This window comes from Salvelinus namaycush, chromosome 42 (genome assembly GCF_016432855.1).
Source record: "Salvelinus namaycush isolate Seneca chromosome 42, SaNama_1.0, whole genome shotgun sequence".
NCBI classification, from domain to species: domain Eukaryota; kingdom Metazoa; phylum Chordata; class Actinopteri; order Salmoniformes; family Salmonidae; genus Salvelinus; species Salvelinus namaycush.
In genome coordinates, this window is record NC_052348.1 from 176,511 (window position 1) to 232,456 (window position 55,946).

At 42.1% G+C, this 55,946-nt stretch overlaps 2 protein-coding genes across 2 annotated transcripts; one reads left to right on the forward strand and one right to left on the reverse strand.

Moving 5' to 3' along the window:
- Nucleotides 1–6,148: 6,148 nt before the first annotated feature.
- On the reverse strand, nucleotides 6,149–23,491 carry LOC120034702 (uncharacterized protein C4orf54-like). Its single transcript, XM_038981309.1, has 2 exons — nucleotides 22,401–23,491; nucleotides 6,149–8,835 (listed from the first exon to the last, which is right to left on the reverse strand). The coding sequence occupies exon 1, from the start codon at nucleotides 23,489–23,491 to the stop codon at nucleotides 22,421–22,423; it is 1,071 nt and encodes a 356-aa protein (XP_038837237.1). The 3' UTR covers nucleotides 6,149–8,835; nucleotides 22,401–22,420.
- Nucleotides 23,492–35,554: 12,063 nt separating this feature from the next.
- LOC120034701 (pre-mRNA-splicing factor ATP-dependent RNA helicase DHX15-like) lies at nucleotides 35,555–53,257 on the forward strand. The gene is made up of 14 exons (XM_038981308.1): nucleotides 35,555–35,616; nucleotides 36,960–37,296; nucleotides 37,991–38,184; nucleotides 38,795–38,954; nucleotides 40,074–40,292; nucleotides 40,528–40,695; nucleotides 40,991–41,077; nucleotides 48,872–49,021; nucleotides 49,316–49,424; nucleotides 49,654–49,845; nucleotides 51,540–51,662; nucleotides 52,025–52,215; nucleotides 52,373–52,542; nucleotides 52,756–53,257. Exons 1-14 carry the CDS (start codon nucleotides 35,555–35,557, stop codon nucleotides 52,871–52,873), a joined length of 2,280 nt encoding a protein of 759 aa, XP_038837236.1. The 3' UTR covers nucleotides 52,874–53,257.
- Nucleotides 53,258–55,946: the final 2,689 nt, after the last annotated feature.

Below are 55,946 nucleotides of genomic sequence, written 5' to 3' on the forward strand. Positions count from 1 at the left end.
GCCGATTTCAAGTTTTCATAAAAATCGGAAATCGGTGTTTTTGGACACCGATTTGGCAGATTTATTTATTTAGATTTTTTTTTTACACCTTTATTTAACTAGGCAAGTCAGTTAAGAACACATTCTTATTTTCAATGACTGCCTAGGAAGTGTGGGTTAACTGCCTTGTTCAGGGGCAGAATGACAGATTTTTTCCTTGTCAGCTCGGGGATTCGTTTTTGCAACCTTCCGGTTACTAGTCCAACGCTCTAACCACCTGCCTTACATTGCACTCCACGAGGAGCCTGCGTGGCAGACTTGACTACCTGTTACGCGAGGGCAGCAAGAAGCCAAGGTAAGTATCTAGCTAGCATTAAACTTATAAAAAACAATCAATCTTCACAATCACTAGTTAACTACACATGGTTGATGATATTACTAGTTTATCTAGCGTGTCCTGCGTTGCATATAATCGATGCGGTGCCTGTTAATTTCTCATCTAATCACAGCCTACTTCGCCAAACGGGTGATGATTTAGAACTGTCGTTGCACCAAACCTAACCATAAACATCAATGCCTTTCTTTAAAATCAATACACAAGTATATATTTTTAAACCTGCATATTTAGTCAATATTGCCTGCTAACATGAATTTCTTATAATTAGGGAAATTGTGTCACTTCTCTTGCGTTCCGTGCAAGCAGTCAGGGTATATGCAGCAGTTTGGGCCGCCTGGCTCGTTGCGAACTGTGTGAAGTCCATTTATTCCAAACAAAGACCATAATTAATTTGCCAGAGTTGTACATAATTATGACATAACATTGAAGGTTGTACAATGTAACAGCAATATTTAGACTTAGGGATGCCACCCGTTAGATAAAATACGGAACGGCTCCGTATTTCACTGAAAGTATAAAAGTTTTGTTTTCGAAATGATAGTTTCCGGATTCGACCATATTAATGACCAAAGGCTTGTATTTCTGTGTGTTATGTTATAATTAAGTCTATGATTTGATATTTGATCTGAGCAGTCTGACTGAGCAGGCTCGTAAGCATTCATTCAAACAGCACTTTCGTGCGTTTGCCAGCAGCTCTTCGCAATGCTTCAAGCATTGAGCTGTTTATGACTTCAAGCCTATCAACTCCCGAGATTAGGCTGGTGTAACCGATGTGAAATGGCTAGCTAGTTAGCGGGGTGCGCGCTAATAGCGTTCCAATCGGTGACGTCACTCGCTCTGAGACTTGGAGTAGTTGTTCCCCTTGTTGTTCCCCTCTGCAAGGGCCGCGGCTTTTGTGGAGCGATGGGTAACGATGCTTCGAGGGTGGCTGTTGTCGATGTGTTCCTGGTTCGAGCCCAGGTAGAGGCGAGGAGAGGGACGGAAGCTATACTGTTACACTGGCAATACTAAAGTGCCTATAAGAACATCCAATAGTCAAAGGTATATGAAATACAAATGGTATAGAGAGAAATAGTCCTATAATTCCTATAATAACTACACCCTAAAACTTCTTACCTGGGAATGTTGAAGACTCATGTTAAAAGGAACCACCAGCTTTCATATGTTCTCATGTTCTGAGCAAGGAACTTCAACGTTAGCTTTTTTACATGGCACATATTGCACTTTTACTTTCTTCTCCAACACTTTGTTTTTGCATTATTTAAACCAAATTGAACATGTTTCATTATTTATTTGAGGCTAAATTGATTTTATTGATGTATTATATTAAGATAAAATAAGTGTTCATTCAGTATTGTTGTAATTATCATTATTACAAATACATTTTAAAAAATCGGCTGATTAATCGGTATCGGCTTTTTTTGGTCCTCCAATAATCGGTTTCGGTGTTGAAAAATCATAATCGGTCGACCTCTAGTTTGGACATGATTTAGAAAGAAACACACCTGTCTATAACAATTGATAGTGCATGTCAGAGCAGAAACCATACCATGAAGTCCAAGGAACTGTCTGTAGATCTGCAAGATTATAGAATTGTGATGAGGCATATAGCTGGGGTAGAAAACCATTTCTAGAGTTTCCAAAAGCACAGTGGTCTCCATCATTGGGAAATTGAAAAAGGTATGGAGCTACCCAGACTCTGCCTTGAGCTGGCCATCCGACCAAACTGAGCAACCGGGCAAGAAGGACCTTAGTCAGGGAGGTGACCAAGAACCCAATGACCACTCTGACAGAACTACGGAGTTCCTTGGCTGAGATGGGAGAACCTGCCAGAAGGACAACAGTCTCTACAGCACTTCACCAATCTGGACTTTATGGGAGACTGGCCAGACGGAAGCCACTCCTGTGAAAAGGGAATATGACAACACACCTGGAGTTTACAAAAAGGCAAGTGAAAGACCCCGAGCATAAGGCAAAAGATTCTGTGGTCCGATGAGACAAATTTTACTCTGTAGCCTGAATGCAGAGCACTATGTCTGGAGAAAACCAGGCACAGCTCATCACCCATCTAACACCATCCCTAACGTGAAGCATGGTGGTGGCAGCATCATGCTATGGGGATGCTTTTCAGTGGCCGAGATTGGTAAGGATAGAGGGAACAATTCATGGAGCCAAATACAGGCAAATCCTTGCTGAGAACCTGCTTCAGAGTGCAAAGGAAGATTTACATTCCAACAGGACAATGACCTCAAGCATATAGAAAAAGCAACGCTGGAATGGCTTCAGAACAAGAATGTGAAAGTCCTTGAGTGGCCCAGCCAATGCCCAGACTTGATTCCCATTGAAAATCTTTGGAAAGATTTTAAAATTGCTGTTCACCTTCGCTCCCCTTCTAACACAACTTGAGAAGTCTGCAAGGAAGAATGGGAGAAATTCAGGCTTTAACACAACAAAATGTGGAATAAGTTAAAGGGGCATGAATACTTTCTGAAAGCAATGTATATTTCCAGGATATGGTTACAAATATATTCACAAGCATATTAACGTTGCACTTTAGTAATGATTTACAGTATACAAATAACCCATCAAATGCGGGAAACCAAGCCCTGTTATGTTTTTGACACTGTGTGTTGATGGTATGTAGCGTAAGCAAAGTATGTCAACCAGGGGAGAGCATTGATTCTGAATCCCAAATTGACCCCTAACCCCTACACTGCAGGCGGTCCTGTTGATCTGAGATATCAGCTTCATGGAAATCGCTTCATCTTGCCTTATGATTGGCTGGGTGGAAATGTCACCATATCGCCTCCACCTATCCAATCCTCTCAGATCTACGGAGTGGCTAGGGATTAAGGGCCAGGGGTTGATTTGGAATTCAGCATGACATGTGAGTGAGTGTGTGAGTGTGTGTGTGAAGGAGCACTGAGTGAATAGTGTACCCGTTTGCTGCCCCGGGTGAGGCAATAAATCGTGTCTGGCCTTGTGTCGCAGTTGTGACATCAGAGCCCCCGGTTGGCATCCAAGCACAACAACTGGGGCTTAATGGAGATTCTTTAGGAAGTGCAGAGAGCAGCTGGGAGCAAGGGGCTGTCTGCCAGTCTCACTGCCTCCATGGCAACAATGTAAACACACCAGCAAACTGTCAGGTTGAACTTAAGCCCGGGCCGGGTGAGGTTTCAGGGCCATCAGAAAGCTAACCTTGCACCCTTCAGCAGACAACAAACATTTTTGTGTCTCTCTGAAGAAAATCAATTTGCTCTTCTTGTTTTGCTCGGGATACATTTTTTTTAGGAGCAGAAAGCTCATGCTGCTCATTCAGTGGAGCAGAAAGTTGCTGGAAAGGATTGGGGGGAAATCATATTACCAGCAACAGAAACGATACAAATTGACCAGTAAAACACTGGTTGGGACACCACTTTGTGTGTTTAAAGATGGCTGTGATTCCCAATGGTTTGATTACTGTCAAAATGTTATGGAAGGACCTTAGCAAAGAAAATGGGCACAAGCAAGACAACCATGATGAGCAACATACGCAACGGACAATGTTAATTAGCTTGCAATTTGATTTATTCCAAACACTTGTAGGCTTTTGTGCCTACAGTGCATTCTTTTCACCTCAGTCGACTTGTCATATTTCATCACTGTCACCTTGCAAGTGCAAACACGGCACTGCTTCATCTAACAAACAAACTCTGCATTGACCTCCCGGTCTCGTGCTCCTTCTTAGGCCGCCATCTTAAGTCCATAAAGCACAAAACTTACACAACATATACATAATGTCTCTTTTGTATGACTGTCTTGCAGACTCCAAGGCTAATGTAGCCGATCAATCTTAATAGCGCCATTCTTTCTCATGCGTTCGTTCACGTACATTTGTCCCATCTCAACATTACTTCCCCATCCGTCTTTCAACATCTTTCAAAAAGCAAGCATATACACTGAATGTTTCTTTCATTGGGCATCAGGGAACCCGAAAGCCAGTAGATTTGTGGGTTTGGGGAGGGATGTTGTGCTTAGGTGAAGTTGTAAACTGAGATTTCTTATTCAATGACTCATAATTTATGCTAGAGTGTGTCTGGGTAGCTCTTTACTAAATGATGTTATCACTTTGACTAAGCTTTATTAGTCCACATAATGATATCATACACTTAACATATATAATGTCAAATCATGACTGTTCATGTTAGTGACAAATTATAACTCAGTAAGTTCTGAAATTCTAACACCCGCTAAGTTGAGCTACTGACAGTGTAATGTCATTTTTCAGAAATGAACATACAATGAACAGACTTAAAGGTAATGACATGTTAATGACAGTGTTACACATATTTCTGTTGTAGTCAGCTAGACAAGAACATCTAACATTTCAAAATGAATTACACATATGTACACAGTGCCTTCATAAAGTATTTATAACCCTTGACTTATTCCACCCTTTGTACAGCCAGAATTCAAAATGTATTAAAAAATGTATTAAAAAAAATCTCACCCATCTACACACGATACCACATAATGACAAAGTGAAAACATGTTTTTCGAAATGTTTGCTAAGTTATTGAAAATTAAATACAGAAATGTCTCATTCACATAAGTATTCACACCCCTGAGTAAATACTTTGTAGAAGCCACTTTGGCAGTGATTACAGCTGTGAGTCTTTCTATTTAAGGGTCTAAGAGCTTTCCACATCTGGATTTTGCAACATTTTCCCATTATTCTTACAAAAATGATTCAAGCTCTGTCAAATTGGTTGTTAAGCATTGCTAGACAACCATTTTGAGGTCTTTGCCATAGATTTTCAAGTCAATTTAAGTCAAAACGTAACTTGGCCACTCAGCAACATTCACTGTCTTCTTGGTAAGCAACTCCAGTGTAGATTTGGCTTTATGTTTTAGGTTATTGTCCTGCTGAAAGGTGAATTCATCTGCCAGTGTCTGGTGGAAAGCAGATTGAACCTCTAGGATTTTGCCTGTGTTTAGCTCAGTTCCGTTTCTTTTTTATCCTGAAAAACTCCCCAGTCCTTAACAATTACAAGCATACCCATAACATGATGCAGCCACCACTATGCTTGAAAATATGGAAAGTGGTACTTAGTAATGTGTTGTATTGGATTTGTCCCAAACATAACACTTTGTATTCAGGACAAAAAAGTGCATTGCTTTGCCACATTGTCTGCAGTATTACTTTAGTGCCTTGTTGGAATATTTGTATTTTGTACTGGCTTCCCTCTTTTCACTCTGTCAATTAGGTTAGTATTGTGGAGTAACTACAATGTTGTTTATCTATCCTCAGTTTTCTCCTATCACAGCCATTCAACTTTGTAACTGTTTTAAAGTCACCATTGGCCTCATGGTGAAATCCCTGAGCAGTTTCCTTCCTTAGACGCAACAGAGTTAGGAAGGAAGGACGCCTGTATCTTTGTAGTGACTTAGTGTATTGATACACCATCCAAAGTGTAATTACTAACTTCACCATGCTCAAAGGGATATTCAATCTGCTTTTTTTTAGGTGCCCTTCTTTGAGAGGCATTGAAAAAACTCCATGGTCTGTGTTTGAAATTCACTGCTCGACTGAGGGACCTTACAGATAATTGTATGTGTGGGGTACAGAGGATGTAGTCATTCAAAAAATCATGTTGAACACTATTATTGCACACAGAGTGAGTCATGTAAATGACAATAATAAATGTAAAAAATACAATTTCTAAAAACATAATTCCACTTTGACATTATGGGGTATTGTGAGTGACACAAAACCTCAAATGAATCCATTTTAAATGCAGGCTGTAACACAACAAACATTTTGGAAAAGTCCAAACTTTCTGAAGGCTCTGTAAGTAGTGTGAATGTCCTGTTCAATAGAATGTGCTACTTTGTGTCAGGATTCAATTAGACTTCATTCTAGTATTCAACAATTCATCAGGATAATAGTTAACAAATTTCCTTTTGAAGGACAACAAACATCATCGACCAATGTTCAACTGTTATAGTATACACTGCTATTGGTTGGCGAATAAAATCATTTATCTAGCCTGCCAAGTGCACTAATGTGCCCAACAGCAATTACACACCCTTAAGAAGGAAATTCAGTTTACATTCCACAGTATATTAACCATTTCATAAAAACCAACAACACAAGAAATGATATGTGAAATAAAAATACAAGTAAATTGTCTTCTCTGGTTTGACATTTTGAAAGGTATCATGTTTGACGTTTGAATCCAAATGCTTGCATGATAAAGGTGAAATAGCGTTAGTCAATTTAATCCACCCTTTTGTAACAGGTGAATATTTTTCAAAATGTTATAGATCCATGGCCCAGTGGGTTGTAATGTGACTATACTTTCTTCCACAGTGGAATCAACTCACAGGGTACTTTTTTATACAGTATGTTGTCACAGACAGAACACTCAAATATATTTTTCAGGTTCATAGACTGACCAGCAGCTGAAAATACCTTTAATGCATTTTCTAATGTGTAAAACAAGAAAAACAGCAACCTACAGTATGCACATTCAAACATGGAAGAAAAAAAACTGAAGAAAGCACCATTGCTCTAAGCGTGAGTGTCTATTGTTGCACTGCAAAATTGTTCAAAAGGAAAGAAAGAGATTAGTATATTTTTTAAGTTTGGAGTCAATTTCATGTTAGCTCATTCATCCCTGGGTGTGAGTTGAAATTGTATTAATAAATGTAAAAGTCCACATCCCAATTTGTTTTAATAATGAGCAATTTTCAATGAATTAATTTGATTTCAAATCATGACCTGAAATTACTGAATTGAAATTTGAATTCACCCCAACCCTCGTCCTGTGAATATGAATATAAGCATTTTTTACAATTGGCATTCAGAATTATTCTGAAAGTATTCAGAATGGGGATGAATTAGCAGTATCCACTATTTTTTAAATAATTGCCATTTAAGAAAAGGATCAAAGGGAAAGATAATTCCTTTCCCGTTCCTGTTTACAAGTAGGCAACCACCCAAACCATTGTGAAATCTTAAATTTAAAAAAACGTATGTATGAATGAATGATCGACTGATGCACTTCTAATTTATCTGAGTTCTTCTGTAACACGCTAGCCTGTTGTCTGTTCACATAATGCATAATACCTCACAATTACTAAACACATACAGTACATACACACACAGGCACCATATCATTGTCCTTTTACACGTGAGTGTAAAAGTTAGCCAAAACCTATAGAGGAGGTTATCCCATAAAATGACTCAACTATAGCTGGCTCCCCTAAGCCTACAGTAAAGCTACTTGGGAAATGTTTGCCCCAAATATACTATATAGCCAACCTCTGACTCTAAACAACCACTAAATATGTGGCAGGTCCCAGGGCTCCAGCTTTTCTCAGCAACACACTTAGTGTGTTTCTCTTAAGTCTATCATCATATTATTTGCATACAAGGAGAGTGCCATACAAATGTCATATAAAAGCACATCAAATCATACAATCCAATAACTGTGTGGCTATTAGCTGCAAAATGAGGAAACAAAGGGTGCAGCTAGTTCAGAGAGTGAAAGGGATCTTTTTACTACTTCTCCAGGTCACCAAAGAGCCAAGCGAAAAAGGAAACGCCTCAGTTTAGAGAATAAAAAATAAAAAATAATTACAAATAATTCCTGGATTGGATTTTCAATCTATATGATGCATTGAATTGGAATTAACCCCCCTGCAAATGCAAATGTTTTCCAATGTATGGTGTAACAGGGTCTATTGTACATCTACTGATTAAATATTTTTGTTGGGACAATCACACTCGCGCACGCACACACACACACGTGTGTGACTTTTATGGGCCTTCTATTCTGCTATTCTGAACTACAGGTTTACTGGACTCGAGTGAATCCTAACTTCCACTTAAATTGAAATGTTTACTTATTCTCCCATGAATCATAGCAGCTTGTACATTGAATGCTATTGTATGATGAATGATACTGTTATGCTGCAATATCATTTTTTCAACAATAACTGAGAAACAAACACAACTTGTTCTGAATTCAAAAACAGACGTTTGCTTCGCAGGATGGGAAATGTGCTGAATTCAATGTTTGTGGACCCAATAAAGTGTCTGAAATGTTGAATCTTAATTGGACAACAGTCTACATTATTTCCTTTTGAATCACAATATTGCAGTGCCTGAAACCAATTGCTTTTGAACAAAAGGAATAGTCTGTAATCTAAATACAGATATGAAAGCAGTTTTACAAAGCAATTAGCTACCTTACAAACAAGCTGTAGGCATGAAGCATAGCTTTACAGATACAGACGTGCTGCAAAGACCACCGGCAGGATAGAGTTGGATGGGGTGGTGATGGTGGCAGGTGGTTGGGCTTGGAAACATTGTGGGTTCAGGTGGAATTTGGTGGACTGGGTGCGAAGAAGGGTGTGAGAAGATTACCATGAAACATCTACTTATCACAGGACAGGCTCCTCAATAAGCACTCCTGTGTAGAAAAACAACAAAGGATGGTGGTCAAATCACATGCAATACAACTTAATCATGATAAGGGTTCATTTGAAAAGGCTTGAATTTTTGTTTTTGTTTTCTTGGCGAACCTCACACCCAACATTTTGACCACATCCACTTTTGCAACAATGGTGCAGTAAATTAAACACTCACATGAACTATTATACCTGTGTGATACTAATTACTCAATAAATTGTGTTCAGAGGCTAATTCAGTGGCCTTGTGATTATAGTGTCTTCCCTGACATTGGAAGGTTGGGGGTTCAATCCTGGTGAGTCATATCAAAGACTCTAAAAATGGGCCCCGATGCTTGGCACTCGGCATTAAGGAGATGGATTGGGGGTGAGGCCCGGTGATATACTGGCATCCTGTCCAGGTGTACACCAAGCTACCTCACGCTACAGAAACAGGAGATAGGCTCCTGTCCTATGGGCTTTTCTGGCTTGGACAAGGTTCATTATTTAATTGTATTGATAAAGAGACAGGACACCACTATGTTAGCTTTAGGGACGCCCTTTATGAAGATAAAACCGGATATGTAACACAGAGCATTGTGCGTGCTGTAGTACAGTGGTTCCCAACCAGGGGTACTAGGACCTGGGGGTATTTGGCCTATCCACAGGGGGTACTTGAGAAGACTCAGGAGACCATAGGCCTACTGGTAAAATGCACAAGAGGGGGTACTTCTAGGGTACTCCAGGCAGAGCAAAATGAAGTTGGTGGTACAGTAACCGAAAAAGTTTGGGATCCAATGCTGTAGTACATCATGCCACAGCAATAACATCGTACTAGCATGCTGTTATTGAAGTGATAATGCCCTCGAAGCCAGTATTTGGAGGATATATTGGCACGGGTGTTGTTAGGCCCAAGACAAAGTCTTTGTGGGAATTATCACTTTTAAACAACGGGTTACCAACATATTCAAATAATGATTTACATATTTTAATTGAAAAAGTTATTTTGATTAATTTAATTCATACTATTTCATCCTTCCACAAGATACTGTGCCGACACATATCTAGGGTTGCTTCCCAAGCGGGCTGGTCGTTTGTACTATCAGTTCGGTTGCCAGAGACACAACCCAGTCATTAAGTATTTTTGTTCTGTAACTATAGACGCGACCCAATCATTCGTTCTAAACGTTCTATTGCCATACTGGCTGGCAACGTTCTTATTCCTTGCTTGCTAGCTAGCCAACTACAGCTGACTTACAGTCATGTCAAACAGTGCGGCCAGAATAACAAGGTAGCTGCATTTGCATTTGTTTAAGCTGTTTTCTAGTGACATTTATTTGGATACATCCATAACAATGAGCTAATAATGCACGATTTCACCTGGCATGAAAAAATGTGCTCTCTCGTCAGGACAATGTTCAGAGGAGCTAGCCAACAACACAGCAAGCACAATCACTTCGATTCGCTGAAAAGACGAAAAGACTGCAAACTAGCTACACTTTATTTCGTTTTACCTGTTTTCTATTGACTGTTCTTTGTATATATCCATAATAATGATGCTGATTCATGATTTCGACTGGCTGAGAAAAGCTGCCTGTCTGTCTCTCTCATCACGACTCCCGATACGTTCTTTACTATGGGACAGCTGGAGATCGAATTTGAATTTTGAAATAATGTTGCAAATGTCAGAGAGACAGACAGCAAGTTTTATACAAATTTGTTCTTAACTGACTTGCCTAGTTAAATAAAGGTTAAATAAAAAATAAAAGATGGAAGAGGCATTTTAACGTCATAGATTTAGCTGGTGGTAATTTGTGGAATAGACACTGGCTGGAATGTGGTTTTAACCAATCTGCATTCAGGATTAGACCCACCCGTTGTATGAAAGTTATTTAGTAGTTGCCTTCTGATAGCAAGTTCAGCAACTTTTGTCATTCATTATCAATAGCCATTTAACTTCATGACTATGCAATTACAAAGCAACTACTACATTAACTTATAAGATAACACAACGTTATTACTTGAGTAATTACATCATTATTAAATAGGTCTAACATTTCAAATGAAGTGTTACCCTTTAATTCACAGCACCATCATTGAGAAAGTGGACATGGTCAAAATATTGGGTGTGAGGTTCAGTGTGGTGTTATTATACAGGAATAAGAGCAGCTTAATGTAATGTGGGACCCTTAAAAGATACAGTGAAACGTAGTAAAAGTATGTAACCCCTTTACGTAAGAGCTGGAGGTCAGCACCGCTCCACCTCCTCCTCCACTTTTAGGAGAGAGGGGCGACCTATAAAAAGTTTAACCTGCTGCAGCCTCGCTCACCAATCGACCCCCCCCCCCCCCTCCAGCATCTGATCTCTCCCAGCAGCTGTCCTCCTGCATCAGCACAACAAATACTTTACATTGCCTGACCTTTTCTCTCCCGTCGCTATCCCAGCCGTGCCCAATGCTACCACTCAACCCCATCCGACTCCCTAGCCATTGACCCAGCTGACATGTATCCCTCATGCAATTGTCTCAATACACCGACACGTGTGTGTGTGTGTGTGTGTGTGTGTGTGTGTGTGTGTGTGTGTGTGTGTGTGTGTGTGTGTGTGTGTGTGTGTGTGTGTGTGTGTGTGTGTGTGTGTGTGTGTGTGTGTGTGTGAGAAAGAGAGGATGAGGACAGAAGGGGTAGGGGAGGGTGCGTAGAGTTGAAGAACAATGAATTGATTTTGAGTTTCAATATATCCACAAACGTCAATACACAAAGGACAGTGCCAATGGAAATCTCCCTTCACATATATGATCAATTTAGTTTTGAGTATATTTCCCCCACGAAAATGTAATTAAGTTAAATGTAGATGTAAGTGATAAAATTGTGTGAAATACATTTTCAACATTTAAGCTGTATTTTGTCACAATAACCAGGTCCAACCAACCTTTTTATGCACGTAAAGTACATGCCGGATAAAAAAAAAATATGACATGCCTGATGGAAACATCAAATTTGTCATAAACTTGTCGAAAAAAACAAAATAAGCTAGGCAAAGTGGGATCTTTTTGTGTCTGTAAAATTAATTATGCAATAAATGGCAGTGAAAACGCTCTTATGTGCAAATATTGATATAATAACCATCATATCGAAGTAAACTTAAACTTATTTGACCAATTCACTGCTGCCAATGACTGGAACGAATTGCAAAAATCACTGAAGCTGGAGACTTATATCTCCCTCTCTAACTTTAAGCATCTGCTGTCAGAGCAGCTTACCGATCTCTGTACCTGTACACAGCCAATCTGTAAATAGCACACCCAACTACCTCATCCCCGTATTGTTATTTATCTTCTTGCTCTTTTGCACCCCAGTATCTCTACTTGCACATCATCATCTACAGATCTATCACTCCAGTGTTAATGCTAAATTGTAATTATTTCGCCTCTATGGCCTATTTATTGCCGTACCTCCCTAATCTTCTACATTTGCACACACTGTACATAGATTTTTCTATTGTGTTATTGACTGAACGTTTGTTTATGTGTACCTCTGTGTTGTTGTTTTTGTTGCACTGCTTTGCTTTATCTTGTCCAGGTCGCAGTTGTAAATGAGAACTTGGTTAAATAAAGGTGAAATAAAATAAATACAATTCTGGTGACATGATGATTGATGCTTGGCTGCTGTTTGACAAATTAAAATAATCTCACTCTTTTCATTACAGACAGAATCTCAAAACGCTTGTTAAGCAAAATAAACAAGTAATTTAAAAATAAATATAGGCTACAACAGTAGCTAAATCAAGTCTGTTTGAGTGCTTCTTGAAGCCTTCAGAAGATGGACAGCCGCAGTCATGAGAGGATCTGATGATCTGGAAGCTCATAGTCAGCGGAGGTGGGGACCGGAGGTGGTGGCAGGGCGTCTCAGCCTTTTGCAGCTTTTCTTTACTGGGACTCTGTGATGAGCTCCCCACAGAGTACAGCCCACTTCTTACTTCAGAAGTACCCCCTAAGCAATGAAAAAGCTGGCCCCCTGTCAATTCTGCATGCATAGCCTCCTCTTGGGTCACCGTTGTTGAAAAACAACCCAAAGGTGTCGTTCTAATGAAAACATAGCATCTTTTAGCATTAGCTAGCTATTTAGCTATAAGCTTATTGCTAATGCTTATTAACATTCGAGTGAACTGTGACTTTCATTAGCGGATTGTATGTGGACATACAGTGTTTTCCAAAATGATTGACGCAATTGATAAAGATGACTTTAAAAAATAAATAATTCTAATTAAATGTTATTTGCGCCAAATACAACTGGTGTAGACTTTACCGTTAAATTGCAAGATCGCAATTTCAAGATTTCAATTTCAAGTTGCAAGATCGAATCCCCGAGCTGAAAAGGTACAAATCTGTCGTTCTGCCCCTGACCAAGGCAGTTAACCCACTGTTCCTAGGCCGTCATTGTAAATAAGAATTTGTTCTTAACTGACTTGCCTAGTTAAATAAAGGTAAAATAAAAATATGCTTTCTTACGAGCCTTTCTCAATGATGCGCAGTTTAAAAAGAATTATACAAATTGAATTAAAATACTAACACGAGGAATACAGTAAAATACTTAAGAATGGAGCTATATACAAGGAGTACCAGTACCAGATCAATGTGCAGAGGTATAAGGTATTTGAGGTAGATATGTACATGAAGGCAGGATAAAGCGACGAGGCCTCAGGATAGATAATAATAAGAGTAAAATAAAGAACAGATTAGCAGCAGCAAATGATGAGTGTAAAAGTGCGTGTGTAATGTGTATGTATGTGTGTTTGTGTTGTGTTATGTGTGTGTGCGTAGTGTATATGAATGTGTGTGGGAATTGTGTGGGAGTGTCAAATTAGTGAGTGTGCATAGGGTCAGTGCAAGATAGAGTCAGTGGAGATAGTTCGGGTAACATTCATTGACTATTTAGCCATCTGGCTATTCATATACTTACTATTAAATAAATAGTATTCAGATACTGAGCTATAATGTATGCTTAAAATATTTGGGAAATTATATTATTTTATACGAATACAATTGCTCAGAGAAAGAGATTTGTTAAACAAGTAATTTTTTTCTCAAAAAGGTAGGGGTCAAAATGATTGACACCCCTGTTTTCAATACCTTTTCAGGATAACCGCACTGAAAAGGTGTTTTTGCCAGAGCTACAGACGGCTATATACAGGACTACTGTGAGAAAGAAAAAAAAATACATCACTTTTTTTTATTAGGGGGTGCTGCAGCACCCTCAGCACCCCTACTGTACTTCCTGTGGCTTAGGGTTATTGTATTGCTGGAAGATCCACTTACGGCCAAGTTTCATCCTCCTGGCAGAGGCAACCAGGTTTTTGGCTAAAATGTTTTGGTACTGGGTAAAATGCATGATGCCATTGACCTTAACAAGTGCCCCAGAACTAGTGGAAGCAAAATAGCCCCATAACATCAAAGTTCCACCACCATATTTTACAGTAGGTATGGGTTATTTTCTGCTCATGCATTTTGATGCCACAACCATCACTGGCCAAAGATATTTATTTCCATGTCATCCAACAAATGTAAACGCCTGGGGCCTCATTTATCAAAGGTGCGTACTCACAAAAAATACTCTAAATCAAATTAAATCAAATCGAATTGTATCAAATTGTATTAGTCACATGCGCTGAATACAACAGGTGAAGTAGACCTTACAGTGAAATTCTTACTTACAAGCCCATAACCAACAATGCAGTTTAAAAAATACAAATAAGAATAAGAAATAAAAGGAACAAGTAATTAAAAAGCAGCAGTAAAATAACAATAGCGAGACTATATACAGGGGGTACCGGTACAGAGTCAATGTGCGGGGGCACCGGTTAGTCGAGGTAATTGAGGTAATATGTACATGTAGGTAGAGTTATTAAAGTGACTATGCATAGATAATAACAGAGAGTAGCAGCAGCGTAAAAGAGGGGGTGGGGCAATGCAAATGGTCTGGGGTAGCCATTTGATTAGATGTTCAGGAGTCTTATGGCTTGGGGGTAGAAGCTGTTTAGAAGCCTCTTGGACCTAGACTTGGCGCTCCGATACCGCTTGTCGTGCGGTAGCAGAGAGAACAGTCTATGACTAGGGTGGCTGGAGTCTTTGACAATTTTTAGGGCCTTCCTCTGACACCGCCTGGTATAGAAGTCCTGGATGGCAGGAAGCTTGGCCCTAGTGATGTACTGGGCCGTACACACTACCCTCTGTAGTGCCTTGCGGTCGGAGGCCGAGCAGTTGCCATACCAGGCAGTGATGCAACCAGTCAGGATGCTCTCGATGGTGCAGCTGTAGAATCTTTTGAGGATCTGAGGACCCATGCCAAATCTTTTCAGTCTCCTGAGGGGTAATAGGTTTTGTCGTGCCCTCTTCATGACTGTCTTGGTGTGCTTGGACCTTGCGTGCGCCTAGTATTCCCGCAAAATGTAATATGGCTCTGATTTATTAATGAAAACATGGGTATATGTTGCATGCGACAGTTTGATACATCCCAATAGAAAAAGGCTCAGTGTAATTAACCTCGCAAGGTGAGGTATTGAAAGGTATTGAAAACAGGGGTGTCAATCATTTTTACCCCTACCTTTTTGAGATAAAAAGTATTACTTGTTAAACAAAATCTTGTTCTCTGAGAAATTGTATTAGTATAAAATAATATAATTGTAACATTTTTTGGAGTATACAATATTTAAATTATTTTATACAGTCAATTTTGCTCATATTTATTAATGGTGTCAATCATTTCGGGCCACCACTGGACATACAATGTGCTATCCTGTATGATTATTTATCAGTTCAGTTTCTGTTGAAACAGTTGAAACTATATGTAACTTAATTGAGTTACACAATACATTTTTTTATACTTGATTGGACATGAAGAGCAAAAATGCTAATATGATATTATTGACTTGCATTGAATTTGGGCCATAAATGCCAAAAGTTTGGCATTTGAAACAGTGATCAGGTAAACAAAACCAAAGAATGGTGGTCATACCTTGTCCATAGACTGCTTACAAGGTAAGGAAACCAATATGTCATTTTGTAATTTGGGTGAACTATTCCTTTAGGAATCTCTGTTATCACTCATTACCATCAACGAGTCGGGAACTAAGGCACTGTATCTAACGGTACAGACATTGGCCTTTATTCACAATGTGTCTCAGAGTAGGAGTGCTGATCTAGGATCAGGTCCTCCCAGTCAATTTAATTTTTAAACATTATGATCTAAATTAGAAACTGATTGTACATCAGCACTCCTACTCTGAGATGCTTTCTGAATACTTTACTTTGAAAGTATAGGGCAAACTGAAAACATCACACAGAATTACAATTTTTCTTTCTTTAGAATTCACTAAAACAAGCAACATCAAGTAGGCCTACCAATTGTGTATAATTATTTAAAGTACCAGAAAGTATTGTTACCACATAATCTTCTAGTAAACACTAGGAAACTACTGGAAATACTACCGTAAAGTACAGTCTGTGACTGATTAATTAGAAGCACTGATAAACTATAATACCAGATAACTAATTTGGGGCCCGAATCAGACTTGCTGTAGGAAATGTACACCTTCCCTACGCACACCATTCCTACGCACTTCTTAGTAGTTGGTATTCAGACTTACCCTATGTAGGTGCGTAACAGGCTTTGCATGCGTGGTTCTCCTGCGCTTGCTGAACAAATGTAATTCAACCGCTGAAAACCCTCCCACTTGCTGGCCACCAGATTTTCTCGTGGAGTATTCATTCAGTATTATTATTATACCTTTATTTCAACAAGGAACACAGACTGAGACCAAGGTCTCTTTTACAGCTGGGCCCTGTGTATACATGTTTACACATACAGTTTAGGTACAGTGATTAAGAAACTAAACTAAACAAGACAAACAAAACGATCACAGATCACACAAAAAAAGACAGCAGCAGATTACATTTACACATAGGGGAATAACCTAACAGCACAAGAACTTGATTTACCCGAAACAGTTACAAGCAATGCAAAAATAAAAATCCTCCAATAAATATTTAAAATGGGCAAGTGGGACAAGAGTCTTAAGTTTAAGTTTAGTCTGCAAGCTATTCCATAGGCAAGGAGCGTAACAGGAAAAGGCAGCCATACCCAACTCTGTGGAAATCGCATGGGCCTCAAGTGTAATCCATGCTTGAGACCTGGTTTTTGGAATTATAATTCTAATATTGATGAATGATGATAAATAAGAAGGTAGCTTACTCAGAAGTGCTTTATAGACAAACACGAGAGCATGTTGTTCTCGTCTCACGGACAGCGAAGTCCAACCCACATTTTGATATAAAACACAGTTGTGAGTTCTGTAGCTAGCACCCGTAATAAACCTAAGTGCACAATGATAAGTAGCATCCAGCGATTTTAAGTGTTGATGCCGTAGCATGCATGTAAATAATATCCCCATAATCTATAACAGACATAAAAGTAGCTTGCACAATTTGTCTTCTATTTGTAGAGGACAAACATGTCCTGTTTCTATAGAGGAAGCCTAGCTTGATTTTTAGCCGTTTACAAAGTTCATCAATATGCATTTTAAAAGACAGTTTATCATCCAACCATATCCCTAAGTATTTATATGCAGAGACCTGATTAGTTCGAGAACCATCTAAGCTCGTAAGTGCAAGTTATTTTCAACCAAATTGTTGAACCTATAGGGTTTTCAGTACATTTATCTAAAGCTATCCCTTTATATTTGGTGTGCCTTTAATTTGAATTTTCTCCACAGACTATACTACAATATATGGAGAAATGGTTCAGAATATTAGGGATCCCGAGTGATACAGCAGTCTAAGGCACTAGTCAAGGATCATATCACCGCCACCCTAGACCCACTTCAGTTTGCATACCGCCCCAACAGGTCCACAGATGACGCAATCGCCATCACACTGCACACTGCCCTATCCCATCTGGACAAAAATAATACCTGTGTAATGGTGTTAATTGACTACAGCTCAGCATTCAACACCATAGTACCATCCAAGCTCATCATCAAGCTGGAGGCCCTGGGTCTCAACCCCGCCCTGTGCAACTGGGTCCTGACTTTCTGACGGGCCGGCCCCAGGTAGAAAATAACATTTCCACTTCGCTGACCCTCAACATTGGGGCCCCACAAGAGTGTGTGCTCAGCCCTCTCCTGTACTCCCTGTTCACCCACAACTGCATGGCCATGCACGCCTCCAACTCAATCATCAAGTTTGCAGACGACACAACAGTAGTGGGCTTGATCACCAACAACGACGAGACAGCCTAATCGTGGACTTCAGGAAACAGCAGAGGGAGCACTCCCCTATTCACATCGAAGGGACAGTAGTGGAGAAGGTGGAAAGTTTTAAGTTCCTGGGCATACACATCACAGATGTACTGAAATGGTCCACCCACACAGACAGTGTGGTGAAGAAGGCGCAACAGCGCCTCTTCAACCTCAGGAGGCTGAAGAAATTTGGCTTGTCACCCAAAACCCTGACAAACTTTTACAGATGCACAATTGAAAACATCCTGTCAGGCTGTCTCACAGCCTGGCACGGCAACTGCACCGCCCTCAATCGCAAGGCTCTCCAGAGGGTGGTGCGGTCTGCACAACGCATCACCGGGGGCAAACTACCTGCCCTCCAGGACACATACAGCATCCGATGTCACAGGAAGGCCAAAAAGATCATCAAGGACAACAACCACCTGAGCCACTGCCTGTTCACACCGCTATCATCCAGAAGGTAAGGTCAGTACAGGTGCATCAAAGCTGGGACAGAGAGACTGAAAAACAGCTTCTATCTCAAGGCCATCAGACTTTGATGATCTTACCAAATGTCATCATTGCAAGTAATAAGCCCAGCATTTCATAAACTTCACTGTGGAAAAGTTGAAATGTTGATATGCTTCAGTTAGCTGCCATATGACTGGTTTCACATTTGCCTCCAGCGACCTTAAGGTAAAATAGATCCAAAACAATGGACATTTCCTCACCTGTCTGTGTCTTATTTCAATAAACAAACTCGATTGAAGACAGCCTAATTGGAGACAGCAACGTAAAATAAAAATAATATTCAGGGGACTTATATCATAAGAAAAGTGTAAAAAAGGTTAATAACATCGTCATTCATCACAAGGGAACAGGATGCTCCTTGTGCCAAGTCAATCTGGTCTCATCATTCATATACTAATTCATAATCTAAGATTCCTCATTCATCTTAAAGTTCCAAGTAGATGGGAGGTGGTGAGGGGGGACGTGGCACTTTTAATACTAATGCAATAATGGAGCATTATTCAATTCTTTATGAAAGGATTTATGAAAATTGTCGCCAGCAAATGGTATATGTTACGAATTCCAATTCGTACAATATGTTACAAATTTGTAAGTGCTTAAGATTTTGCTCAATCTCTTTAACCCACTTGGTGGTAATTGTAAACTGGCTCATATTAAATGCTTATGAATTTTCTTCATTTCACAACACAAATCTCAAACCAAATCTTAACCATTATTTCTCAGGTGGTGGATAAAAAAATGACAAATCTCATAGGGCCTGATTCCGACCCGAGTTAAGTGCGCATAAATGTACCGTAATTCCGTTTTTATGCACTTTTCTCTCTATGCATATTCTGACCTTGAACTTAAGCATGAGAATAGAATGCTATTCACCTGCTATTTGTTCGGGGTGGAGATCTAAGAAATGAAGGTGTGGCGGAGGTGTGTCTACAGATACATCGTATTTTCACCTTGACTTAATTCTCTCATAATTCCACCACCTTTACGCGCACGGAAACCATGAATAAGGTCGAGCGAACCTGATGGTTCCAGGTGGAAAAAGCCTCTACTAGATTTTTTCCCAATCGAAATAACAGCATTCTCCATGCACTTTAATTTACAACTTGATATAGCTTGGTAAATGAGTAATCCTTTTGAATAAGGGAATTGTAAATATAAATTACACTTGTTTTAGATCTATTTTAACTTATAATCGCTGGAGACAAATGTGACACCAGTCATATGGCAGCAAACTGAAGCATATCAACATATCAACTTTCTCACAGAAAAGTTTATGAAATGCTGGGCCATTATGCAGATTTGAAATTTTACAGCCTTTTAACTTTCAGGGATGGGCACTCTTGAATGTCTAAATTATATGCTACCTTGACTTCCCCTCTTTCCTATTTCTATCATGTTAAATATTTAGCCACTGTCAGTATCAACCATCAGTAGGCCTAATAACCACACATATTCAACTGCCAATTTACTGTTAGTTCCCTTCAGTTGGTAAAGCCTACATTATCATTCCATTTAATTACATTGTTTCGTTTATCTTAATTTGCTTCCGCTCTAAACGCCACGGCGGGGTGGTTGTTGCTGAGGATCACTAGTCACAGTTCATAATGTAAAAAAAAGACATTAATTAAAATACTTTGGTATGGAGCACAGACCAAGCCGTAACAGTTTGAACACGACGCATTGCGCAATACTTGTGTTACGTGTGCTCCCTCTCCGGCCTCTGGTCACCAGGCTGCTCGTTATTGCGCACACCTGTCACCATCGTTACGCAAACCTCCGCGTCATCAGACTTACCTCGACTCCATCACTTCCCTGATTACATTCCCTATATATGTCACTCCCTTTGGTTCCTTCCCCAGGCGTCATTGTTTCTGTTTCATGTCTGTGTGCTGTTAGTGTTTCTTGTTTTGTATTATTTTCCGTTAATTTTATTAAAACACTCACTCCCTGAAGTTGCTTCTGACTCTCAGCGCACTCGTTACAACTTGGCCGTGTCATTACACAGTTCCATGGTTAGTGGAGGCAATAGCCTACTATATTGTACACTATTCTCCCTATTATAATTATATGTACACTAATATTCCAACACTATCATGAGTTGAAAAACTGAATTTGGCAATTTTTTAAATTAAAGCTGCAATATGTAACTTTTTGGGCAACTTGACCAAATTCACATAAAAATGTGTGTTATTGATCTGTCATTCTCATTGAAAGCAAGTTTAAGAAGTGGTACATATGTTCTATGTGTGCTATTTCTTATGCTTCCAGTTCATAAGTTTTGTTTTTGCGTCTTTTACTTTCGGTTTTGTACACCGGTTTCAAAGAGCTGAAAATACAATATTTTTTGTTATGGAAAATATATTTTACAGTGGTTTAGATGGTACAATGATTCTCTACACTATGTCACATAAACTTAAATTAGCCGAACTATTAGAATTTTAGCAACCAGGAAATGCAACTTGGTCTCAGAGCATTTCATATGATATGTATGATATGTAATGTTTCGTATGGTATGTATTAATTTGTGGATGTCCATCACACATTCCATATGATATGTTGCAAATTACAATTAGTATTATATGTTACAAATTGCAAAACGTACAATATGTTACGAATTTGCACAACGAATGATAGGGTTAAGTTTGGGGTTAGGGGAAGAGTTAGCTAAAAGGGTTACTGTTAGGGGTTAGGTGAAGGGTTAGATAAAAGGGTTAAGGTTAGGGGAAGTGTTAGCTAACATGCTAAGTAGTTGCAAAGTAGCTAAAAAGTAGTAAGTAGTTGAAAATATGCTATTTAGCTAAAATTCTAAAGTTGTCCTTTGGGTTGCTAAACATTCGAGTTATACGCCCACCCATCCACCCCGACCAACAACCCTACTTTAGTTTTTGCCTAAACTAACCATCTATATTACGCAACAATACCAAACGTAACATATCATACGAAATGGAGTGTCTCGGATTTACATACAGAATAATGCGAAATGCTCTGAGAAATGCTCTGAGAAGTTGGGAAATGGCAGAGCATCTTTAATCAAACCCTCGTTTTCTTTATTTCGTGAGTAAAGAATCTCCAAGCTTGTTTTTTATGATTCATAAATACTTTCCTAAATCTAAATAATCTAAAGATCAGTCTTTTTTAAATTGTATCTACCAATTAGTGCTGAAACTGAGACTAAATACATATAGCCTATTTAGATGGTATTCTTTCATTGATCCCTAATATTCTGAACCCGTAATCTCTAGATATTCTATTGAGTGTCGACAAAATTCGAACTAAAAGGAACACCGTATTTAAAGGGACGGTTTAAGATAAATGACCTGAAAACCCTATTGAATGAAAACTCCACAAGAAAATCTGTTGGCCAGCAAGTGGGAGGGTTTTCAGCAGTTGAATTACATTTATTCAGCATGCGCAAGGGAACCACACCTGCAAAGCGCATTACGATAAGGTAAGTCTGAATACCAACTACTGAGAAGTACGTAGGAAAGGCATGCGTAAGAAAGGCTTAATTTCCTAAGTCGGAATCAGGGCCATATAGAGAGAATACTCACCTGCTGTATATGCTGTCAAGAAGTGGATTTTAAAGGGATGGTAGATTGTAAACAAAGACACTATGTAAACATTTTAATGGAATGCTTGGTGGTATTCCAATACAGATTGGGGTCTTTGCATGTTGTCAATATAATATATTTATACAAGTACTTTAAGGTTGTATTCCAGCCACAGACTGTACAGCTTAGAAGTGGTACAAGCATGAGTGAGAAGGAAACACTCAAGGTGACTCACTGTGTATATTCCCTTAGTGGTTACCGATGCTCCACAACAAAGCTCATGGTCGTCCCATCGAAGGAGGGTGGTGCAATGATTCTCGGGCGTTGCTGCGACGTGATGCTGATGACCGGTGGTTTCCCTTCTGACAAGGCCGCACTCCCCCGGGTAGTGACGTGGTGGCCCAAGGTGATGGGCACTGACGCTGGCACTGACCCTCCAGTAGCACTGTAGTAGGGGCTCTCTGCCCCCGTCATGTTACCCTCCTGTCCCCCCCCACGCACCAGGGTGTATTTCCCGTGAGCCGTATCCCCGCTGTCGTCCTCCAATTGGGATGCCACGTAGGATGCGACTTGGGGTGTTATCACCGTCTGTGCAGGAAGCATGGGTGAGAGGAACCCCGGGTAGATCATGTAGGTGGGTGCGTACACCCCTCCCGTGTTCAGCGCCAGGGGGGACACAGACATGGGGGTCACTGGCTGCAGCTGTGGCATAGGCATGGGCACGTCCACATACTGGCCCATCTCAGGGTCGAAGAGACGCCGGGTGACTGGCTCACTCGGAGTGTCCACCAGGTAGTACTGTCCGGTGGTGGGATCAAAGAGCATCTTCCTCTGGGTAGGCTGGAAGGGGTCTCCCCCCGAAGGGGTTGTGGGCAGGGGGGCAATGGACGGGGAGAAGCAGAACACCTGCGGCTGGGGGGCTCCTTGCTTGACCACTGGTAGAGAGCGGTGGTAGATGGTGGTGGTAGTGGGGGTGGTGGGGGTATCCGTGGGCTGCGTCTCCATGACAACAGGGGACCGTTTGAGGGACTGGATAGAAGTATGCTCGGATCTCTTGGTGTCGGTGATGCCAGGTTGACTGGCAGCAGGGCTGCTTGGGAATACCTGCTCTTGAATGGACAGTTTCACTTGACCGACACACCTGCCTTCTACAGGTATTGTTAAGTAGTTTTCAGAGTCTGGGTTGCCAGATTTGATGGGCTGTGGTGGTGTTTCTGTGGTGGGGCTGCTTTTGAACCGTCCCCTGTCCACCAGGGCTCGTTTTGGGGGGCATATTTCCAATGACAGTGGAGCTTTCGGGGTCTTAGTGCTAATGCTTTTCACCATAGAGGTTGCATGTGATGGAGAACAGGGTTGTGGCCCATTCCTACTAGCAGAGCTGCTGCTACTGACAGCTGTCTTAATGCTGTTCCCCAAATGAAACACACTTTTGTTACTAAACATTTTACTTTGTTGTGACTGGGTTTTAAATGTGTCCTTTATGAATGGGACATGGATTATTCTTAGACAACCTTTCTCTTCTTGATTGTTGCATGTTTCTGGCAACTTGTCTGTGTTTGTCTCTGTAATAAGCCTCTCTCTGCCACCTGCTGAACCTAGCTCCTCCGGGCCACCATGCTCCTCTTTAGCAATGAGTGACAGAACATGACTGTCTGTAATAGGCCAGGGAGCCTGGCTCTTGCGCTTCCATTCATTTCTGTCGAAAACATAAAGCTGTTCCATTGTTTTAACGGCCGCCTTTAGTTTCTCTAACGCCACCTGTTTTGGTATTTTCGACTCCGGTTTGCGTTCACCTGCCTCGACCATTTTTTCCTGCTTCTGTTTAGCCTCGGACTGATCTGTGTTGGGGTGTTTAGCGAAGCCAATTGGAGGTCTGCCCGTCGCCCTGTGCAGCGACGTGGGTTCATTTTTGGCACAGTCTGGAGATGGTTTCGGGGATGACCTATCGTTCTCAATTTGTCTCTGCTTTGGAGCCTCGGTTACAAGCACACCCTGTTTAGTTCTGCTATTTGTATTTACAGACTGACATTTTATTACAATTGAAGAGGGAGGCGATTTTTTACCGGGTTGTTTCTTAGAAGCTTTATTATCTTCGCGTAATGAGGCAGTTGCAGGGGCGACTGCGCCTTTACTCTCGCTGTTATCCACTGAGACTAAACGATATGAACTCTTGACCAATTTACGCACGTCTCTTACATGATGAATTGGCGTCTGAAACTTGCACTTATTGTCTCTTATATCCCTAACCATAAAGTGTGGCACTCTGTCTGACGCTGGCAGCACCTGACATGTGGAGTCACCTGCTGACTTTATTGGATAACTTATATTAGGGGTTAACAAGTTGTCAATATTTAGCGGATTGCATTTGTTTTCTTTTACGCTCCTCAGGCGTATTTTTATCTCGGGTGCCTTTGACCCTTTCACGATTACTGCATTGTTGTCAGGTCTAAACTTTCTCTCCCGGTCCCACTGTTGCTCTTTTTGCGCACCGAGGAAAGTACTGTCGGACACTTGTATTTTCAATTCCGTATCTTTAGGGAGACGATGGGAACTTGGAACAAACAAGTGTGACAATTTAGTTAGCTTGCTACTTACAGCTCTGGTGTCTAACTCCCTTTCCCCCGTGTTATCTGTTGTGGAGTGTGTCCCATCTAAAACGGTACGAATTTCATGTTCATCTTGGGGCTCTGGCTCACCATCCCTCCATGATTTGAATGCGCTGTTTTGGCTATGGCCCAGGGATCCTCTTGTGGGCTCGCATGCATCCTTTTGAGAATCTAGTCGTGCCTCATTTATGGGCTGAAAGCTTGCTAATGTTCTTGTACGCTCTTCCTTGGGGTCACACGAATTAGGTATACTGTCCACAGCCCCTTGTTCATCAGAAGAATTGCTTGTGTATCCCGAACCCGATTCTGAGGATTGACTATGCACGCCTCTCTCTGTATCCCTTTCTATTATCCCATATTGATCCTTGCATTGAAAGCATGGGGAATGCGTGGGATGCGTGTCCCATATCTCCCCCCTCTCCATCTTGCGCTCCTGTTCAAATTGCATTTTTTTGGAAATGACATTTTTTAAGAGACTTGATGCGAAACTTGCCTTCTTATGTGTGCCTTCCATGCTATCACCCGCGTCACTGTGTTGGTAGCTCACTTCATATCCTGGCTTGGCTGGCAAGGTGCCGGTAACTTCATCCATGGAACGTGCTCCTGACGCATTTTCTGAATGTTTGGGAGACTTCCCGGGTTCAGGTGACCCCGCTTCAACATTACAGCGAAAATTCAATGTCTTTGTCAAAGTGACAACCTCACTGCCTGGTTCAAATGGGCCTGTAAGCTCTACGTTTTGGGTAGAGGAAGATGCATGTTGTGGACTAGATATTTTTGTATTCAAAGAAAACATCTTGGTTTGGGGTCCTTTCTTATTGCTTATGGCAATACCATGTATACTCTTATAGTCTGCGTTCTTGCTAATTTCAAAAGTTGCAGTTGCACTCTTATGGGCGATTAGATTTTGCTCTCTGCCATGTGACATATTACCATATTTAAGGTCAACGAAAGCTGACCACTTGTTTAAGCCAAGCCCATTTTCTGACATTGAAGACTCACTTGAAGTGCTCAAATTTATAGCATCGAAATAGGGACATGCTAAACTCCTAAATGATTTGGCGGTTAAATTACGCACTTCTTTATCGGCGTCGTCCAGTTCACTTATCGAACTTGACGCACCGCTGGAATATTCGTTAACATCTTTCCCTCTTAATTTAGTTGCAAAGTGTTGACGTCCCGGGGCTGGGATAAAATATTGGGATCTATCGCACAAGGCTTCCGCTCTGGCGTCAGTGCTTGTAAAAAAGAAGTGACTCCTGTCTCCCATGTGCTTGGTATTATAACAAATGTTTTCATTCTCAATGATATTGTTAGAGTCGTTTATTGCTCTTGATGACGTCTTGATTGACAGGTGAATTTGCCCCGCCGAATTCCCACTACTGTTTTGGTTTTTACAAATGCTTTCATCTGAGCTGGGGCATTTGTCAGAGTCACAAAACTCACTTTCAGTGCTGACAACTGTACAACCAGATACACGTTGGTGCACATTACATTGCGCCTTGCTGCTTTTTACTTTCGCCTGGCTCCTACCATCCACTAGGCCTATCAACGTTTCCTCCGTTGTTTCATCGCTTTCAAAAGAGGCATAATCCACAAATGAATAAACCAGATTATCGTCCTCAATATCCCAACAGGTTCCCCGTCCAAAATCATAATCGACATCATGGTCAAGCTCTGTCAGTTGGATTTCGTGCGTTGTAATGTAGTGCGATTCGTCTATCACCGTATCAGGCGCACAATGGTCTGAAAATACTACGCTCTCACCGTCGTCCGATTCGGTTTTACTGTTCAAATACATGTCTGTGTATTTTAACTCCTCACACTCGCCGGGGACGTTATAATCACGAGGCACAATTTCGCTCTGGGGTTCTGTAGTATTGTCATTCTCCAAATCCACATTGCTGTTCAATTCTGTCAAATACGTGTCCATGGGGGGATCTTCCGACACAGGCCTATCTGCCCACCTGTCCTTCGATGTTTCCTCATAGATTTGATCCACATTTTCATCAATCTCGCGAACCCCGGGGCTCCTCTCTCCGGACGTATCACTGTTGCATTTGAAAACTGCAAGCTGGTTACCGTCACCGGTGAAAGTCACTTTAACGGTTTTTGTGCCCTCTGAATTCATATCAAGTAAGTCATCCAAATCAACATAATTGGATTCGTCACTTTTTGCCTTAGGGTTGCACTGGTTTTTGTCGTCATTTCCAGGGAGCAGCTTTCTATAAGGTCCGGTGTCGTCTCGGTAAGTGAGAGTTTTCTCAACTGCTTCCATTTGTGCGGTTTCTTACCGCCAGAAATGCTCTTTGTTAGCGATGTTATCCTGACACAGGACGGAAAACTCTGCGCGAGGGAGAGACTGGAATGAGGGAGGGAGAGTGAGAGGGGGTCAGTCTAGTCGCCCACGGAATCCCCAGTGCACTCTCTGTTGTATATTCCGCCGTCCGTAATCAACGCATGGAGTTGTTGCTCTTCACCGCTTCTCTCGACGACAGTTGTCTGTATAACGCTCGAGTAACATTTCGGATGACATGTCAGCTACATTGGCAGAGGCTGGGGTCATACCTCCGTCACAGAGTGCGAATCTACATAATCTACTTGATGCTACTCTCTTTGATAACGTAGCGGTGCACAATCAATTGCGCGGTTGAGAGAGAGAGAGAGAGAGAGAGAGCGAGAGAGAGAGAGAGAGAGACGAATGACTATGTGGATTTAACGACCCTCATGGAATGCGCGTGAACATGATCTCCCCTGTGCCAAATTACAATACATTACGCACAGCGACTTACTTACGCACAAGGTGTTACTGTATTTTCTAGTAAATATTTGATGCGCCCATGCAGTCTATTAGATACTAAAACGTAAACATCAAACTCTATAGTGTTGCCTTAAACACTTGCACATGTGACAAATAGGCAATAAAAGATAACGGAATGGAAGACCCGCTATTTATATCAGCCGTGCATGGGACTAAACCTCAGGGCCGCACAGCACAGACACTCGCTGACTGCATAGTACTCTTTTTGAAAAATATTAGGTTCTAATTTAACTCCTAATTAAAAAAGTATTTTAGAAGTATGTTAAAGTGGTTCAACCCTAGCTGCCTCGTATTTTCAAGAGAATTGTCGCATCAGCTACTGTATGCCCAAAGTGCAGTTATGGACATGGAATGTGCGTCACCTTTCCTAGAACAACAGCTAATTTTCCTAGAAAACAGCGAAAACTTCTATCCAGATCTTTCCTTCTTTCGTTTTATACTTTCTAAATAAATACCTTCTAAATAAATAAATACATTTCGGAGGGAAAGATTTTCTAAAGAAAGGGAAGATGTGCATTTGTTAATTCATGGGCAAGGTAGCTGATTTAAATCAGAATGCATAGCATCAATGTCTCTAACAAATTAACAAAATTGCTAGGCTACTTTGATATTAGAAGCCGAAACAGCTATATGCTGCTTGAAAAATACCACTCCCGAATAGGTCAATATCTTTCTGCTCTTATTTTCAGACATTATGATTGATTGGAAAGGAGCATGAAATAGATCAGTTGGCCCCAAACCAAACCGGCCTTATGTGGTAGCTGCAAATACATTGGACTTAAAATATTTTTTGACAGCTGAATGTTATCAATGCTCCACCCACGATTTTCAACAGCTGCAAACTCTTAATAGAGAGAACCAGGAAGGTTGTCTGATAGGTTCTATCGTGGAACTCACTGCAAGGACTGAAACTCACCCAAATCCAATGCATCAACAATGGTATATGTTTTTCTCATCTTATGCAGTATGTATGGACTTTGTGATCGACCTGACTGTATATTAACTTGGTGACAAACTTGATGAAAAAAATTCACAATTTGTACAACAGTGGTATTCAAACGTCTTCACCCGAAATTCCCAAAAACATTTCGGGGACAGTGGACATCAAACACAAATTTCTGCAGAATAACCATTATTCAAATATAAAGCATTGATGTTCACTGGCACGATTTCTGAATGGATGCTATACTGTTTGAGCTCCTTTGTTAATCTGTCTTCCTCTGACTTTTAAATCATTGACTGGTGCCCAGAGGTCAGTAATGAATCAGTAGGCCTAATGGAGAAATAAGACATTAATGATGCTTTGTTATATAGCCATTGATTCTTGAAGAATACAGCTTATAAATGTCTCATGACCTTAGTTGAACTGTCTTACCCTATTACGTAAGCTTTTTTTACACCATTGTTTGTAAACAATGTAGGCCTAATTGTAATCAAACAATGTATAACTTCAAAAAAAGGAGGAAACTATCATTTGGATCTCAGGATGGTCGACCGTTGCATCCATAGCTCTGTCTATGAAATTGAGAGTGGCTGCATTTCTACAGCCCCATCCCTCAGCTGTTATCCAAAACAAGATTTCTGAGGCATTTATGTAGTGCTTATAAAGATGCTAAGAATGCCCTGTTAAGCCTTTGTGACCACAGACACACACACACACACACACAGACACACACACAGACACACAGACACACACACACACACACACACACACACACACACACACACACACACACACACACACACACACACACACACACACACACACACACACACACACACACCTCTTATTTTTCCGAAACCACTGTCGTGTCTGTGACTATCATTAAATGTGAAGACTTATTTATATCAAATCAGTTCTCTAGGTTTAATTATTACGTGATTAAACTAATCATATAAACATGAATTAATTAGGAATTCGGGGCACCACGGAAAATGTTGAGATTACAACATTATAATTGTTTAATATTTGATCAATTAGGGTTCTATGAATGAATTATTATTATTACCTCAATTCTCATTACTGAACGTCGCAAACCCTTGGATATCTGCACGAACCCTAGTGGTTAGAATGGGATACTTCAGAGTACCATTCGGAAATGTTCTCATAGAATAGATGCTTCAGCGGTTGTCTGTTTTCTCACTCTAGATTTACGTCATTTCTAGCTGCAGACTCCTTGCTTTTATTCTGTAGTGATCAATAGTCTCAGAGTTTAACCATTTTCAGCCGTGTAGCCAAAACTACAGCTGTATGGTCTCCGTGGCCTATATAATTGTAGCCATTCCAACGTGGGGACGATGTCCCAGCTTTATCTGACTTCTTAACCAATCGAGACATCCGGCTTACCGTGGGTCTCTTTGGCATGAAATGTAAATTTGGTCACGGGTGGTCTTATACTCTGGAGTAGAAAAGGGCGGTTCCATGACGCCGATGTAATGTCTATGCTCATGTGGGCGTGGCCATTGATTTGGTTAACTTTATATGAAAACCCATACTCTCATTTAGAAGGTTAACATCACATTACATCTTTTCACAAATAGTTTCATGTTTAATCACATACGTTTCACAATATTTAGATGTAAACCTGACAGCTGGGAAATGTACACTTTAAGTGATACAGTTACGTGTGTTTCCTGTCCTCCATGAGATCACCAAATGAAACACACTTGTCATAACTGTCCCTTAAGTGTCCACGGACCATTCCCACATTCTCAAAAATCTAAATATTGTTTAGTTCTCCCATTTTGGGGATATAGGAGTTTTGAACAAAATAAGGTCTTTGTTCTCGCTCTCCCTAAATACTGCATGGCAGTTTCTACCAGGTATTTATGACCTGTCGTAAAGTCATAAAACTGTGGCGAGAGAGGGGGAGGGGGCTATGATCCTCCCCCCAGGGTACGTCATGACACCACAATAAATGAAAGTAAACAGGATATGCAGATCAGGCACAGCCTCGTAACAAGGAACGACTGTCCCCCTGGAGCCTCTAACTTGACATCAAACTGAGGGGCATGGGGGTAGAAGCAGGCCTCATTCCATTCCAAAACTATGCCCACTCCCCTTTGCTCTCGTTCACTTGTCATCACAACCTTGATACAGCTAGGGGGATGTTATGCAATAGCTCCACCTAGTTTCCGCCATATTGCTTTGGTTTCACCTATACTGTCTGGTCAGTTCTGTGAAGGGGGAAAGCAAAAGGAAGGCAGCCGACAGTGCATGCAACTGCCGACTGACTGATCTACAAATCACCTTGCATCATAACTAACAACTCATTATTATTTGTAGATCAGTCAGTCACAATTTACCCATGATACATCACGGTTTTGATGCTCTCGAACACGGCCAAATTCTGCATGTGGGAGGAGCTCCAGTTAACAGCTCCTGTTACTCATAAAATCTTGACACCCCCTTTCCCTCTAGCTTTGATAACATGAGGGAGAGGTATAGGGGTTTGACTGCATTTGTCTCTATGGTGTTGTCACGGATCCCCCTAGTACTGCTGCTCATTCCGTTCACCAGCTCCGGAGATCTACGTCACCGGCCTTCTAGGTGTCACTGAACTGGATCATTACCACCAACCCCGGACTGTCTTGTCTCATTACGTACACCTGATTCCCATTCCCCCTGATTAGTATGTGTATATATGTGCCCTCTGTTCCCCATTGTCCTTGTCGGTTATTGTTACCATGTTTGTTGGTCTTGTGAGCACCTGTGCTGTTGTATCGGCTTCCATGCTACGTGTTATTGTGCACTTGTTTTACGGGTATCGTACCGTATATTATTGAGAGGTTTACATCTTGCTCTTTTGTTTGGGTGGAGAAAATAAAAACCCTTATTACGTATTCCTGCGCTTGTCTCCAATCATTTTACAGCGTGACAGAATAACCAACCTACTAAATGGAGACAGCAGGAAAGACTGAGCTGTCGACCATCGTAGAGACAGTCCAGCATCAAGAGGAATGTCTCTCCAGACTCGACAATGCCATGGACAGTGTGCTGGCAACCATTCTGCGTTTGGAGGGGAATGTGCAGTCCCTCCAGTCTCCAGCACCGGTTCCGGCACCAGCCCCCACACCACTACCTGCCTCCGTCCCATCTGAGCCGATGCGCGGAATACCCCTGTCCCTTTAACGGCGCACCAGTGAGATGCAAGGGATTCTTTCTGCACTGAGACCTGTACCTCACTAGCTAGAGACAGGGTTGCCATCTCGGCACTGACCGGACGGGCCCTGGACTAGGGTGCCGCGGTCTGGGAAACAGGCGGACCCGAGGTCGAGTCCTACGAGCGCTTCACCCTCCTCTTCCGCTCGGTGTTTAATCATCCTGTGGAGGGCCGAGAGGGTGAGCACCTACTCTGACTACACCAGGGATCAAGGACCGCCTCAGAGTTCGCTTTGGAGTTCCGGAAGATCACGGCCTCCACTGGATGAAACGAGTCAGCTCTGGTTACCGTGTTCCCCAGCAGACTGCGGGAGGAGGTACAGATGGAGAAAGCCTGCCGTGATGACAACCTGTCCCTCGACCAGCTCATCAGCATGGTGATTTGTTTGAACAACCTCCTGCGGTCCTGACGAAGACCTGCGTGGAATCCGGAGCCCATGGCTACACCTGCTCCGTGGCCAGAGCCGATAGAGGTGGTCTCTGCACGTTTGCCCAAGGCGTAGGAGAAGGAGGAATCTGGGCCTCTGCTCCTATTGTGGAGAAATTGGTCATTTCTCCCCGACCTGCCCTCTATCCATTAACTTGCCATCTAGTGGCAAAAATCTAAATTGCACCTGGGCTGGAATAATACATTATGGCCTTTCTCTTGCATTTCAAAGATGATGATACAAAAAAATATAAAATAATGGTTGTTTTTTTTCTTTGTATTATCTTTTACCAGATCTATTGTGTTATATTCTCCTGCATTCCTTTCACATTTCCACAAATTGAAAACAAATTCCACAAATTGAAAAAAAGGGACGGATCCTTTTTTTCAATTTTCGCCTAAAATGACATACCCAAATCTATGCCTGTAGCTCAGGCCCTGAAGCAAGGATATGCATATTCTTGGTACCATTTGAAAGGTAACACTTTGAAGTTTGTGGAAATGTGGGTACGATTTAATGGTACTGCCAGTTGAGGACTTGTGCGGCGTCTGTTTCTCAAACTAGACACTCTAATGTACTTGTCCTCTTGCTCAGTTATGCACCGGGGCCTCCCATTCCTCTTTCTATTCTGGTTTGAGCTGTTCTGTGAAGGGAGTAGTACACAGCGTTGTACGAAATCTTCATTTGTTTGGCAATTTCTTGCATGGAATAGCCTTAATTTCTCAGAACAAGAATAGACTGGCCAGTTTAAGAAGAAAGTGCTTTGTTTCTGGCCATTTTGAGCCTGTAATCGAACCCACAAATGCTGATGCGCCAGATACTCAACTAGTCTAAAGAAGGCCAGCTTTACTGCTTTTTTAATCAGGACAACGGTTTTCAGCTGTGCTAAAATATTTGCAAAAGGGTTTTCAAATTATCAATTAGCCTTTTAAAATGATAAACTTGGATTAGCTAACACAACGTGCTATTGGAACACAGGAGTGATGGTTGCTGATAATGGGCCTCTGTACGCCTATCTAGATATTCCATAAAACATCTGCCGTTTTCAGCTACAATAGTTCTTTTCAACGTTAACAATGTCTACACTGTATATAAAAAAGAAATGTCCTCTCACTGTCAGCTGCGTTTATTTTCAGCAAACTTAACATGCGTAAATATTTGTATGAACATACGATTCAACAACTGAGACATAAACTGAACAAGTTCCACAGACATGTGACTAACAGAAATGGAATAATGTGTCCCTGAAAAAAGGGGGAATCAAAAGTAACAGTCAGTATCTGGTGTGGCCACCAGCTGCATTAAGTACTGTGTAGTGCATCTCCTCCTCATGGACTGCACCAGATTAGCCAGTTCTTGCTGTGAGATGTTACCCCACTCTTCCACCAAGGCACCTGCAAGTTCCCGGATATTTCTGGGGGGAATAGCCCTAGCCCTCACCCTCCGATCCAACAGGTCCCAGACGTGCTCAATGGGATTGAGATCCGGGCTCTTCGCTGGCCATGGCAGAACACTGACATTCCTGTCTGCAGGAAATCACGCAAAGAATGAGCAGTATGGCTGGTGGCATTGACATGCTGGAGGGTCATGTCAGGATGAGCCTGCAGGAAGGGTACCACATGAGGGAGGAGGATGTCTTCCCTGTAACGCACAGCGTTGAGATTGCCTGCAATGACAACAAGCTCAGTCTGATGATGCTGTGACACACCGCCCCAGACCATGATGGACCCTCCACCTCCAAATCGATCCCGCTCCAGAGTACAGGCCTCGATGTAATGCTCATTCCTTCGACGATAAACGGGAATCCGACAATCACCCCTGGTGAGACAAAACCGCGACTTGTCAGTGACGAACACTTTTTGCCAGTCCTGTCTGATCCAGCAACGGTGGGTTTGTTCCCATAGGCAACGTTGTTGCCGGTGATGTCTGGTGAGGACCTGCCTTTCAACAGGCCTACAAGCCCTCAGTCCAGCTTCTCTCAGCCTATTGCGGACAGTCTGAGCACTGATGGAGGGATTGTGCATTCCTGGTGTAACTCGGGCAGTTGTTGTTGCCATCTTGTACCTGTCCCGCAGATGTGATTTTCGGATGTACCGATCCTGCGCAGGTGTTGTTACACGTGGTCTGCCACTGCGAGGACGATCAGCTGTCCGTACTGTGTCCCTGTAGCGCTGTCTTAGGCATCTCACAGTACGGACATTTCAATTTATTGCCCTGGCCACATCTGCAGTCCTCATGTCTCCTTGCAGCATGCCTAAGGCACGTTCACGCAGATGAGCAGGGACCCTGGGCATCTTTCTTTTGGTGTTTTTCAGAGTCAGTAGAAAGGCCTCTTTAGTGTCCTAAGTTTTCATAACTGTGACCTTAATTGCCTACAGTCTGTAAGCTGTTAGTGTCTTAACGACCGTTCCACAGGTGCGTGTTCATTAATTGTTTAAGGTTCATTGAACAAGCATGGGAAACAATGTTTAAACCTTTACAATGAAGATCCGTGAAGTTATTTGGATTTTTACAAATTATCTTTGAAAGACAGGGTCCTACAAAAGGGACGTGGGGGGTTCCAGGCACCAAAAGGAAAGTACTATCCAGTGAAACCCTTCTGTTTTCGTTGTGCTATGGTTTTTGGTTTGTTAAATTAACTTGTTAATTTTTCTAAGCTGTGCACGCATTCTACACATGGTGCATTTCTTTATAATTTTTTGTAAGAGGGGGTAGGCACGCTCGACATTGCCTTCCAGGATGCAATCAAAGGCACTAGATCTAAGTAAGAGGACTCTTAGTCCTTACGCAATGCCAGTTTTTGCCAGAGACTGTTAAGGTTTTTGTCAATTATGTCCTCCATTTTTGTTATTCCAATCTATAAGATGATGACGTACTTGGTATTGGTGGCTTTTAGTCTTGCAGCATGCCTACTTTGCATTTGCCTGTTTTTTTCTTGTGATTTTGACAGCTTCTTTTCAAGGAGCTGTATTCTCTTATTAAAGTAACATTTGTATGAGATTAGCTAACTCTGATTGTTATAGATTATAGTTTTGGAAACAGAAAACTGTATGGAGATCAAATGCTTAATTTATGAGAAAATTAGCAGAATGTCAGTCAACCTTCTCCCACTGCCGGCCATTGGGTTTCCTTTCACTACCAAATAAGGTAGTGAGAGGAAACGCCTACCGGATGTCTCACATTTATACATCCAGTGAAATATTTGTCTCATCTATCTGTGGTTTTACCCTCAGCAGAACCATAACCAGCGAGCTAAAACAAACTGCTTCCGGGTTACCCGAATTTGCTTCCTCGCGCAGATCACCGTAGCTAGCCGGTTGTAAGGAAAGTAGCTAAATATACACTTATTTTTTTTATCTATGTTTATTCATCATGTCTAAAAGACACCGTTTAGATTTAGGCGATGACTACTCAAATAAAAAGAGATCTGATGGGTAAGCTTCTCGTTTAATGAATCTACTCTCTTTCGGGTAGCAAGTTGCTGCTAGGGAACGGCTAGCTTGTTTTGTTTAGCTAGCTATCAACCGGCTAATGTTTCTTCTTGCTAGTTATCATTTATTAGCTGGCTACTTTGTAGCGATGATTTACGATTAGCTACATATCCGCGAGCATCCTATGTTAATCAGCTTGTGACGCTCGTGTAGTCATGTTGATAAGACACGTGTTGATGTTCTGCGGCCTAGCGCTGACGTTATACAGAGTAAACTGGCTAGCCAAGTAATGTTAACTCGATTCGACGATGTCTTTACATCAACGGAGTTGGCGGACTGGAGCTCCGACCTTATATAAAATCCAGTTTTTATAAAAAACTATGGCACCCTAAAAATAAACCTTAATTGGTCTCCCAAGTGGCGCAGCGGTCTAAGGCACCCCATTTCAATGTAGAGGCGCCACTACAGACACTGGTTCGATTCCAGTCTGTATCACAACCGGCTGGGATTGGGGGTCCTATAGGGCGGTGCACAATTGGCCCAGCGTCGTCCGAGTAAGGGTTTGGCTTGAGTAGGTCGTCATTGTAAATAAGAATTTGTTCTTAACTGACTTGCTTAACTGACTTTCTTTAAATAGAAATATGCGACACATTTTCATTTTATGTGATATTGGAGCTCCAGTCCGCCCACGTCGCCGCTCAACTCCGTTTATGAACACGAGCTGGGTGGCAGGTAACCGAAAGGTTGCCAGTTCGAATCCCCGAGCCGACAAATTGAAAATCTGCCGTCCTGCCCTTGAGCAAGGCAATTAATCACCCACAACAACAGGTGCCCAATGTGGCAGCCCCCTGCACTGCTCTGATTCAGAGGGGTTGAGTTTCGGTTGGGCCTTGTGGGCAACTGACAATAAGAAATGTAATCCTTTAATCATGGAGGTGGGTTTTATTTGCCAATTAATTGGCCAGCCTATTTCTCAAGTTCAGGAACTAGCCTCTCAGCTGCAAGATAGCCTAATAACCAACACTTGCGTTTTCTAATATTGCATCCAACTTGCATTAGCATTTAATCTACATACAATAGTATTTTGGGGACCGGGAGAAACACTTGCATATTTGGATTACATTAAATGGTAATCTGTAAAAGGTCCTGCTGTAGAATGGTCAATGAATAATATAAATACTGATTCTTGTGTAATAATTCTTATTGACATAACCCAAAATATATAACTGAATTTGTTTTTGCTATTATGCACATTTTGTAAATGTGCCACTACATTAAAGTGTACTCTGTTTCAAGTAATATACTATCGTGGGTTGACTTATGTGTATTCTTATTTATTTTTTTAGGAAAGACAGAGATCGCGACAGGGACCGTGACGAGCGCTCTAAAGACAGGGACCGCGACAGAGATCGGGACCGGGACCGAGATAGGGATGTGAAGCCCTCTGTCGTGCCCCCCAACACCATGATGGCCGGTGGAGGCATGCTGCCTCTCAAGCAGACAGCCATGCAGCAGCAGATCAACCCGTTCACAAACCTGCCCCACACGCCGCGCTACTATGAGATCCTGAAGAAGAGGCTGCAGCTGCCTGTGTGGGAGTACAAGGAGCGCTTCAACGACATCCTGGCACGCCACCAGAGCTTCGTGCTCGTCGGAGAGACAGGCTCCGGGAAAACCACACAGGTGCAGTTCTGTTTGAAGGTCCTTAAACAGGGATTGACATTAAGGGCTAAGAGGCTCTTGCCCATTGGGCAAGTCAGGAGCATTTTTTTGGTTGGCTGAAAGATTACAATCATTTGCCCCTGAAAATTTGAAGTTATTTTCACCTACACATGGGAGGAATCAGAAACTCAACTACTAGAATTCTTTGCATTTTGGTTATCGGTTAAACAAACAATCTTCTGCCCATTGGGGCAGCTTGCGCGACTGCTCAGGTCACTTGTCCTGGGAAATGGGGAAACCCTTAATGTCAACTCCTGCCTTAAATTCTTCTGTGTTTCTACTTTGCAAAAGTGCTTCGTTTGCATTTTTCCATTGGCAAATCTTCACGCTTGAAACGGAAGAAGCAGTTTGGGTTGACTTTTAGTTTGATCTCCTGTACCCTCTGTTTGTTTTCTGATGGAATCAGATAGGTGTACAGTAAGCAATACCCCTCCTCCCTCCACATGCCATTGAAGGCCAAGTGGTTACATCACTGTGTTTACACCTACTTTGTTCCCTCAGATCTGCAAACACAGAAGAGGTAGCGTATAGGGGCGATTTGTATTTTAGCATTCCAGTCAATTCTCCCCCTCCAAACCAATGCATCTTGGAATATGTTTATGTTGTTTCAGCAGACAGACACATCCATAAAATGCCCTCCCTTGCTCCTCCTCAGATCCCCCAGTGGTGTGTGGACATGGTGAAGAGCTTGGGCGGCCCCAAGAAGGCAGTGGCCTGTACCCAGCCCAGGAGGGTGGCAGCCATGAGCGTGGCCCAGAGGGTGGCCGACGAGATGGACGTCATGCTGGGCCAAGAGGTGGGCTACTCCATACGATTCGAGGACTGCAGCTCCGCCAAGACCATACTGAAGTAAGCAACTTCTTGTCTGGATAGTAGAGGCTACATCAGGGTTATTCAATTCCAGGCCTAAACACTTCCGGTTTTCATTCTCGCCTACTACCAGGATCATCATTATTAGGGCACAGCTGTAGCAAAGCGCTACAAGACGTTATTCAATGGAATTAGAAAATGAGCATTTGTTATTGGATAACTTCAGATGGTACCAATCGCCGTTTTACTCAGTTTAAGAGTTTTCTCCTGCTTTGTGCCTACTGAACATAACATGGGTATAACAAAACAAAAATGCAACATTTTGGCCCTTCAGAACTGTAATTGAATACCCCCAGAATACATGATCCAAGCATTTGGGTTATAGCCTGTTAATTCAATTCAACACACACGGCTTCAGTCAAATTTCTTTGGACATGCTTTAATAAGAATGAAGTTATTTTAGACTACTGTGGTGAACAAGTATTTGGTATAGTGTTACAGCTGCCCACTAAAAGGGAGCAAAGGTTGTTTACTTATGTATTCATTTTGAAGAGGCATAAGATCAATAAACACACATTTTAGAATTCAAGCCATCACTAGGTCAGCATCTGCTATGTTTCAAACCATGTGTGTCCTTTCCCAATTTAAGGTATATGACAGACGGTATGTTGCTTCGGGAAGCCATGAACGACCCGCTGCTGGAGCGGTATGGCGTGATCATCCTGGATGAGGCCCACGAGAGAACGCTGGCCACGGACATCCTAATGGGAGTCCTGAAGGAGGTGGTCCGACAGAGGTCAGACCTCAAGGTACAGCCTCTGATTCCAGGGGGGGGCATCTCAAGTCTTTCCTCGAGTCCTCATGTCCTTGATTTGAATCTTCTCTGTGTTTTGAGAAAAGGGTGGGGAATCAAGGAAAGACATGAGAACCAGGGCATATACCAAGGTTGATATCTTTATCATTTGCATTTAGTCAATTCTGGAGATTAATTTGATTCATTAGTTAAATTTGAATTTGCTTGTTTTTGGATGCAGTTAAAATGGTATTGACCATAACTGAATGAGTTACATGGAGTGAAAAATACCACATATGAATTGTAAATGTTACTTTACTGCTAACTATTTCCAAGTCCAAAAATAACCCCTGGTGTAGCTCATTCCCCATACCTGTACAAAAGGCCTTAAAGAGCCACTGAATATGAGGATTGGCACGTGTGTTTTTCTGTTGCTCATTAGAAGAAATTAGATTTCTGTCTTGGTGTGTTTCCTGACAGATTCTGCGTTTGGCTAATGTTTGTCGCCCATGAGACACTGAAGCCTAGATTGACTCTAAGATACCGTAACTCAAGAAATCTGTTCATTCATTTAGTCTTTTTTGCAGAGGATACTTTAGTTGCGCAAATTTACATCTAACTAAGGTGTTTGTGCTGTATTTGTCAACAAAAAAATGTACAGCGTGTTTTATGTAAACAACATCAGAGCTGCTGGGTATGTCTGTCTCACTGTCTATACTATTGGATAGAGAGCAATCACCACAGCTATTCACCCCATGTTAGTGGGCAAATTGACATTGTCAAATCAAAACCCAACCTTCGTTTACCTATTGTGAGGCACGGAGTATCCAAGCTGTTTTAGACAACACTAGAATAACTGTTTCTGACTCATATCGATGTCACAGGCTGTTTTTTTATTTGCTTTTAAAAGGCATTCGCTCTTTAAGGGTTATGTTTTTGGATTGCTTTTCACTTACCTTAGTTAGTCCCAATGTCATTTAGCCTAGTTATTTGCTCGTCCATCTTAGATCCCTATTCAAATGTAGATGTGTCCCTCTTTGGGTCCCATAGTCACGGTTTCACTATTGTACACACAGTGGCATTGCAACAAATCATAACAACCACAAAGCATTAACAGGAATATGTTTTTTGCCAGGTGATTGTGATGAGCGCTACGTTAGATGCCGGGAAGTTCCAAGTGTACTTTGACAGCTGTCCACTGCTGACCATTCCCGGACGCACACACCCCGTGGAGATCTTCTACACCCCCGAGCCGGAGCGGGACTACCTGGAAGCCGCCATCCGCACGGTCGTGCAGATCCACATGTGTGAGGAAGAGGAGGGGGACTGTCTGCTGTTCCTCACCGGACAAGAGGTATACTTCCACCCCTTCTCATATGCAGTCAAGATGGTTTGAGTTGGTTCACTGTTCGAGGTATACCTCCAGCCCTTCTCATATGCAGTCAAGGCGGTTCAGTTCAGTTTTGAAGCGTGTTGCTGACAACACCAAGGTTGTCACCTGAATATAAGTTGAATGGTTGGGGGAGGTTTAACTTTCAGGGTACCTGTCTGCTGCTCAACATGAATATTGTCTGACTCTGAACTATCAGGAAATTGACGAGGCCTGTAAACGGATCAAACGGGAGATTGACGACTTGGGACCTGAAGTCGGAGACATCAAAGTCATTCCACTATATTCCACACTGCCTCCCCAGCAGCAACAAAGAATCTTTGAGGCCGCACCCCCCAGGAAGCCCAGCGGTGCGATAGGAAGAAAGGTACTGACCAGCAGAACATGCCCGGACTATAAAAACAGGGTTGTGTTCAGTAGGAAGAAAAAGTTTTGAAACTGAGTGAAATGGGAAGGTACTTCCTGAACTTGTACAATCAGAACACAGATTTTTAGTTTTTAATTTCAAAATGTTTTGCTATGGGGTGCCCTACTGAATACAACCCAGATTTCATACATTGGTGCTTGTTTATCACCAAAGATTTCCAATGGCTTATGATGTTAGTTTGTATAGAAAGTATTTCAGTTGTCTGCTAGTGCTAACCCCAATGCCTGTTCCCTAGGTTGTGGTTTCCACAAACATTGCTGAGACATCCCTTACCATCGACGGAGTGGTGTTTGTGATCGATCCCGGTTTTGCCAAGCAAAAGGTAGGCTGCTACTCCTCTCCCTCTATAATTGTTTGACCTTACCTCGTCATTTCAAACCCAGAGGGAATACCTGGCACCAGTACTACAAACTTTAACTTTTTTCAATAACAGTGACACTTGAACTTTCTGTAGTCCACAATCTAAGCACAATGCAGATAGAAAAATGATAGTAGTAACCAGGTTTCCATCCACCCATTTCATGCGGATTAATTACCTGACGCTTTAAACAACTCATGACAGACCTCCTAGAAACAGAATGTTATCAGTAAAGTTTCCCAATGTCAACAAAACAAAATACGCAAGACAAGATGGGATCTTTTTTTTGTCTGAAATAGATTTCACAACAATTGCAGTGGAAATACTTTTATGTGCAAATATTGATTTAAAAACATCATGCTTTTGGCCACGGTAACCCATTTAATGAAGCTCCCTACAAACAGTTCTTGACAAACAGTTCTCATGCTGACGTTGCTTCCAGAGGCAGTTTGGAACATGATCGTAAGTGTTGCAACCGAGTGTAACAGTATTGGTTCCGTCCCTCTCCTTTACCCATCGCTCCACAAAAGCCGCAGCCCTTGCAGAGAAAGGGAAACATTATGAAGTGGAAAAGTCTAGGAACAACAACGGGACTGCTAAGTGCTGTAGCGCTAATAGCGTTTCAATTGGTAACGTCAGTCGCTCTGAGACCTTTTGTGGAGCGATGGGTAAAGGAGAGGGACAGAACCAATACTGTTACACTCGGTTGCAACACTTACGATCATGTTCCAAACTGCCTCTGGAAGCAACGTCAGCATGAGAACGGTTTGTCAAGAACTGTTTGTCGGGAGCTTCATTAAATGGGTTACCGTGGCTGAGCAGCCGCACGCACACAAGCCTAAGAACACCATGCGCAATGCGAAGGGTCGGCTGGAGGCTATTTTTAAGGAGCTAGGCCCCTTAGTTCCAGTGAAGGGAAATATAAACGCTACAACATTCAAATCAAATCAAGTTTATTTTATATAGCCCTTCGTACATCAGCTAATATCTCGAAGTGCTGTACAGAAACCCGGCCTAAAACCCCAAACAGCAAGCAATGCAGGTGTAGAAGCACGGTGGCTAGGAAAAACTCCCTAGAAAGGCCAAAACCTAGGAAGAAACCTAGAGAGGAACCAGACTATGAGGGGTGGCCAGTCCTCTTCTGGCTGTGCCGGGTGGAGATTATAACAGAACATGGCCAAGATGTTCAAAATGTTCATAAGTGACAAGCATGGTCAAATTATAATCAGGAATAAATGTCAGTTGGCTTTTCATAGCCGATCATTAAGAGTTGAAAACAGCAGGTCTGGGACAGGTAGGGGTTCCATAACCGCAGGCAGAACAGTTGAAACTGGAATAGCAGCAAGGCCAGGTGGACTGGGGACAGCAAGGAGTCATCATGCCCGGTAGTCCTGACGTATGGTCCTAGGGCTCAGGTTCTCCGAGAGAGAGAAAGAAAGAGAGAATTAGAGAGAGCATACTTAAATTCACACAGGACACTGGATAAGACAGGAGAAGTACTCCAGATATAACCAACTGACCCTAGCCCCCGGACACATAAACTACTGCAGCATAAATACTGGAGGCTGAGACAGGAGGGGTCAGGAGACACTGTGGCCCCATCCGATGATACCCCCGGACAGGGCCAAACAGGATAGATATAACCCCACCCACTTTGCCAAAGCACAGCCCCCGCACCACTAGAGGGATATCTTCAACCACCAACTTACAATCCTGAGACAAGGCCGAGTATAGCCCACAAAGATCTCCACCACAGCACAACCCAGACAGGAAGATCACGTCAGTAACTCAACCCACTCAAGTGACGCACCCCTTCTAGGGAAGGCATGAAAGAGCACCAGTAAGCCAGTGACTCAGCCCCTGTAATAGGGTTAGAGGCAGAGAATCCCAGTGGAGAGAGGGGAACCGGCCAGGCAGAGACAGCAAGGGCGGTTCGTTGCTCCAGAGCCTTTCCGTTCACCTTCACACTCCTGGGCCAGACTACACTCAATCATATGACCTACTGAAGAGATAAGTCTTCAGTAAAGACTTAAAGTTTGAGACCGAGTCTGCGTCTCTCACATGGGTAGGCAGACCGTTCCATAAAAATGGAGATCTATAGGAGAAAGCCCTGCCTCCAGCTGTTTGCTTAGAAATTCTAGGGACAATTAGGAGGCCTGCGTCTTGTGACCGTAGCGTACGTGTAGGTATGTACGGCAGGACCAACTCGGAAAGATAGGTAGGAGCAAGCCCATGTAACGCTTTATAGGTTAACAGTAAAACCTTGAAATCAGCCCTTGCCTTAACAGGAAGCCAGTGTAGGGAAGCTAGCACTGGAGTAATATGATCAAATTTCTTGGTTCTAGTCAGGATTCTAGCAGCCGTATTTAGCACTAACTGAAGTTTATTTAGTGCTTTATCCGGGTAGCCGGAAAGTAGAGCATTGCAGTAGTCTAACCTAGAAGTAACAAATGCATGGATTAATTTTTCTGCATCATTTTTGGACAGAAAATTTCTGATTTTTGCAATGTTACGTAGATGGAAAAAAGCTGTCCTTGAAACAGTCTTGATATGTTCGTCAAAAGAGAGATCAGGGTCAAGAGTAACGCCGAGGTCCTTCACAGTTTTATTTGAGACGACTTTACAACCATCAAGATTAATTGTCAGATTTAACAGAAGATCTCTTTGTTTCTTGGGACCTAGAACAAGCATCTCTGTTTTGTCCGAGTTTAAAAGTAGAACGTTTTCAGCCATCCACTTCCTTATGTCTGAAACACAGGCTTCTAGCGAGGGCAATTTTGGGGCTTCACCATGTTTCATTGAAATGTACAGCTGTGTGTCATCCGCATAGCAGTGAAAGTTAACATTATGTTTTCGAATAACATCCCCAAGAGGTAAAATATATAGTGAAAACAATAGTGGTCCTAAAACGGAACCTTGAGGATGACGTTCTAGACGATTCTGTTCTTTCATGTTTGTGGAAACAGTTTGGGGATGGCCCTTTCCTGTTTCAGCATGACAATGCCCCCGTGCACAAAGCGAGGTCCATACAGAAATGGTATGTCGAGATCGGTGTGGAAGAACTTGACTGGCCTGCACAGAGCCCTGACCTCAACCCCATCAAACACCTTTTGGATGAATTGGAGCGCATTATGAAGTTATGATTAACTTTAACTTATGCAAATTTCCACTAAATATCAAGGGTAGGCTATCATTTGAATGATGCTGGTGACATGATGACCGGTTTGCTTGGCTGCCAATTATCAAATAAAAATTCTGGCTTTAGCATATAACCTACCCGTCCAATTTATCAGCGAACTGTTTGTAGAGCATGGCCCAAACCATATTGGGCAAGTTTTCTGTATTATCCAGTCCCTCCAGGATTCTGCGATTGGTTGATTTTGCAATTGGCGCATATTATGCGAGAACTCGCAATTTGGACCAATCCCCGCAGTTTTAGCACATAAAATGGTCCAATCAAAAGCGGGTTCGTAATTTTGACCAATTACTGCACTGTTACTGTGGAAAATGGTCCAATCCAACTACAAGCCAAAGTTTTTTTTTTTCTTTTTTTTTTTCTTCCCCCTGGCCTGTCAGTATTTTCACGTGCGAAGATGATGGCTGGTTGTTGACTGACAGGCAGGCAGTACAATGAACATAGATCAATCTCATTTGCCAACAAAAACAACAGCTAAAGACTATGTGAAACAATTTCCAAATGTTTTACATGAAAGGTGGAGGGAAATTGTTTTTCACTCCATGCAACGTTGTGCTGGAACACGAGAAAATCGACAATCAACAGTCACTTCGAATCAGCAAAGCATATGAGAATGTCAGAACAGTTCCCACAGCAGAGGCAGATCACCATGACTGAAGTGGTAGCAGGGAAGACTGGCAAGCGTTTTCCTCAAACTTTTACTCTGCTAACCTTGACTTCAGTAGGGTGGTCGGCACTCTGCTCTCCCTAGTCTGTCTATTGATAGCGCTGCTCAGACTACTGAGTGCAATTTAAACTTAATACGGATCACGAAAGCACAATCTTTCAGTTTTTTTTAAATGTAGAAATGGTAATACTGTTTTAAAAGTACATATCAACCACAATACTCTGTTTACGTTTTCTGTTCTTTATCTCCCTTTACGACCCTTTCAGAAAAAAAATCGCACTTAAGTATTTTGAAGACAATTAATGCTAAAGAAATATCGTTCCTCAAATTGAAAGCGATTGATCAGTAAACGTTGTTAAACTGAAACCTTTTGTTAACATTGGTAGCAGAGGATGGCTAATAACTAACGTTGCAATGTGCCACCTCGCTTCGGTGAGAAGAGGTCATATGAAAGTTGGAGAAATGAATTTGGAATCTGGACACTAGTTACTAATCTGGATGAGAAAAAGCAAGCACTTGCGGTTGTATTGTCGTTTGAGCGAGAGATACAGCACTGGAAATATCCGTTGAGGATTTGAACAAGGATAACGGTATGATAACTTTGATCAGAGCACTGGGTTCTGTGTTTCTTAAAGAAGAAAAAGACCGTGACAACGAGGCATATTCAAACTTTGAAAGTGTTATCAGAGACAGAGGTACAATAGGATGCGCAAGTACGATATGCTTCTCCCAGATGCAGTGTTAGCTTTCAAGTTGCTAGATACTGCCTGCCACTCCTGGTAGGGAGAAACATTTGGCTTTACTGCTCCTACAGTGCTGACTTTTGCGTCAATGAAGTCAGCACTAAAGTCTGTCAGGCCAATAACAGATGGAATGCAAGTGAGTGATGCGGCATATTACACTGAGCAGCAGAGAAAAGGCGCCAACAAGTAACGTTCAAGACAACCAGACGAGGGCGCCATAGCCCGGCACAAATCTACTGGACAACTATGGAAGGAGATCAAAATGTGCTATTTGTCAAAGCATTTACCATTGGATTAAAGACTGTCCTCATAAGAATGAACAAGTTTAAACTAACAGAGGAAAATGTAAACCCAGAGATGGAGCAGTGTAACATTACACTGTTTTCAAATGAATCTGCTTCTGAGGTCTTTATAGGTTGAATCCTTAGGATCTGCTGTGATTTGATACTGCATGTACACGCACCGTTTGTGGCGCAAAATGGCTTGAATCGCTATGTCAGTGAACTAAATATGAAATAAGTACAAAATATGATTGACACACCAAGCAACAGAGCTTTCAAATTTGGAGATGGGAAGAGTCGTCCATTCTACCAAGAGTCAAGATACCAGCAAAAATTGGTCAGACTAAGTGTCACATTGAAACAGAGGTGGTCCCTGCAGATATCCCCTTAGTATTAAGCAAAGCTTCCCTCAAGAAGGCAGGGGCTGTACTAGACATAAAAAATGACACGGCAGTGATGTTTAAACAACCAGTGACCCTTGAACTTACTACCTCAGGCCACTATTGTGTAAACATTTTAGACAAAGACATCACACAGAGTCCATGTAAAAATTTGATTCTGAAGGACACAGAGAACATGACCACAGAGGAAAAACACAAAGTATTGTTAAACCTTCACAAATAGTTTGGACATGCTACAGTTGACAGCCTTCAAAAATGACTCAGCATTTCTGGGAATAATGTTGATGAGAGTATTTCCTATCTATGTTAGATAGTTAACAGTTGTGAGACATGCTGCAAATCTAAGCCCAGACCAGCTGTTGGTTTGCCACTGGCTTCCAAGTACAATGAAACAGTGGCTGTAGATCTACTTGAGCTAGGACCAAGTGTGTGTGGTGCCTTCACATAATCGACCACTTCACACGCGTCAGTGCTGGAAGCATTGTGAATACAAAGAAACCCAGTGAAATCGTCAAGCACTTCATTCATTCCTGGATAAGTGTGCATGTCCCGCCCCAGAAATTGTACAGTGACAATGGGGGAGGATTCAATAATAATGAAATGGCAGAGAAATTCAACATGGAAGTAAAGACAACTGCTGCGTACAGTCCATGGAGAAATGGACTTCTGGAGAGACATAATCAGACACTCACAGAGATTATGCTGAAAAGTGAAGCAAGACAATAGATGTGACTGGAAAACAGCCCTAGATTGGGTGTTTGATGGCAAAAAAACTCAATGCACAATGTTCATGGCTACAGCCCATGACAACTAGTGTTGGGACAAAACTCTAATCTTCCCTCTGTACAGGTTGACAAGCCACCAGCACTAGACGGGACCAGTTTGAGTACATGGGTGGGATGGCACCTTTCAGCACCACATGCAGAGAGAAAAGCATTCACTGAAGCAGAGTTCAGATAGAATTCGTAGGGCTCTGTGTAAACAGCTTCGGCCCACAGATGAGAAATACGAGACTGGAAACAAAGTGTACCACAAACGAGTTGCCTGTCAAGAGTAGAAAGGACCGGGAGTAGTCATTGGCCAAGATGGTGTGGTGGTATTTGTGAGACATGGAGGCATCATTCTCAGGGTGCATCACTCAAGATTGCGGAAAGTAAATGATCAACAAGATAGAGGGGCTGTTGCTGAGAATCAGCCTCCTACTGTAAATGTCAAAAAGGACACATTAACAGACACAAATCTACCAGATGTCACATCCAATGATATGAACACTGACACAGGAAATGGAGCAGAGACCTTCAACCATGACACCGGTAATAATGTGTTCAAATGAGGAGAACATTCATCAGCCACGTGTTAAGACAACATGGTTGTTCCAATCTTAAACTGGGGAAACTTTTAAATACATGGACAGAGAAAGTGGTATTCCACACACAGCAACAGTCATTAGACGAGCAGGGAAAGCCAACAGAAAGCACCAGAACTGGTACAAATTGGAGTACTCTGAACCCGCTGCACTTTCTGGTAAAACAGAGTCAGCTAACCTGTCACTTGTAGATAATCTCAGAATTGAACCAATAGAAAATTGAGAAAAACAGTGACTTTCAATTATGATGTACTTGAAACAAAGGACGTGTTATTTGACAGCTAAACTAGATGAGCTCAGTAATTTGAGGAAAAATTGAGTGTTTGAGGTAGTCACAGACATTGGCCAAAAATGTCTCAACAAGGTGGGTGTGTACCCTTAAAGAATCCTTAACTGGAATAGTGCCTAAAGCACGTCTAGAGGTTTTGAGGAGCTGGCTGCTAAAGAACTCCCAAAAGACTCACGACATGTGCCTCAGTCACTCAGATTGCTGCTGACAGTGATCTGCCAGAAAAAATTGAAACTTCATTCCATAGACATCAGATCTGCATTTTTGCAGGGAAACAGAGCTGTCAAGGGACATTCACATCTGACCTCCGCCTGAAGCTAAGAGCGAACTGTGATTCCACACCTCAAAGCTGCTTTCCCGGTCGGCCACAAATGAACAGCTTGCTGACTGTCTAACTAAAAAGGGAGCATCCGATCTTGTGCTCCTAAAGGCACTCAGTAATGGAAAGTGGCAGCTTGCATAATAAAAATAAAAACTTTGTCAAACAATCCATTTGTAATGGGGAACTAATTAAAATAATAAAAAATGTCCTAAGTATTATTTATTTTTAATTATTTGTTTTATTTTTCTAAAGAAAAGGTGGGAGATTGTTAAGCTCATGTTTTAAGTGTCCCTATATTTCTGTTATTACGGTCCTATCACTGAGTACGCCTGCGCAGGAGATGGACCTGGCTTCAGTGTGATGGCGACTATGTACTGTGGTCATACGGTGAAGTAAACGTTGTTGAACTGGAACCTAGTTGTCATTTTGAGTATCCACCAATTTTAATAAAATAAGACTTGAGTGAGAATGTTTTCTACTCTGTAACCCACAGGTGTACAACCCTCGTATCAGGGTGGAGTCTCTCCTGGTCACGGCGATCAGCAAAGCCTCGGCGCAGCAAAGGGCGGGCCGCGCTGGCAGGACACGGCCAGGGAAGACTTTCCGCCTCTACACTGAGAAAGCCTACAAGACTGAGATGCAGGTGAACTGTCCTGGATTGTAGAAATGTTGCGGCAAAGTACATGGTCGAATGGACTATTGAATAAATTGTTATCTTATGGGTAATGTTGAGGACAATGGATTTATTAAGGAAATGTTTATAGTCTAACGTATCTCGTGTGGTGCTGGGCATTTTACAGAAGCCTGTTTTGGCCAATACGCTCAGCTAAACACATAATTTGGCAGAATAAGCCGACCTTGTTACACAACGGATGATATGATACCAGTAGAATGGCTTAATGTTCTACAGATCTGACTATTTTCCATTCCACTACAGGACAACACGTATCCCGAGATTCTCCGGTCCAACTTGGGTTCTGTCGTGTTGCAGTTGAAGAAGCTGGGTATCGATGACCTGGTGCACTTTGACTTCATGGACCCACCAGGTGGGGAGCCACGGGTTTGCTGGAATACTTGCCTGTTGGAAGTTCTACTTTAGTTTGAAAGTGTTTCAATTGAAACTGACTTGGCAGCCTTCTTTCTTGATTTACCTCTTTACCAACCAGGTTATCATAAAATATAATTTGTTGATTGATTGTTTGACAGCCTGAAAAGTAAGTGACAAATGCGGTACTGATCACTTGCTCCTCTTGCTTCCTCTCTTGTGCTCTCAAGCCCCGGAGACCCTGATGCGGGCGCTGGAGCTGCTCAACTACTTGGCGGCGCTCAACGACGACGGCGACCTGACAGAGCTGGGCTCCATGATGGCAGAGTTCCCGTTGGACCCCCAGCTGGCCAAGATGGTGATCGCCAGCTGCGAGTTCAACTGCTCCAACGAGATCCTCTCCATCACCGCCATGCTGTCAGGTAATGGCCCAGGGCCGGGATGGCTGGCATCCAAAGTCGCCCAGTGCCCACCCTTGGCACCAGTTGACACCCTCTTAACACTGTGGGTTCCAATTTAATGCAAGATGGAGATCTCTAGATTGATCGTCTCCTCAGTGCTTTGTTAATGATATTTGTTAATTCCTAATGGTAGAAGAGTTAATTCTTCTTTTTGAAAAGTAAAGATGTGGCCCCCAGTTAAGGGGGCTTGCAGGTCTAGTTAACAAAGATGCTAGAAAGTATTCGATTTATATGGAGGGATCGAGTTAACGAGTCACAATATTTGGTAAGTATTTCTCAAATCAAAATTTGAGATGACAAAAAGCCAATGGTGGGGAATTCCGCCTTAGCAGGCCCCAGGGAAAAATACACATTTTCTTTGGTCTACACAAAGGATTTGAATGGCTTACTGGTTAGATCCTTGATTGATAATGACCATTAGCAATTTAATGGTTGATGGAAAAGTAAACTGAGAACCAATTGTATTCCGTATCAAATTGAAAAGTTGACCAGGTTTCTTCCAACTGCTTGAAATCTGGGAGTGTTTATCCTTGGTGCAATTGTGCAGGGCAGGCACCTCAATGTAGTGTTCTCAGATGGGTCGTAAACATTGCCTCTTTGCATTTGTTTAGTGGTTTGTCTATGGCTGCTTTAATGGTGTCTTTTTGATGTATTATTGGCCCGATTGCACCGGCAGTACAAGATGCAATGTTATTTTTTTATCGTCAAGATGTTGTCATGCTCTTACTCGTCAAAATTATTTTTCATCAAGGCCTGAAGGTTATTTTTGTTTTAAGTGAGGTTTACAAATTTTACAGGATTATTTGTTATCTGCATGTGGGTGGTTCATTAGGCTATATTTAAGCTTTCTTGGCCAATGTTGGTTTTGGTTTTACTACTGGGGGGGAAACTATTTGCGTTCAATATGGCAAGATAGATTTCTGTTTTTATCATGTAGAATGTTCAGTGTTTGGACTTTTCACAGTATTTCAAATTGTCATTCCCCTCATGCTTTACTCATACACATTTGTGATTTGGTTGTGGTCAATTCAATATCAATTTAGGAGATTCATAGAAATCCCAGTTCAATACAAAGGCCATACCTTTTTTGATTCTTGTAACGTTTCCTGAAATTCATGTTGAATTTGGTCTGTGAATGTAAAATGACTACCTTGAATGTCAAATACACATTTAAACATGTATGATTAATGATCCGGTGGTGTTGCAAAAACTCCCAATTTGGACGTATTGATGTTCTTCTTCCACACAAATCTGTGTGTCAGTAGTGACATCATATAAGGACATCTATTTCCCTTTTATAATGTCACGGCTGTTTTATGTAGCCATTGACTTGAATGTGAAATGGACTTGGATTCTCTTGAATGTTATATATACAGTACACTGTTCTCAAGTTCAATGCTCTTTTAACGCTCTGCAGGTGTGTGAAACCTCTTTTGTTTTGCAGATGTGGTTAGGTGTTGACCCCCTTGACAAGCTAGTAGCCAGTCATCATGCAGTCGGAAGAGCCCCCCCCCTCATAAACACACCACTTGGTCCTGCCCCCCTATGCTCTCTGTGAAGTTTTCTAGCTACAATAGGCCTTGTTCCTCTGTTCTGTGAATGCTTGACTTATCCCTATGGGCGTCTGTGTTGGGGCCCATACCAACCTTGTCTAGTCCCGCAGTGTTTCGTCCGCCCCACCGAGGCTAAGAAGGCGGCGGACGAGTCCAAGATGCGGTTCGCCCACATCGACGGAGACCACCTGACGCTCCTCAACGTCTACCACGCCTTCAAACAAAGTAAGCATGGGCGCCACAAACATTTTATTTTGAAAGGGGGAAAAAATCATTAAGGGGACAGATTAGACTTCAAAATCAAGATTTGTCAGATGTTTCAGACCTCAAACGTGAGTCCACGTCCTACGCCATTGGTTGTGTGGACCAACCCTAATGAATAAAAGACTAAAGATAAGCACCGCAAATCTGGAAATAACATGGCGCAAGTATGGGTAATCGGATATGGCCACAGACTTATCTCAACAGAAGACTCACCTTTTGAAGTCTGATTTTTAAGTGCAATGTCCCTTTAAGCCACTGTGAAACATGAGGCTTATTTGACTTGCCGTTGCCTGTAACTTTAGTTGATCTGTGTTGTTTCTCAGACCACGAGTCTACACAGTGGTGCTACGACAACTTTGTGAACTACCGTTCGCTGATGTCGGCCGACAACGTGCGCTCGCAGCTGTCCCGGATCATGGACCGCTTCAACCTGCCCCGGCGCAGCACCGAATTCACCAGCAGAGACTACTACATCAACATCCGCCGAGCGCTCGTCACAGGCTTTTTCATGCAGGTCAGTCTGTGCAGGGCAGGTTCCATTTCAATTAACTCTCTGAATTGAAATGGAATTGAGCCTAACCCTGATATTCATCGTTAAGTGAACAAATACGATTTATCTCGCATTGCGTGCGTGTTTTCTGAAATGTTATAATATTTTCTTGTTTGCTTAGGTGGCTCATTTGGAGCGCACGGGCCATTACCTCACAGTCAAGGACAACCAGGTGGTCCAGCTACACCCATCTACTGTCCTGGACCACAAGCCAGAGTGGGTGCTCTACAATGAGTTTGTCCTCACCACCAAGAACTACATTCGCACCTGCTCGGATATCAAACCGGAATGGTACGTTTTGTGGTCATGAAGTCTTAACTCAGAAATGTCCACACAAATAAAACGATTAGCGAATAACAAGGGTTTTTGATAAGCGTCAACGTTTCAATACTCATGTCTTATGACTTACTCGTTTACACTTAAACATAGGCTTTTAAGTAATGCTTTTATTGGATATTTTGATTGTATTATGCGACTTTGATTTAATTGATCTCGTCTCCCCAGGCTGGTGAAGGTTGCTCCTCAGTACTACGAAATGGGCAACTTCCCACAGTGTGAAGCCAAGAGGCAGTTGGAGCGAATTGTTGCCAAACTCCAGACAAAGGAGTATTCCCAGTACTGATTAACAGCGACTGGAGAGAGGAAGACATCCTTGAAAGAGTTTGGCACAATTCATACTTTAAAGTTTGTATCCTATCTTCTATCTTAATGTTTCTCTCGATTCAAGATATGATTTTTATAACTTTTTGTTTTTCTGTCCATTCAATAGCAACGTGTATAACTGTAAGCATTTATGAAATTGATATCAAAGGTGAATATTAGGCTATTCTGATTAGAGATTTTCAAAAGGAATACAATTAACATGTTAAGCATGAGCATTCATGTGGATATTGTTGATGTTCCTCTAGGAAATTGTGAACCCTGAGAAAAAAAGTGTACTTGCCTAGGTTGTCCTTGTTTCTTCAATAAAGGAGCTTCGACTTGAATAAAATAATGAATAATAGCTCATGGTCATTGACGATGTCTTTGATTGTCTAAAATATTTGTTTGTTAACTATAAATGAATAACATACATTATGTATACCCAGGGGTGAAAGTGGATCACTTCAAAAGACTCTCCTGTTGGCTACCCGTGTACCTTTGTCCACTCACTAAATAATTCCAGCATCCAAACAGTGCTCTGTACACCCGCAATTTGATGAATGGAAATCGGCATCTGTTAGAAAAACATTAACGTGCAATGACATTCAGCGAGTTGTCATTAGGCACACTACACTTACAGCCTGAATTGATGTGTCCATTGATGTATGCCTGCTTCTCTGTCTGGGCCACATGTCTCCATATCTCTGCCTTGGTAACACTTCAGTGTTCTCGTCGAACCACGATGCAATTGGGAGAGTATACCGCACGTTTTGAAATCAATTTGCTCATTTTCATGCAGCTGACATGTGGTAATGTTAAATAATGGCGTAATTGACTATAGTGTTCTCAACATTTTGTTTTAATTAGTTTGATAGGCTTATATTTTACTGGTACGGTGTACCCCCACTATTTATTTCGCCGGGACACCGGACCATACCACCTTACTTTCACTCCTGAGTATACCTTACATTAGCATTGCTGAACATGAACTTGTACATTGATGCTCCCTGTGTATAAAAAAAATGTCACCACAAGGTTCTAGCTTTGGCATGTTTTCTTAGTTTAGTCTGTGCATGTTATACATAACTATGGATGCCCGAAAGGGATATCCTACTACATCTTCCCCCCCTCTGATGAACAAGAAGTCAACATTCATAACATTGAAAAATAACTTCAATGCAATTTGAGAACCAAGTGTTCTTTAACAATGCTACTTCACATCCAGAAACTGTATGAAAGCATGACATTACAGTTAGAACTCTTGTATAGTCTTTCTTTTTGCTGGGGATAGGTCACTATATTCTATTCATGTGGCTCTGAGCATTCTCTCTCCTTCCCCCTCTGTGTGTTGGCTGAGTCTAGAAGAGCTCAGAGGTGTGTCTAGTTCCTCTGAGCCTGTGTCCACCACATGGAAGCGTGGTGCATCTGCTTTCCGCAGCACTGTTCCTCGTGTCTTTGAGGTTTTAATCCACGCCTGTTGACCTTCTCGCAGCCTGGTGTCTCCGATTAAAGTCTACAGTTTGTGCTGGTTTCAGTTGTTTGTCCCTCTTAGCGAAGGCCTTCCAGTTAGTCCGTTGGGGTTTGAGCTGAGCTGGCGAGACAGGCAATGGGGTGCTCGGCAGGCAACGTCCCATGATGCAATGCTGTGACCCTGTAAGCTAACAGCCCTGTACGGATCCTTGTTCTTTTTCAACAGTCCCTTGACTGTTTTCACAGGCCTCTCGGCCTCACTGTTGCTTTGTGTGTGATATTGGCTACTGGTCACGTGTGAAGTCATATTCTGCGGCAAATGGAGCTTGCGGAGAACTGGGGAGCGTTATCTTTAACCAGGACCTCAGCGCCCACTTGCAAAAATGTACTGTAATCCATTGATAACTCCATCTGATGTGGTTATGGGTGTCTGCTATTTCAATGTATCTTGAATAGTAACCTACAACTAGCAGATAAGTCATTTTTCCAATAAAACATATATGCCGCTACCTTTTTCCATGGCCATGTGTCCCTCATGCTCTCTGTCTAGCATTTCCGGTTGTAGAGTGTGGGATTACGATATGTTGTACTATCATGAGAAGGTCCATTACAGTGGAAGTCACTTTGATGAACCCAATAGGGCTTCAGCAGCTGATAAGATAGTACTTTATTAATCCCCCAGAGGGGAAATTTAATTGTACCAGCCAATACATACATTACCAGTAAATAGACCATAAAAACACAAGGTCACACAGACATTAAAAGCAGAACGTCCTCAATAGATATTTAAAAAAACTAAGTGTTTGTGTTAAAAAGCCTCATGGCATATGGTAATAAGGATCTGTAGAAATGTTCTGTTTTGGCCTTGGGTAAAATAAATCTGCCTGCCATCGCACTGCAATGTTCCAGCCAGTTACTGTGGAGGAGGTGGCTAGTGTTGGCCTCAATACTTCTAAGCTTTTTGAGGATCTGCTTCTCCAGCATGGGCTCTAGTTTGTCCTGGTTGGTCCCGATGGTAGATCCAGCCTTCTTGATGATTTTGTTTAGCCTGTTTGCATCCTCCCTAGTGGTTACCCCCCCCAGCAGATTACACTATAAAACAGGACACTAGCCACAACACTATTAAAAAACATTTTGACAATTTTTGAGCAGACATCAAAGGAGCTTCCTTAAAAATAATAGCCTGTGCTGAGCCTTTTTAAAAACCATTGAGGGGTTCTGTTTCCACTGGGAACAGGCACAATGCACCATTGTATTTCCACGGTGTAGGTACGCTAGAGGTGATGAAGTGGCGCAGTGGTCTATGGCACTGCATCTCAGTGCTAGAGGAGTCACTACAGACCCTGGTTCGATTCCAGGCTGTATCATAACTGGCCTTGATTGGGAGTCCCTTTTCCTAGGCTGTCATTGTAAATAAGAATTTGTTCTTAACTAACTTGCCTACTTAAATAAAGGTTAAATAAAAAAATGTCAAAATAGGGTGGCGCACAATTGTCCCAGCGTCGTCCGGGGTAGGCCGTCATTGTAAATAAGAATTTGTTCTTAACTGACTTGCCTAGTTAAATGAAGGTTAAATTTAAAAC

Excerpts from the sequence above, each read along its gene's own strand:
- LOC120034702 (XM_038981309.1), bottom strand. The coding sequence starts at position 23,491 with ATGGTGAAAAGCATTAGCACTAAGACCCCGAAAGCTCCACTGTCATTG.
- LOC120034701 (XM_038981308.1), top strand. The coding sequence starts at position 35,555 with ATGTCTAAAAGACACCGTTTAGATTTAGGCGATGACTACTCAAATAAA. Across the intron at positions 35,617-36,959 it reads AATAAAAAGAGATCTGATGG|GAAAGACAGAGATCGCGACA; the intron begins GTAAGCTTCTCG and ends TTATTTTTTTAG. Across the intron at positions 40,696-40,990 it reads GCGGTGCGATAGGAAGAAAG|GTTGTGGTTTCCACAAACAT; the intron begins GTACTGACCAGC and ends CCTGTTCCCTAG.